This window comes from Acartia tonsa, chromosome 7, assembly GCF_053477335.1.
Source record: "Acartia tonsa isolate MP-2025a chromosome 7, ASM5347733v1, whole genome shotgun sequence".
Lineage (NCBI taxonomy): Eukaryota > Metazoa > Arthropoda > Copepoda > Calanoida > Acartiidae > Acartia > Acartia tonsa.
In genome coordinates, this window is record NC_137266.1 from 26,675,037 (window position 1) to 26,746,188 (window position 71,152).

The 71,152-nt window shown below is 30.0% G+C and overlaps 6 protein-coding genes across 7 annotated transcripts; all 6 read left to right on the plus strand.

The window, feature by feature from the left end:
• Positions 1-2,533: 2,533 nt before the first annotated feature.
• LOC145324236 (uncharacterized) lies at positions 2,534-13,845 on the plus strand. The gene is made up of 15 exons (XM_080166857.1): positions 2,534-2,713; positions 3,676-3,734; positions 4,538-4,579; positions 5,337-5,410; positions 5,756-5,799; positions 6,099-6,170; positions 6,612-6,670; positions 6,802-6,886; positions 7,202-7,248; positions 7,422-7,498; positions 9,072-9,116; positions 9,279-9,330; positions 12,889-13,063; positions 13,453-13,504; positions 13,713-13,845. Exons 1-15 carry the CDS (start codon positions 2,563-2,565, stop codon positions 13,813-13,815), a joined length of 1,137 nt encoding a protein of 378 aa, XP_080022983.1. The 5' UTR covers positions 2,534-2,562; the 3' UTR covers positions 13,816-13,845.
• A 1,332-nt stretch (positions 13,846-15,177) lies between these two features.
• LOC145325162 (uncharacterized) lies at positions 15,178-30,825 on the plus strand. Its single transcript, XM_080168022.1, has 15 exons — positions 15,178-15,392; positions 15,804-15,862; positions 16,670-16,711; positions 17,990-18,063; positions 18,296-18,339; positions 21,510-21,593; positions 21,975-22,033; positions 22,319-22,403; positions 22,865-22,911; positions 23,451-23,527; positions 25,667-25,711; positions 25,924-25,972; positions 26,197-26,371; positions 26,624-26,675; positions 30,696-30,825. The coding sequence occupies exons 1-15, from the start codon at positions 15,251-15,253 to the stop codon at positions 30,796-30,798; spliced, it is 1,137 nt and encodes a 378-aa protein (XP_080024148.1). The 5' UTR covers positions 15,178-15,250; the 3' UTR covers positions 30,799-30,825.
• A 518-nt stretch (positions 30,826-31,343) lies between these two features.
• On the plus strand, positions 31,344-41,019 carry LOC145325163 (uncharacterized). Its single transcript, XM_080168023.1, has 15 exons — positions 31,344-31,513; positions 36,303-36,361; positions 36,779-36,820; positions 37,290-37,363; positions 37,571-37,614; positions 38,324-38,407; positions 38,577-38,635; positions 38,955-39,039; positions 39,152-39,198; positions 39,477-39,553; positions 39,761-39,808; positions 40,003-40,051; positions 40,196-40,370; positions 40,726-40,777; positions 40,884-41,019. Exons 1-15 carry the CDS (start codon positions 31,378-31,380, stop codon positions 40,984-40,986), a joined length of 1,134 nt encoding a protein of 377 aa, XP_080024149.1. The 5' UTR covers positions 31,344-31,377; the 3' UTR covers positions 40,987-41,019.
• A 466-nt stretch (positions 41,020-41,485) lies between these two features.
• LOC145324237 (uncharacterized) lies at positions 41,486-48,555 on the plus strand. Its single transcript, XM_080166858.1, has 15 exons — positions 41,486-41,642; positions 42,876-42,934; positions 43,639-43,680; positions 43,874-43,950; positions 44,142-44,185; positions 44,533-44,601; positions 44,834-44,886; positions 45,102-45,186; positions 45,338-45,384; positions 45,555-45,631; positions 46,825-46,869; positions 47,050-47,098; positions 47,692-47,866; positions 48,149-48,200; positions 48,423-48,555. Exons 1-15 carry the CDS (start codon positions 41,501-41,503, stop codon positions 48,523-48,525), a joined length of 1,119 nt encoding a protein of 372 aa, XP_080022984.1. The 5' UTR covers positions 41,486-41,500; the 3' UTR covers positions 48,526-48,555.
• A 432-nt stretch (positions 48,556-48,987) lies between these two features.
• Positions 48,988-58,049, plus strand: LOC145324238 (uncharacterized). Of its 2 annotated transcripts, none has more exons than XM_080166859.1 (15): positions 48,988-49,217; positions 49,677-49,735; positions 50,579-50,620; positions 51,038-51,111; positions 51,644-51,687; positions 52,251-52,331; positions 52,541-52,599; positions 53,000-53,084; positions 53,671-53,717; positions 53,873-53,949; positions 54,595-54,642; positions 55,673-55,721; positions 56,383-56,557; positions 56,935-56,986; positions 57,918-58,049. In XM_080166859.1, exons 1-15 carry the CDS (start codon positions 49,091-49,093, stop codon positions 58,018-58,020), a joined length of 1,122 nt encoding a protein of 373 aa, XP_080022985.1. In that variant the 5' UTR covers positions 48,988-49,090; the 3' UTR covers positions 58,021-58,049. The 2 variants fall into 2 exon arrangements, with proteins under 2 accessions (XP_080022985.1, XP_080022986.1); XM_080166860.1 differs by having other exon boundaries at positions 49,003-49,217; positions 49,680-49,735.
• A 3,829-nt stretch (positions 58,050-61,878) lies between these two features.
• Positions 61,879-69,256, plus strand: LOC145325164 (uncharacterized). Its single transcript, XM_080168025.1, has 15 exons — positions 61,879-62,175; positions 62,413-62,474; positions 63,019-63,057; positions 63,567-63,631; positions 64,091-64,134; positions 65,323-65,400; positions 65,781-65,845; positions 66,149-66,230; positions 66,316-66,362; positions 66,811-66,890; positions 67,063-67,101; positions 67,403-67,448; positions 67,754-67,928; positions 68,401-68,452; positions 69,121-69,256. Exons 1-15 carry the CDS (start codon positions 62,025-62,027, stop codon positions 69,224-69,226), a joined length of 1,131 nt encoding a protein of 376 aa, XP_080024151.1. The 5' UTR covers positions 61,879-62,024; the 3' UTR covers positions 69,227-69,256.
• The last annotated feature ends 1,896 nt before the right edge of the window (positions 69,257-71,152 follow it).

The following is a 71,152-nucleotide window of genomic DNA, read 5'->3' on the forward strand; positions in this document are numbered from 1 at the left end:
CTTTAACATGTCTAAAGTAACGATATGAGTTATCTTTTGCGTACAGTAACACCAAATTGAAATATCATAAAGATTCCCTATGCAAAAGACACAAAACAAACAACTGAGAGTGATATCTAATTTTGAGAGAGAGACAAAGATATCAATTTGGGAATCTGTTGCTTTTATACTGCAATGTAGTCTGCGGAAGTGTTTGTACAACCAGAAATTATAACTGTTATTATTAGATATGTTATTTCTAGATGCTCCATCTGACCCAAAAATTCATCAAACTTAAAAAGGAAAAACAACTTTTTTATGTCTGTTATATTATACACGATTCTTTCAGATTATAATTTCCATAAAGATAGTATATCCTAAGAAATTCAGATATTTAACTATGACTTATTATGCGAAAGAATAAAATCTGTACACTTTTTAACCAATAGTATGATCGGGTTGGTCCTCAACTTCTTTCCCATTGGCTGTTTGAGAGTGTGTCTCTAGATATCTTTTTTTCTGTTAATGCATAGTCACTGTATCTAACAATTAATTCAATTATTTTTGCGTATGTGTGTATAAAAATGATATTAAAAAAGGAATACAAATTTAAAAGAGCTCTGTCTGATAGTTTAGATAATTTTTTACTTATTTTAATGAAACAGTTTTTATATACATCGAAATTAAGTGAAAGGTTTTGTGATTTTAAACTCCAGGATCTTAATTTCTCTTCTACTACCTCTAAGAGATAGTTATAATTATAGGTTTGTTCGTTAGTATGTCCCAAAAGATCTCGTTAATAGCTCTATAAGCTAGAGGCGAAGCCACGCGTGGTTTATAATTATTTAGTGCTGTAGTAAGTAAATACATATATAACTTAGGTTATACTAAAAACTTATAGATTGATCCTGAACTATTTTTGGGACGGTAATGTGTAATGAGCAAAAAAGTGTAAGTTTTATAGCTATCTACGTTAATGGATATTTTGACAACGGAGAAATTATCGTCAATTTAGCTTGTTTATTGTTCATCATCCAGCAGGGAGATATTTTTTGGGGTAGTAGGGCTGCAAGTTTTCCTTTATTACTGAACTTGAAAATCTGGTATAAGATCCGGCCATGTAATAATAATTCCATTTCTGCATAAAACAGTTTTAAGTTTTATATTCAGTCAGGGAGCCAGGGATAAAGTAAATTCCAAAGTGGCTTCGAAACCGATTAATATCCGCAGAAACAAAGACCAATTCTGAGCCGTACTGAAAAATCATTAATCGTATCTTATCATTGACCAATTTCTATGAATAATAAAATAAAAACTGTAATGATAATACCAGTTTTGTTGCCCCTCGAGGCTTACAACACTGAAATTTATCTTATAATTTTTCATTTTATTATCCGCGTAAAGCTGTCTTTACTACGATGCAATATATAATACTTCTGAATGTCAAAGCAACAAAAGGTACATTTTACCAGTAAGAAATTTAGGAGGGATATAAATATTACGCCCATTGTGCTTTCCCTTATCCCTGGTTTTCAGTAGTGTGAAACATAGTTGCTTGACAGGTCAACAAATCAATTATTTGGTTTTGGTTATCTTTAATAGAGTGGCAGAATATATGACATAAGCACATGTCATTTAACCACACCTTTCCCGCATTTAAGTTACTAAGTGGCTGCTTTTGGAAACATAAGTGGATCTTTATACAAATTTAGAGGAGGAGGGGAGTTATCGCCCCTCTAACTTAAATGTATGTTAATAAATTTTTTTTTAATCAAAAGAGATCAAACCTTTCCCATACCTATAAGAAACTTCAATGCAAAGGAGAGCAATATCAGCATAGCATTATTATTACTTTATTATTTAGAATTTAGAAATGTTGAATTTTGAGTAAAAGAGCATTTACTCTTAAAACAATAATGTATCAAAATACCAACTAAATAATAATCCAGTATGGCTTCGAAAGTCCGCTGGATTAGAACCGGTTCGTAGTAAATTGATGTATAGAATCGTATAACAGACAATTTTCCATAAATTTCCAATCATATTATTAATAATAGTTGTAATGTTAGCCCGGTCCCTCAGGGTTAACAAAACTGTAATCAATTTTGTGATTTTTATTTTAATATTCCTGGAAAATTGTCTTTAATACGGTGCTATACATGATTTTTCAGTATGACTCAGAACCGGTTCTAATCCAGTTGATGTTCACCGGTTTCGAAGCCATGCATGCGTGCACTTAAACTATTTCTCATTGCGATTTAGATGATCACCTTGTTTACCTATGGGAGTTTTTATACAAACGCAAAAATATCTTAACTGAGTTAAAGATTAGTAACGTAAAAAAATATAAAATTTTATTGCCTTTGTTTGAAACATTAGATTGTAATTTTATTGAATAACTTACCTTAATAATAACAAAATAATGAGCAGTTTTGTAAAAACAACCCTTTTTCCTTCTTTATAAATAAGGACACTGTAAACTTTTCGTTCCCAATTATAAGAGAAATTTTAAGTACAAGATTTTTTATTAAACGTAAAAACTTTCTTCAGTATTATTTGCATGTCATAGGCCTTAGTTACAAAATGGCAATAAAAGAAAAGCTTTGTGAAATTTATCTATTGTTAAAAAAAGGAGAAATACGAGTGAATCTACATCATGTCAAAACTATTTTAATAATATTATGTATAGCTTCATTTAGCTTTGTTTTAATTCAAAATTCTCAAAATTCTAGAGGTGAGTGTTTCATACATATATGGGAAAATTAAAAGTCATGTCACTTTCTCTTTGGTGTAGCATAGTTACAATTACAGTTTTGAAGTTATAAAATCTGTCATTTTAGGATTTACAAGATATAGAAAATTTTAATAGGTTTTTGACCCAACCCACTTTTTATATTTTTGTGTGAGAAATAGAATTTTTTTTTGTTTAAATCAATGGCTTTGCAAAGTGGCACCAGTGGTTATTACTCTACTCCCCCCCCCCCCCCTGGGCGTCATAATGTCATTACTTGCTTTTCTCAATTTTAACATAAAATTAAGAATTGTTTTATTAGCCCAGGCAGTTTAACTCCTTGAGTCTAACAATAAATGGTTTTAATCATTCAAATGTTTGTTTTAACATCCGTGGAAAGCTGTCTATAATAATTCGATGCGATAAATAACTATTAAAGCATTTTATCAAACATGACATGAAAATTACTGACATATAAGCAAATTACCCTGGTTGACAAGAAAGCTTTACCATTGTTTTACTGGATCAACTGCAGTTCACGGTAAATATTCCTGGTAACAAAAATTCCAAAAATCTATGAATTTTAAAGGCTGCTAGCTGCCAAACGGCTGAACGTACAGATCATACCCACACACCATTTTAAGCGGCATAAGAAGGCCTACAAATTATCTGGAATAGCCAAGATCCATTGAAAATCACTGAAGAAAAAACGCGTAAAATAGGTCTTTTTTGCGCATTTCTCTGCACTGCGAGTTAAATATGCATTATTAATTTATGGCTATTCCAGATTAATTGTAGGCCTTCTTATGCCGCTTAAAACAGTGTGCGGGCATGATCTGTACGTTCAGCCATTTGGCAGCCTTTAAAAATTCATAGATTTTTGGAAATATTCGTTACCAGGAATATTTCACCATGAACTGCAGATGATCCGATTTACTAGCACTTATACAATACATATGTTTTAGAGAATGGAACATGGAACAACTATGGAGTTGACTGTGATATTGTTAGAAAAATTGTAAAGGTAAGCGTATCCTTGTTGGTCAAGAGACGGGCAAAAAAAGTAACTTGTCCAATAAATACTTTAGTACAAATAGCTACTGGACCAGTTCAATCAACCTTTTTTGCCAAAAAAATACCAAAAGGAGTAGTTGAAATATGTATATTTTTGTATTAGGCTTTAATAAAGTAAAAAAAATCTTTAAAAGGGCATTAGAATTATTTTGAAATTGGAGCAACCTGGTAACTTTAAATGGTCTTTTTTAAAAAATTGTTATATCTATTAGTTACATTAAATCCCAACAATGCTAATTTTATTAGAAATGTATATTTATTGGTAAAACGTAAGATCAAGGCGTTTTTTTTTTTACATTATTTAGATAGATAATTTGTTTCTATTGCAAAACAGAATATTAATATTTGAATCCACCCAATACATCTCTGTTGGCTTTTACTTATTTATTATTTTATAAAAGTAGAGCATCTTCTATGCAATTTTGTGGTTATAATGTATGTGTGTATAATTTTGAGAGTAATAATCCTTGGGGTCATGTAATGGAAACGAAGTTGTGGGTTTTGTCGTATTTTCACAGTAGTTTTTGAAATATTATTTACTTTAGGTTAGGTAAATTTTATTGATTGCCCTGCAGGGTTAGAAAAAAGGCCATGCAGGGGCTAGAAATATGAAAAAAAGCTACTGTGAAAATATGACGAAACCCGCATCTTCGTTTCCGTTAAATGATCCAATCCTTGCAATCTTTCTTTGTATCTCATCCCTATAAATGAAAACCTGACATTTAACATATAGCTATATTATTTTGTTTTCAGGGAGAGCTTAACAAAGATGATTTTGATATTAATGATTTTCAGGTATATATTTTCATACCTGGGACAAGTTAAGACTGGTGTAAAGAAGAAAATCTAATTTCTTACTTCTTTAAACTACATAAATGGCTCGTCTGATCCCAAAATTCGTCAAACTTAAAAAGAGATTCCATAGCAGACAAACAATTTTGTTTAGTTTTTTGTTTGAAGTTATACAAGCAACGGATTTTTTCTAGGATATAATTTCTAGAAAACCTAACTTTATCCTAAAGAATTGAACTATTCCTAGCTAACTTATTATAGGTTTTGACTTGTGCTTCACGTAATTTTCTAGGATAAAAATCTTTCTTTACACAATATAATTTACCCAAGAAATGCTTTATCTTAAGAAATGAGACTATTTGAATATTTATTTTCTGGTTCTTTGAGTTGAGTGTCCAAATGTTTCAATCACTAATTTTAATCGACAGAAGGGGTTATTTTGGGTATTATGATTGGGGTTGTTCAACAATTTATGGGTCATTGTCTTATCCCTTTAGATACCTGTCAACAAAGGGTGACTTCATTAGATTAAAGATAATTCATTTGACCAAACACCTCATCCCAGAAAGAAAAAGAGATAGATTTAGATTTTTCTTAACGTGTGTTATATATTAAGGAACTTTAAGCGGTTTTTTTCTACTTTGTATATCATATAATAATTATTATCTACCTATCTTTTTTGGAATGTTAACCATTAAATATGTTGTCCCTCATTTGATCTTATAAGTCCATTACAAAATTAACTTTAACAAATATTTAGCTTAATATGGAAAAACAGTTTGCCTGGCTTAAAGGAGATGTAGTTGAAACATATACATTCAAGTATATTCATAGGTAAATAATGCTTCCTAATACTGTTCAGAGTGATGATAAAATAATAACTGAAATAAATACTAGCAGATACACCCCAAATGGCCCCTAGATGTATGTAAAATAATTTTTCGCCGCTAGATGCGATTTCTCTTTGGAGGATGGTGGTACCCTCCCAAAAATAGATATAAAACATTCTAAAACCTATGAGAAACTGCACTGTAAAAGAGAACCACATTGCTAAAATACAGTAAAATTTTGCATGATATCTTATATACTCTTTTCTTTATTATTTATCATTTCAAAAAAATGTTCTTCTATTTGATGTAATAGTTGTTGTTTAAGCCAAATGAATACCTCTTTTTTTAGGCCACTTTTGAATTGCCTTGATTCTAATAACTCTCACTTAACAAGTAAGTATACATCTTAAATCACACAAGAACAGCTAATTTGAAAAAAAAAGAAGTAAAAACGAGATTGACTACTTCCCAAAAAGCAAAGTAGGGATTTAGACTTTTTGTGTATGGTTAAATCATAAACAGAATTTTTTAGGTTTAAGGTTAGAATGACATTTTTTAGGAAAAGATTAAGTTTTCTTTATGGTTTAGTATCAAAATTATTAAGTTATTCTTACCGCCATTTGCATCTACAGGCAAGCATCTGCATGTGTCATTTGTATTATGATCAAAAGCTATAACTGTCTCGTGTTTAGAAGTCTTAAAGGATGATCTAATGGTGCATCCTAACAAAGCAGACCTTTATTATACAGTTAATGAGGATCCAGGTATGATTAGGTTAGATTATCTTTAGCCCATTAGAATTCAATACATTTTAGCACTGTTGGGATAAAAATTTTTTGTGCACGAATAAATTCTCATTCTTATTATCAAACCATAACATAATCAGATTCACAATATCTCAAAGATGAGACGAAGCAGGCTCTCGATTTCTTTAAAAAACGGCATTTTCCGCTGATGTTTACTAAAGCCATGATTTTTTCGGAGCATATAAATGTGCAGTTAATCGTCTTCTATAGCTAGAAGTAAACTTTTTGACATAGTTTTCTATCTTTCTTTACGGATAAGCCTACTTTTAACATATACCTTGCTTTAAACAAATATATAGTTACTTAGAAATTGGATCAACCAACTCTCAATTGAAAGAGAAGCTTTGCTAATTAATACAGTTTGTATGTACAGTAAAAAAATGCATTCTTTATATTTAGAATTTGTTAATCCTTCACAAGCCATAGATATTAGAGACATGATTTTTAAAAATAAAACGGTAAGATTTATTTATTAAATTCTTTTTAACGCACTGAATTTTCAGCAAGAAAATTAGAAGACAGTTCACAGGCTTTTACATAATTGTCTGTATTAAACACACATAAAAATTAACATTTTAATATATTCTAGAATGGATTCTTTATTGAAGCTGGTGCATTTGACTGTCAAACTAATTCAGTTACTTTTCCATTTGAGAATAAATATGGATGGACAGGTAGGGTTTTGAAATGAAAAGCTGAAATGATTTTTAAAATATTCAATGAAAATTTTTTTTGCATAGATATTTATTATTTTTTAGATATATTACAATATATCCCTTGTAAAATTGACATTTTTTATAATAAGGCTATACTTTTTATAAAAAATCTTGTGTTTAACTGACAATAAATTTTGTTTATCTGAAAACTGTTGAACGCTGCTAAAAATTGCTCCTCCAATATGCATTTTTTAAAAAGTTATTTTGGGAGGAAGGGATGACACATGGACTTTAAAGTATAAAAATCTAAGAAATTCTATGTTTCACTTTCAGGTATTCTTGTGGAACCAATACCAGAAGCTTATAGTGTTTGTAAAACAGTAAGTGTTAAAAAAAAACTATGTTTGTGGAGCTCTCCAGTTTATTTGACTTCATCATCCTGAATTAATTTTTTTTAATGGTGAGGGCTTGCCATAGCACAATTTAGTAGTTTAGGATATCACTTTGTTAATTCATTTCAATATTAAATACAAATTATTGTCCTTTACTTCAGGTAAACAGACAAGCATTTCTAATCAATACATGTATTGGAATTAAAGAGCAACCATACTATTCCAGCTTTGATATGAAGTAAGAATCTATTTATCTGTAACAATACCTTTTATTTAAATTTCATTCTGCTACTATTTCAGTCTGCATTTTTTCTCTTTGGAAAACAGAGTCACTAGATGCTAAGAGCTAAGTCACTAGTTAAAGGGTGTTTAAAAAAAGCAATCGCTTCACTCATTTCAATATAAACCCTACAGTTTTAGTCAAAAACTAACAAAAATTGATCCAAATCATGTCCAAGCAATGACAATTAGAAAACACTATTGAATTTTGATTTCTACTCACATCTCCTGTACACTGCAGCTCGAGTCCTAGCCCTTGTGGAGAATTTTTCCTTACATGGAGATTAGAATACAACAAATCGTCATAAGTACTTAAAATCTTGTAGATAGACCCCAAAATGTTTAGAATCTTTAATGGAGCATGTAAAGACCTTTCTATAGACACCTTAATTAGGTTTCTAACTCAATCCTAGCCAATTTGACATAAAAAAGACAGACCCATCAAACATTTAGACATGACAAGTCTCTCTAGTTCTTGATGTTTGACAGATATTCTTTTTGATGTCAAAATGGCTTAGATTGTTTTAGAAACCTGATTAAGGTGTCTATAGAAAGATATTTATATTTCCCATTACAAATTCTAAACATTATTGGTTCTATTTACAAGATTTTACGTACTTATAACAGTTTGTTCTTTTTTTTAAAGACAGATCAGTCATGTCTCAATGTTTGATTGGTCTGTCTTTTTGATGCCAAATTGGCAAGGATTGAGTCAGAAATCTGGTTAAGGCGTCTACAGAAAGGTCTTTACATGCCCCATCAAAAACTCTAAACATTATGGGGTCTATCTACAAGTACTTTAGACAGTTTATTATTTTTAAAAAAAGACAAAACTGTCTTAATTGGTAATAAAATATGCACTCTCCACGTAGGGAAAAATTTCCACAAGGGCTAGGACTCGAGCTGTAGTGCTCAGAAATGGTGAGTAGAAATCAAAATTAAATAGTGTTTTCTCATTATCATTGCTTGGACATGATTTGGGTCATTTTTTGTTAGTTTTTGACCAAAACTGTAGGGTTTATATTGAAAAGAGTGAAGCGATTTTTTTTAAACACCCTTTATATTTGTTAGTTGTCTACCTTTATTAGAAAAACTTACATGTTAAGACATAACAGCAATAAAGTAAAAATGTACAGACAAACCACCTTTTTTAAAACATTGTTTCATTAATCTGTAATAATGCAACCATTTCTATTAAAACTGAACTCTTGGTTTGAAGTAAGCCTGCAAGATATAATACACCGCTCTAATTGCTAAAAGACTGCCACAAGTAGACCCAATGCCCTAAACTTAAAACCTTCAGGTTCAATAACTAAACAGTTATAGACATTAAAAATGACATTTGAGGTAGATGACAATTTTGAAAGTTTTTCAGCACTGATGATAAAAATTTTAAAGCTAGAAGCAAAATTATAAGCTTATGTTTGGCATGAGGTTAGGATGCCAGTCAAAGCGGTTCATTTCTTGCAGGCTTCCTTTAATGTGCAGTTGCAGAGCCCATGATTAAAATATTTATCTTATTACGATTTTAGTGGAGGTAGTTTGTGGTACGATGATAAAAAGCAGATAGGATTCAAGTAATTTTTTCTATTTTACTATTATTTTTCAACATGTAAATCGTTTGCTTTGAAGCTTTTTATTTGTAAATATAAGTAAATATGAACATGTAAATGAAGATATATTTTACATATCTCTTTTTTTTGTAAATAAACCTATTTTTTATAAATACTTTTTTACAGGACAAGTCCATCGTTTTCAATCAACACAAAAGAAGCTGAGCTAGAGATAGAGGTATTTCTAAATTTAACCCATTAGTGCCGAACTTCCCCCCTGTCGTCAGAATCACTTGAAATTTTAAACACAGCTTCCTTAAGGGATTGTAAGACATTTGTATTTTTAGATTTTTTGATTTGTGGCATACCAAAGAAGTTTTTTTTTTGCGTCGTTTCCGACGCATTCGGACTAATCATTTTTCCCATGCGTCTATTATGTACCATATCGGACTAATCATCTTAGGCTTTTACTGTATAATCTATTAGTTGCTTCGCCCCTAACCTCTAGGGTGGGTGGGGAATGTCAGAAAAATAGCATAAAACCATCCCAAGATATTTATAAAGCTTTCCTGATAAGTAAAACCAATTCAGACCCGAAATTTCTATAATCTTTAGCTTCAGATAAAAACCTTACTACTTTATAGTATGGAACACTATACTAGCAGCGGCTACGCCCCTAGAGGCATTAAGGGACCCTTGGGTTGGGGGGGAGTCAAACCCCCTCTTTTAATTACAGTTTTTAGAGAAAAATGTAAAAAAAATTTTGAGAGGGGTTTATTATTTTCTAGGGGTGATTTCTCCTAGGGTGGTTGTGGTACTCTCCCCCAAAATAGTTATAAACCTTACCAGGTCCTATGAGAAGCTACCATGTAATGGAGAACCATATCGGTTCAGTGGTTAGTGAGATCCCTTAGTACACACAGACACATATATATAGAATGTATATCCTGTTACTTTATTATAAGGATGTACATAACACAGATACTTTACAATCAGTGTCTGTCTGTACGTCCATTCATCTGTATAAAACAATTCAGAATATAATTATTTGCTACTAATGGCTACGCCCCTAGAGGCCTTTAGGGGCATTTGAGATGGGGAGAGGTCATTGAATTCAACAACAATATTTTTATTTTAGATTTAAAGAGAATTAATTTAATTAAGTTAATTCTGATAGCCTGATATCTAGTTGCCGAATGTGTACGCAGTTTCCTGAGTGTTTCCTCATCCTAGCTCAATATTTACTACTAGCTAAAAAAGCTTCAAACTTCAAAAAAAAAAAATCAAAATTTAAAAAATTCAAATTTATAATGTATATTGTATAAATCGTTTACACATTCAAATTTTGATTTTTTTAAGGGAAGTTTGAAGATTTGTAGCTAGTAGTAAATATTGAGCTAGGATGAGGAAACACTCAGGAAACTGCGTACACATTCGGCAACTAGATATCAGGCTATCTTAATTCTATTTTTTCTTGTGTTGGCGATTTCTCTTTGGGGGGTCTTTATTAAGGGGCGATTTCTCTTTGGAGGGTGGTGTTACTTTCCCCCAAAATAATTATAAACCTTACCAGGTTTATGAGAAGCTACCATGTAAAGGAGAACCATATCGGTTCAGTGGTTAGTGAGATCCCTTATTACACACAGACACATGTAGAATCTATATCCTGTTACTTTTTTATAAGGATACATCACACAGATACTCTACAATCAGTGTCTGTCTGTACGTCCATTCGTCTGTATAAAACAATTTAGAATATAATTATTTGATACCAGTGGCTACGCCCCTAGAGGCCTTTAGGGTCATTGAATTTAACAACAATGTTTTTTATTTTAGATTTAAAAAGAATTAATTTCATTTAGTTTATTCTATTTATTATTTTTCTTGTGTTGGGGGGTCTTTTTTAAGGGGCTATTTCTCTTTGGAGGGTGGAGGTAACCTCCCCAAAAATAGTTATAAACCTTCCCAGGACCTATGAAAAGCTACAAAATAAAAAAAGAAGCATATCAGTTAAGCAGATACACAGAGAGATATCCTTTCACTCTATTACAATGCTTTAGCTAAGAAATATGATTTTGTCGACAATTATATTGAACAACCCAATACATGACAAACCCTCGCCCCCCTCCCCCCCCCCCCAGCCCCTGTTAGTCCCCAAAGTATTATAATATCTTTTTCTTATTTGTTGTCTTGCCAACTTTGGGGAATTGTTTTGTATTTTGATTGGTTGGTTTATTAAGTTAAGTGTCCAAATGTTTTAACCACTTAATGTAATCTACAGAAAGATTTTATGGTATAATAGCCCTGAGTAAGTACATCATTTTATCGGTCATTGACTTATTACTTCAGATCCCTAACAAATACATTTCTTAGTTGTAGAGTAGTTGTTAATTATTTGGATGCAATTGTATATATACAGAAGGACGTATATACAGACAGACCATAATTGTAGAGTATCTGCGCTATTTTTATGAATCCCTTAACAGCTAGGCTGCAATAAAAATTACAGAAGTATAAACATATTTACAGTCTTTAATTGGCTGTAATTTTGATATATAGACAGACATACATACATTCCCTAGTTGTAAGGTAGCTATTATTTATTTGGATGCAATTATGGAAATACAGACAGGTGGACGTACAGACAGACCCTAGTTGTAGATTATCTGCGCTACTATTTTTATATCCTTAAGATAAAGTAACAGGTTATTGTATGTCTTTGTGTGTTTACCAAAGGACCTTGCTAACCACTGAACCTATATGGTGCTCCGTTACATGGTAGCTTCTACTAGGTCCTGGTAAGGTTTATAACTATTTTGAAGGAGGGTACCACCACTATCCCAAGAGAAATCACCCCTAGAAAATAAATTAAAAATAATTTTTTTTTAAAATTTTCTTTAAAAAATTGTAATTGAAAGAGGGGAATTGACTCCTCCCGCAACCTAAGGTCCCCTAGATGCCTCTAGGGGCGTAGCCGCTGCTTGTATTGTATTCCATACTATAAAGTAGTAAGGTTTTTTGTCTCAAGCCAAAGATTATAGAAATTGAAGGTCTGAATTGGTTTTACTTATCAGGGAAGCTTTATAAATATCTTGGGATGGTTTTATGCTATTTTCCTGACATCCTCCATCCGCCCTAGAGGTTAGGGGCGAAGCAACTAGCAGATTTAAGGAGATTATACAGTAAAATCTAAACATGATTAGTCCTATAAGGTCAAAAAGGACGCAATGGCTAAAATGATTAGTCCGAATGCGTCGAATACGACGCACAACAAATTATCAAAAAAAAGTATGTAAACTAACTAAAATTAAAGAAAACTTAGCAGAAACTAAAAATATATAATAAATGCTATAATTAATTATGAATAAGTATGTTTTAATTCTTTAATAGAAAAAAGTTAGACCTGGTGTGGAAATATTTTCCTATTTTTTCCACCTCTGCCATGAAAATATGATTTCATCTGGTCATCGAATTAAGTGAGAGCCCAAGCAATGTAGAGGCCAAAACTTGAAGCTCTATTCAGTTATTTACAAACATTTAAAAAGGACAGCATAAAAAAATAGAGTGATAGTATAGGTTTGAATTTGTGCGTCGTTTAAGACCCTATTGTCATTAATGGGTTAAGTTTGAAATTAATAAGGACAATATTGGCCCTGAATATTGTATACATTGGAAATTAATATTCTTGAGTTATTTTTACTGATTAGTACCTCTGTTATTCATTCAATTTAAGAATACTTTTTCTAAAACATTCTTTTATTATACAATTTTTCTAATGTGCTTAATTTTCCTTTAGTTACAATGCTACCCACTGTACTCTCTACTTCTTGCTGTTGGAAACCCCACTGTCAACCTGTTTGTCCTGGATATTGAGGGATTCGAACTGGCAGTACTTAAAAGTATTCCGTGGGATAAAGTTGATATTGAAGTACTTGATATTGAAACAGATCTTGCTGGTTTATTTCAAAAAGGTATTGATAATTTTAACTAAGTTATTTTGACTAAGATAAAGTATTTTTTTATACTTTTTAATACTTGGGTGGGACCTTTATGAAAAAATCCTTATTAAAATAATTTTGTGTTAAGGTTTTTATACATAGTGTCAGATTAAGGCTGTTTTTAGGTATATTGTAAGGAGAATATTTTCTTCTTGGGTTTTATTTTGCTATTTTTGGTATTTATTTTCAAACATAAACAATTTACACACCTAATTTCATGCTTTAGTTCAATAAGACTCCAAAATTTTGATGAAATTTTGCTACTTATATCATGGACAGTTTTAATAACGATCTTAAACGAAAATTGCAATTGTGTGTTTTTGACGAACTAACCTAGATAATGTTTTATTTTGTCATTTTAGATTCATCACCAGAAAAAATCGTTGAATTTATGGATAAACTTGGATATGATAGGTACTTTATTTTCTAGATGTTTAATCTATGTGGCTTATTCTTCCATCCACCCCCAAAAACACAGTTTAACAATTTCTCAACATTATATTATTATTTGATAAAAATGATAAATGTCTCCTTTTTTAGCTTTAAATTAACAAAGTTAATTAAGGATTTCCAAGACATTACTTTTTAACTTATTATTATTCATCTTTCTTTGCATATATAGGTTTAGTCACAGAAAAGATTTTAACCCGAAAACAAAAAGAAGGCAAAATGATTTATTTGTTAGAAGAGATATTGTCAAGAAATATAATGTTATTCAAATATAAATATCTAATATAATATATTTATCTAATTTACATATTTGTTTAGTTTAAAAACAAGTATGACAATATCTATAAGTAGCGAAGCTTTTGAATGTTAAACAGCAAAGAAGAATATAAAATTAAACTGCATTAACTTTTATTTATTTTTGATAAATTTTGGTGCCGGCAGTTGTTCTTAATAGCTGCCAGTTGTAAAGATTAAAAATTAAATATGTTTTAGACACCTGTACAAATGAATCTTGTAAGCTTATTATCAATGTTACTCTGTGTATGTAGCAAAAGGGCATGAAATATTTGATTTAGAATATGATGAACCTGGATTTTGGATGGCTCCTATGGCCGCCAGGACTGATTGATTAAAAAAAATTGAAAAGTTATATGGTTTTGCCATTTGACACTGTTTTTAATTGGTCTTTTCACAGAAGTTTTGTTTATAAGTGAATTGGTCAGTGAAAGTTTCACAAAAAACCACGAGGCTTCAAAAACATATGAGAAAAACACACTTCCTCGTCACAAATTTTACGTCCTCTTCAGGACTAAAGGGTGGACATTTCAAATTGAAGAGTAGCTTTGCTACCAAATTTTTTTTTAAATATGACTCAACAACTTTGGAGACTTTATTGAAGTTTGATTCAGTAAGTTGAGTGTCTAAACGTTTCTACATTAATTTTGATCTACATCTATGATGTTATTCTAGAAGTTTAATGAATTAAGGAACAATTTTACATATTGTTTGATCATTTTGTTTAAAGTTATCAAATAGTGAATGTCATGTATTAGTTAATTATTTTAAATATATTTCCAATATGGATTTCAAACCGATTAATATCCGCTGGATAAGAACCATAATATTTTTAGGGGTGACTGAGTTTCAAAGTCAATTTTGTATTTGATAATTAAAGAATATGTAGAATATGTTATAGATATTGTTTCATTCAATTATACATTTTTCTTCTTGTTGAATTAGTCTTTTCTAAATTATCCAGATAATCTCATGATGAATCTGGTTTTAAAGAAAATAGAGCAAAATTCTAAATAGAATTTATTACAAATTGAACTATTCCTATATTCTTGCATAACCTACTTTCTCATTTTGAGACACTGTGAACTTTTGGTTCACAATTACAAGAAAAAAATTTAAAGATAAAATATCTATCATATCTCCAAAGTTAATTTTAAAACTGTTTCTCTTTAAACTATAATAATTATCATAATTAATTCAATATTCACATTTAATGGTAGATATAAGTTTAAATGGCATCCCCCTTGGTTGTTGGGAGGGGCCCTGTCTGGGGATGCGTAAAGGAAAGATGTGTATGCATTCCCTACAATTTTTTTGAGAAAATAAATATATTTTTAGGACCGCACTATTTGCAAGTCATACAAATTTCTAAAGTGTGCATAGGTAAATCAGTCATAGACAAACTCTAGCTGAAAAATGGTAGTGAAAGGAAAACTACGTGAAATACTTATTATGTTAAAAAATGTTTCAATTAAAATAAAACTACATCATGTTAAAACTATTTTGATAATATTATGTATAGCTTCATTTAGCTTTATTTCAATACAGAATAATAAAGGTTAGTTTCTTAAATTTTTACCATATACAATAATGTCTTTAAAGTTTTTTGTAAAAAAATGTTTAAGATTAAAGCAAAGCTTCTCGATGATTTATGTCAGTAAGTTAGTAAAAAGGGATTTTTTACTGTTGAGATTAATCATATGTTTAATTTTGGGTACAGCAATTGCCATGGGGAATTAATTTTAAAAATAAGGATAAACTTCTTAATAATTGATGGCTGTAAGTAAAAAGAAACAATCTAAAGATCTAATAATAAATGTTCTAATAATTACAGCTATTGTCTAAATCTTCTGTCAATGTAAAGACTTAGGACAGGTTGTAGCAAAGGTCACATTAAAAATAACTAACATACAGACTACAATAGGTGAAAATTCTCTTCCCTTTATAACTAAATTTATTAATTTTCAAGGGGATGGTTTGTGGAACAACTATGGAATTGACTGTGATATTGTTAGAAAAATTGTAAAGGTACTTTCGGTACAATTAATTGCAAGAAAAGTTTAAAATCTAAATAAAATTTTCTCTAAGAATTGTTATCTGTTTTTACAATTTTGATATTTAAACCTATTTCTTATTGATTAATGTTTTAATCCTTAACAGTCGGGACACTTAATCGGTCGGGATAGAGAGGGCGTTCAACGCCCCCCCCCCCCTATTATCTCAGTTTCTATTAGAGCTAGAAGGCTAAAATATTTTGTGCAAGTGCCCTGTTTAATAATAAATTTCCGATCTTAAGTAAGTCAAAGTCAATTTTCGCATCCTTCACCATTTTATTTAACAACATTTATTTTTAGGTCATTTTTAACTTAAAAATTTCAAACGGCTGTAATTTTCTTATTTTTGAAGCTAGAAGAAATTTTTTTTGCAGAAAATGTTCATCTTTATGTAAATTTTATAGTAGAAATATCAAAATATAAATTTCAGCGGCCGCAGCTGTACTTGGCAGCTGCCAGCCGCCGCAGAGCTTTATGAAATTTTAATACGTTATGTAGACATGTAAGAAAAGCTTAAGTTTAAAATTTAAAGTCTCTAAGTCAAAAATTGCGGTTACAGTAGCCTTTTAAAGATTTCTGGAGACCTGGAGGATCAGGACCTGCAGGCAGGGGCGTCCAAGCTTTTTTATTTGGGGGGGGGGGGAATTTTAAAAATAAAAATTTTGGGGGTGTCTACGCCCCCCCCCCCCTTTACTGTTAAGGGTTAATACTGAACCTCGATCATTCTGCTGACATAATGACTCTTATTAGACACAACAATATAAGTTTATTTTAATATTAGGGAGAGCTGAACAATGATGATTATAATATTACAGATGTACAGGTAAAAAACAAGTGGCAATATTTAGGAAGTTGTAATTTAGAAATCCTTATGCATTAAGTGCAGTCAATTTTCACTAAAGCCAATAAAATATTTGGAATATAAGTGCAGTTGTTACTTTTTATAATATAAATAAGGATTTTGATTGCCTTTATCTGAAAAGTGTATTTTCTTCATAGGAAACGTCTAAAAACATCAGGTTTTTAAAACTAATAATTTTTGTAATAAGTTGTACTAAACAGTAGCTTTTAGTCCTATTAGAATACAAATGACAAAAAACTGCAACAAATCTACGTTTAAAGACATAAAACAGGAAAAAGTATTTGAATAAATTTTATGTCTCAACAGACATTGTCGCCAATATAGAAAAAAAAGTTTAAATAAAAAAAGTAAATGCAGGTAAAAAAGTGTCTTAATTTCTTCTCATATTCAACAACTTTCATAAAAATGATACTAAATACAAAAAATAATAATATCGCAAAAAATAGTTTTGAATATTGTTCATGGATGAACCAGGATAAAGACTGAGTAAATCTAAATTTTCATTTAATTTAGTGATTTTGTAGTATGAATTAGCTTACAGATATATATTTTAATTCTTTTTTCTTCATAAATTTTTTCCTTTTATTTTATATCTTATTCTATTGTTTACCAAAATAGCAGACAAAAAGGAAAATACTTTCCTTTTTAAGTTGAATTATTCTTTCTTATTTGGGGAAGAAAAGATGAAAAGGAAAGTGCGATTCCTATCAATTTAATATGATAAAATGATTTTTTAATTATGAATTTTTATTTAGCTATCTTTTAAAAAGTAACTACAATATCATTCAAAGGAAAAAAAATATTGACTGCACTTATTATGCATGCAACTCTATTTTTCCAAGCTCCCTTCCTTAAATATTTGATAATTGTTTAATCATATTTGTAGTGGTGCAGTTTATAATTATTGTCTGCCTGATTTATAAAAAAACAAGGAGCTGTGCTCACTGATTGAAAAACTACTTTATTTTATAGGACAGTGTTTTTCTCAACTAATATGAAAGATAGAAGTCTATTTTTTTTGTGTAAATTTTAAATATAAGGGATTATATTTCATTATTTCATAACATTGAAAGGTGGAAAATTGCCTCTTAGCAGCTTTATTGTTTCTAAATATTTAATCTTGTATTAATGATAGCTACCAACATTTTTTTTGTTCTTGTTATCAATGGCCATTATTTCATATTTGTTATTACAACCTTGAATATATACCTTTTTTCCAATGTTTTAAAAATGTTCTAGATTACAGTGAAAAAACAAGTTGCCAGACAAAGAGATGATACATTTGTAACATTTGAATACAAATACAATCATAGGTAAGTATCTACTAAATCTTTTACTCAATTCCAAGAGGTGCTACTATATTATCATCACTATCATTAAATACTTTTGTCATCAATTTATGTAAAAACTTAAATAGACAAAATAGATATAGACTTGCCTAGTTTGAAAATTAGGAATTCATTTATATTTACCTATCATTTTAAAAAGCTTTGCTTCTGTTATGTATGTTAATCTTGTTAAAGCTAAATAAACTTTAATTCTTAGGCCACTCTTAAATTGCCTTGATTCTGATAACACTCACTTAACAAGTAAGTAACATTTTTATTAATAAGGTTGGATTATTGTTTTTTTTTCAAATCTACACCCTATATTTTTATCAATACAAGAAGAACAGATCATCCTTCTCTGAATTGGAATAATGATATGAACAATATGACCTCTTTATTTGATAAAATAGTGTACAGTCACAGTTTTAAACATTTTATTTATATATTTTAAAAGTTGGGAATTTACAATTCATTATATCAGTATAAAGTTTTCCTTTAGAAAACTGTTGCTTCCATCATGGTATTGATTCAAAAATGACAAAATATAGATTTAATCTTTACATAGTAAATTCATTTTTTAAAGTTTGATGGATTATTGTGTCTGATTGACCATTGACCAAAATAGATCTATATAAACATTGGTGTTGATCTTACTTTAAAGGCCGAATATAGGTTTGATATGATATGAGCTTCTTTCAAGCGTGCAATTATATAGATTATAAATAACTTAAAGACATTGACATATTTAACTGTATAAGTCCGTTTCTAGCCTAAAACCGTACTGATTCGTTGATATAATTACGCCATTTCGCGTAACTAGTGTGGTTCTTTAAGAAAACCAAACATCCCTGCATCACACAAGGCTGCGTCAGAAGGTTGTATTATAAAGCTTTTGTTCAATCATAGTCATAATGAAGACGAAAGGAATGGGAAAAAAAAGGATGCTGCAACTTTTACTTTTGATCAAATAAATTTTTCATAACATAATTTTGTAAAAGTACATTCAAAAAGGGAGGGCTGAAAACTAATTTTAAAAAAAATATTTCAAAATTAAAATATTATTTTTGTTTGCTAGAAGTTGCATCATGTTTGTGTTTTTATGCAAGCTCCATAGGGTAAATATATTTTTACAAATTATATATTTTTATATAAATATATTGTATTCATCATGAATCAATCTAAAATCTTAGTAGAGAAAATAAATTTAAAAACTTAATATTTATCTTTATGATGCACTATAAAGCAAAATTTTTGACGCTATTTAAAATTTGAATAAAATAGTATATAATTAAAGAAAATAAACATTTAAATTATCATTTAAGATGCATGCCAATGAAATAATCAATTAAACTTAAGAAAACTAGTCAAAAAAAGTCTTGTAAAGGGCTAAAATAAACGATTCTGTAGGTCATCTGATTTATTATATGTTGAAGTAAACACAAAAATTGCAAAATCTACTTAACCCTTACAGATTGGGGGGGGGGGGGTCATATTGACCCCCCCCCTCTATTTTTTCAATGCCATTTTTTGGTAGGTAAGATAGAGAGTTGTGACTTCATGACTTTTTAAGTTTAGTAATTATACGTTGGCAAGAGTTGATTTTATGAGGATATCTGGTCTGTGTCGGTCGTGGTATCCGGTCAAAGTCGGTTGGGTAGCACCAAAATTTTAAAAAAAATCTAAATAATCTAAATAAATCTTAATTTCTACATTATGACTTTGTATATAAGGTAGAAACTTAAAATTTTTTTGGTGAATGAGAAAAGCGGTGTTATGACCGTTTGACCGCACCCTGACCGACTTTATGACCGATTTTTGTCCGGCTTTTACCACAGACATATATCATGAATATCGTGGCTTCTATTACAGCTAGAGACCTATAAATTTTTTTGGTAAATCCTTGAGCAATAATGAACAGATAAAAATATTAATTGGCGCCACCAACCGCCGTTTTACTGCCATAACCGCCGAAAATGGCGGTTTTCGTTATTTGCCGTTTTTTGGCGATGATCAGAAAAAGTAATTTTTTTGTTATAAAAAATAAAAGTTCGTCCTAAAATTTGGTCATCCTAGCTACAAAATTGGCCGCTCTACAGCTGTTTTAAAATTTAGCGGCTGTCCACTAAAAAGTGGCTAAGGAGCGGCCTGATCGCTATGACTAGAAAAAGTAATTTTCTCTAAAAATGCACATGAACCACCAGAAAAAAATTTTACGTCTTTATCTGTAACAGAAGCCGAGATAGAGGGGGGGGGTCAATATGACCCCCCCCCCCCCCCCCCGATCTATTAAAGGGAGTGTGAACGTAATAACTTCTCATCTGATTATCAAATCTTAACATTTTCTAAGCACATTTCACTACACTAATCAACCAAAAACGTCCTATTAACAAAAATATCCAGGAATAATGCCTTGATTTTATGGTATTTTGGGAGGGAAAAAGGAAAAAACAGGGAAAATCTGAACGTTTATGTTTCTTATAATGTTTGTAGGGATATTTAACTTGTCATATATAGTTGAAACAATTTACTTACTGTTAAGGATTTATTTTATGATATAAAATTGCCAATTAGTTTTTTTATAACGTAGTAATTAGGTAATAAAGACCTATTTTAAATTCGTATTATTGACAAAAAAAATACATCACTGTCTACAAAGGGTTGAATCTCATAGGCTATTTAAAATAATAATATCCTTTTTTATTGTGTTGGACAATAAATAACCCACTTTGGAGAATTAGTTTACACTTTTATCAGACTGTTTATAAAGAAATATTGCGCCTTTATTATTTACAAATTTGTAATTAAAGGTGGGCGAGAGATGGGCCATCTAAAGTTAATTGGATACTAATAAAAAACCTGTTTCTAGATTTGTTATTGTATTTAGTTTTCCATAAAAAATATTGCTTATTTTATCAATTTCTAAGTAACTATACATTGGTTTAAAGCAAGAATTATGTTAAAAGTCAGCTTAACCGTTAGGAAAAATCAAGAATTATGTGAAAAAGTTTAATTTTAGCTATAATGGGAGAAAAAAGCAATTTAATGCACATTTTATATAATACGGAAAATTTCTTCCTTTCCCTTTACCTTATAAAAATCGTCGGAAAAAGCCGTTATTTAAGCAAACAAAAGCGCGTTTTGCTCTATCTGTGAGATATTATGAATGAGATATTGTTAAGATTTGATATTAAGATGAGAAAAATTTACGTTCACAGTCCCTTTAAGGTGGGAATAGGGGCCCGATCTGTAAGGGTTAAGGATTTTTTTGAATTTTTAAATTTGGCATAGATATTCTAAAACTATGTAATGGCACCTTTGATATAAGCTCATATCATATTGAACCTTTATTCGCCCTTTAAATTGATTTTAATAAGAAAACAGTTTCCTAATCTTTGAAAGTATTTTGATAAGAAAAAAATTTCTGCTTTTAGGTGTAATAAAAAGAGATATTATGGTGCATCCTAACCCAGAAGAACATAATTATCATCTGTTTAATAACAGAGCTTTCACGTTTGGTAATGAATTAGTTTATGATTAGCCAGAAAACTCTTAACAGGTGGTGAAACTCATTGAAACTGCTTAGTTTACTTGGATTTTTTTAGAAGCCAGCCTATACATTACACAAATAATAACATCCTTTTCAAAATATAAACAGTGTATTTTTGGAAAATTATATTTTTTAGTGCAATACTGACAAATGATACATATAAACCTGTCTGATAGGTAAAACTTATAAAATCTTGCCAAAATTCCTGTGTATAAAATCAAGCCAAGCATTACAACCTATACCATTTAACCATAACTAGATACAAATGTTTTTTTTGTCAAGTGCATATGTAAAAATACATATTCTACATATATGAATATTAAAACCAATTAAATTAATTCATACATAGAATATGGAAATCATTCACAAGCAGAAGATATTAGAGACATGATTTTTAAAAATAAAAAGGTAAGTAATTTTATTTTCTAAAATGAAATTTATTGCTGCACTAAAAGATCAGATGAACAGAAGTCCTTAACCTGTATTTTTACAAAAGTTTACTTTCATTTCCTATTTGTATCTAAAAGGTGAAACTCCCACCTAATAATAAAACGTTAACCTGCCTTGAATCAATAATAAGCTTTTATAAAATTTCTTGAACAATCAGTTTTGTCTTTTACCTAATCCATTTTTGACACATATGGCTTTAACACACTTGCACTTAAACACATTTATACAAAGCATTGTTTTTAGAATGGATTTTTTATTGAAGCTGGTGCATCAGACTGTGAAACTGGCTCTGTTACTCTTCCATTTGAGTATAATTATGGATGGAAAGGTAGGTTTTAGATAGTTGGATAACAAAAGGGAGATTGTTTGGAGACATGGCTAACAAAACCATTTTTGATTTTAGGATTTTTTATGTCATTATTTGTGGATTATTGTCTGCAATATGATGCTATACATAATTTATCAGTATGGCTAAGAACTGGATATTATCCCATGGATAGTAATTGGTTTCAAAGTCTTACTAGAAAGAATGTATTTTGGCCATTTGAATATAGAAAATTACTTGTCATTAGTGTCTAAAATTTGTAACAAAAAATTGCAATAATGCATAATGTTTACCCCATTTAAAGGTCCCAATATCTTTAGAATCTAATTAAAAGCAAAACAATTTAACAATGCATTATAGGTATTATCAGCATTTTCTCTGTTAACAAATTTTATCAAAACATACAAATGTCAATAAAGATGATCATAATTAACTCGGCCCCACAATACAAAATTTATATATAGGTATTCTTGTGGAACCAACAGGAGAAGGATATAGTGATTGTAAAATGGTATGTATTACAAAAACAAACTTGAAGTCTGTCAAGCATTCAAGTATAATTAATTTTGAATAAAAAAGAAATATATATTTTCCAGGATAAATTCATGGGTTGGGGGCTTTAAATGAAAGGTTATTAGTGTGGCTGTATATTTAAACCAAAAGGTGTCAAATTCGGTTTAACTATTTGCAAACCTTGATTTGGATCTAGTGAAGAATTTACTTTAATATATGGGAGAGGGTAGTTAGGGTAAGCCTTTCAAATATCATTTTTATTTCAAGGGCTGAGTTACTCTTTCAGAGGATCTGTCTGGACCCAACCATAATAGTCTATCAAAACTAAGTTATAGAAATTCAATGTTTATCAGCAGTTTTCACTTTTCCTGTGTTTTGTAATTTTTTTGTCAACATAAGTAAGGCATCCATTGCCGCAAATGTCCAAGGGTCATCAAAAATATTTTTCAAAACATTTTTCATAAATAACATGTTAAATTATGTAAGTAAGAGTTTATTATTATAGCGTCTAACACTCACAATTGTCCTTCATTTCAGGTCAACAGACAAGCTTATCTCATTAACACCTGTATTGGAATTAAAGAACAACCATACTTTTCCAGCTTTGATATGAAGTAAGTATATCCTTAGTAACTTTTATTTCAAATGTCACTAAATCCAGGGACAAGGGAAGGCTATTCTGGCAAACAATGCTTTAGAGCTGATTTCATAGATTTCCAGTTAAAACTAGATGATGAGATTATGCAACTTTTGGCAGAATTTGATGAGAAACTCAAGCATTATTTTATTAGTTTTTGCTCACTTTACTACAAGCCATGCAAAAAGGATAGTCAGAGATTAGTCCCATGTTCAGTTCTGAGATAAACGGGCTAATTAATGCTTTTTACATATTTTATATATTTCATCTAAATCATAGACTACTCGTAAGTTATATGTTTAATAGTGAATAAAATTTATTGAAAATCCCAAAGAGTGGATAGCTGTAATATTTTGAAAAATATTTAAGATTGTTTAGATATCTATCTCATCTAAAAAATTTTACATAAAAAAAGTTTTTACGACACCTATCAATAAAATTCTGAACTAAATAACTATCCTTTTCCAAATCTTAAATTTTGTAATATATGTTGTGGCTTAATTTGGTATTTCTTGACAACTTCTTGCCTCTAATTGTGAAACAAGTTGGAGGGAAGTGGCGAAATGGGTAATATAAATTAGAAGCTTCCCTGAAATCATGATTTATTATGTACTGCAATACTAAAAACAACTAATCTTCTCCGAATATCAACATTTACAAACTTTTTACAGAATTTAAAATATGGGTAGTTTCCCCCATAGTGCCTTGTAGAGCACAGAATCCCCCCTTTCCCGACCATTAATTTCAAACAAATTGTAAACGACCAAAAGGTAGGGAGTCCTTTTGATATAGCATTAAAGAAACCAAAAGATATAATTCAAATAAGGAGGGGGGATCAGTGCTTGATAGGCAACTTTGTGGTAAGGCACCAAAATATGTTTTTTTATGCTTATTTTAAATTAAGTTATGTTTCAAGGTCATTTATTTTTAAAAAGCGAAGCTTTTCTGTAATTAGGGTCAGTCCGTAAGTCCGTCCGTACGTCCATCCGTTACAGTTAGCTTTTTTGTTAATCTAAAAAGGTTAGATTGTCCTTTCAATTTCAAACTTTACATGTTAATTCCTATTGCAGTTAGGTACAAATTGGAAAGCGCAGCAACTCTATAATCATTACTAGAAAGTCCGTACGTCCATTTAAAACAAGCTATTACAACAAGGTATGGTGTTATAAGCGAAGCTTCTCTATAACTAGTCTTAAAAACGTTAGTATGTCCTTAAACAGTAAAATGTAATTAATTAGTTTTGCAATAAATTTAATTACAATTTTGTATAGACATATGTTCAGTGATTCAGTTTTGTCACTCTATAAGTGTTAATTTTCGATTTTCCTTCCAATTCAGAGCTTCGCTTTTATGGATGTTGTCATCCTTGTTTTAATAAGTAATGAGCAAAGGATTTTATTTTTGAGCTTTAAAGTAAGATGTTTTTTAGCTATTGAATCAATTTGAAACTTTTACTTTAACTTGCTCTGAAGGGTTAATTAGGAAGTGTTTAAAAATGAGCCGAAGTAAAAATTTGTCAAAATATTTTGTTTTTCGTCTTTAAACAGTTACAAATTTTATGGGTAAGAAAAATATTTAAAGATTTTATTTTTGAAAAGTATTTAAAAATGTTTTTTAATCTCCCTACTGTGTTATTTTTTTAAAAATCTGTCTGCTAATAACATTAATAATCAGGGTTCGGCAGCCGCGCCTCTGCCTCCCTTTTAAACCTGCTTGTGAGCAGAAAAAGAAATTTCAGAAAGAGCAGTTTTATACATATTAATATTAATATTATAGTGATAAAATGACGATATCACTGAGGCTTACACGCGGCTTACGCGCGGCTGCCGATCCCTGTTAATAATCTACACAATTTTGATGAGGTTTAGTGAATTTAGATTAACTAATTTATACTCTATCATAATTACTACAAGCCCTTTTTAATAATGGTTGAATCATCGATAATATTACACACTCATAAAGGTTTCGTGATTAGATTCAAGATTTTAATAGACTTTTTGTTCAGACAGACCTTCCCTTGTCCCTGACTAAATCTGTTCACATTCCTGACATATTTTTGGACTAACTAAATATTCATGCCATTTATTATTATAATTTGTTAATATTATCATTTCAGTGGAGGTACTTTGTGGAAGAAAAGTGGTAAATATGATGGATTTAAGTAAGTTTATTTCGCTAATATTTTCCAACATGCTTTGCTTAAATCTTTGTTTTATTTTTTGTAAATGCATTTAAGACATTATGAAACATAGTTTCATTGGCGATTATTTTAGGGTTGAATTTAAAGTTTATTAATCAAATTCGGTTTCCCAATAGCTTTCTTTTTTGTATTCCTTTGCTCCTGTACTCCATTTTATATCTTTATTTTTTCAGGACATTTCCATCTTTTTCAATGCATACAGCTAAATCTGTAGATGTAGAGGTATTGTTGATTTTAAATTTAGATTTAAATTAATAAGGACAATAATGACTTTAAACAGGACAGCTACAATAAGCTAAAACAAAAAATTTCAATGACCTTACTATGTTAACCATGAATTATTTCTATTAGATTCCTCCTTTACTGTTTATGTTTCTTTTGCGATGACTTTCAATTCTTTATGCTTTGCTTCTTATAAATGTTGTCATCCTTGTTTTTATTTCTAGTTACAATGCTACCCACTGTACTCCCTTCTTCTGGCTGTTGGCAATCCAACTGTCAACCTGTTTGTTCTGGACATTGAAGGGTATGAGCTGGCAGTACTTGAAAGTATTCCTTGGGATAAAGTTGATATTGAAGTACTTGATATTGAAACAGATCTTGCTGGATTAGTTCAGAAAGGTAATGATATATTCATTTTTAGCTAAAAATTCGACTATTTTAGATTATTACCTCAAGGCGGTAACACTAACTACATTAACATTAATTACATTTTAAATACTCTATTAATATATTAGCTGTTTTAACTTTTACAAAATAATATAATATTTGAATTATTTAAAAATGCAACATATCAAAGTTTATAACAAAAATACAGATTGACATACAAATCCAATTTCAGAAAGCTTTGTAAATTTTTTAAAAATATCTTAGATTCATCAAGAGACAAAATCATAACATTTATGGATAAACTTGGATATGACAGGTCTTTGATTTTTAGTAACGAAGCTACACTATAATTCACTTTGTTAAACGGTTCGTCAATCCGTCAGTCCATTTGGCTAAAGTAAAAAAAGATTTTATTTGCTTTAAATCTGAATTTTTATTTGAATTTTAGTCTAATCTATGTATGCGCATTTAATCTTAACATTGTTTTCTCCAACATTTTGGTAATACAATATTGTGTTATAAAATTTTATAAGGAAAATGGCAATTGATAATGACATAGCTACTTCTTGGGATGGAAGGCTAAAGCCCAGTTCACAAAAGACAAAGGTCGACCTCTGGAAACTTTAGGTCGACCTTTATAAGCTTAAGGTTGACCGGCTAAAAAAACTGGTTTTAATCTTATGATTGTACATTTCTATATTCGTAGAAAACTGGATATAATACGATGTTAGACATAGTTTTTTTGTATGGATGAGAACCGGTTTCTATCCACCGGATTCGAATGAATACGAGAAATATCTTTATTAATTCATGTATTTTATTTTCTAAAATGGCTTGTTTTTTCTGAGCTGCACTATTTATTGATATTTTCATCCTTGTTTAGTATTAACCAGTCTCTCAATCCACTTCTTAATTAAGTAGGAATATCTAATTATTTTTATTAAAGGGACTGTGAACGTAAATTTTTCTCATCTTAATATCAAATCTTAACATTATCTCATTTATAATATCTCACAGATAGAGCAAAACGCGCTTTTGTTTGCTTAAAAAACGGCTTTTTCCGACGATTTTTATAAGGTACAGGGAAAGGAAGAAATTTTCCGTATTATATAAAATGTCCATTAAATTGATTTTTTCTCCCATTATAGCTAAAATTAAACTTTTTCACATAGTTCTAGATTTTTCCTAACAGTTAAGCTGACTTTTAACATAATCCTTGCTTTAAACCAATGTATAGTTACTTAGAAATTGATAAAATAAGCAATATTTTTTATTGAAAACCAAATACAATAACAAAGCCAGAAACAGGTTTTTTTATTATTATCCAATTAACTTTAGATGGCCCATCTCTCGCCCACCTTTAATTACAAATTTGTAAATAATAAAGACGCAATATTCTTTATAAACAGTCTGATAAAAGTGTAAACTAATTCTCCAAAGTGGGTTATTTATTGTCCAACACAATAAAAAAGGATATTATTATTTTTAATAACCTATGAAATTCAACCCTTTGTAGACAGTGAGGTATTTTTTTGTCAATAATACGAATTTAAAATATGTCTTTATTACCTAATTACTACGTTATAAAAAAACTAATTGGCAATTTTATAGCATAAAATAAATCCTTAACAGTAAGTAAATTGTTTCAACTATATATGACAAGTTAAATATCCCTACAAACATTATAAGAATCAAAAACGTTCAGATTTTCCCTGTTTTTTTCTTTTTCCCTCTCAAAATACCATAAAATCAAGACAATATTCCTGGATATTTTTGTTAATAGGACGTTTTTGGTTGATCAGTGTAGTGAAATGTGCTTAGTAAATGTTAAGATTTGATAATCAGATGAGAAATTTTTACGTTCACACTCCCTTTAAAGGGACTGTGAACGTAAATTTTTCTCATCTTAATATCAAATCTTAACATTATCTCATTCATAATATCTCACAGATAGAGCAAAACGCGCTTTTGTTTGCTTAAAAAAACGGCTTTTTCAGACGATTTTTATAAGGTAAAGGGAAAGGAAGAAATTTTCTGTATTATATAAAATGTGCATTAAATTGCTTTTTTCTCCCATTATAGCTAAAATTAAACTTTTTCACATAGTTCTTGATTTTTTCTAACGGTTAAGCTGACTTTTAACATGATCCTTGCTTTAAACCAATGTATAGTTACTTAGAAATTGATAAAGTAAGCAATGTTTTTTATTGAAAACCAAATACAATAACACAGCTAGAAACAGGTTTTTTTTTATTAGTATCCAATTAACTTTAGATGGCCCATCTCTTGCCCACCTTTAATTACAAATTTGTAAATAATAAAGACGCAATATTTCTTTATAAACAGTCTGATAAAAGTGTAAACTAATTCTCCAAAGTGGGTTATTTATTGTCCAACACGATAAAAAATGATATTATTATTTTAAATATTATTTTGAGATTCAACCCTTTGTGACAGTGAGGTATTTTTTTGTCAATAATACAAATTTAAAATAAGTCTTTATTACCTAATTACTACTTTATAAAAAAACTAATTGGCAATTTTATATCATAAAATAAATCCTTAACAGTAAGTAAATTGTTTCAACTATAAAGTGTGTTACCTTTTTTTATGTTTTATTATTATTTGGCCACAACTTGGTAAAAAATGCTTACAAATCAGACCTTTTTCGATTAAAGATACTCAAATGGTTCCTTTACAAGCCCAATCAATCAGTTTCAAGATATCTTTATATTTCTAGGAAAATTGATGAAAATACTAAAAAACAGCAAATTTGGTGTTACCTTTTATATGCAAAGATACCATAAAATCAACAGAAAAAATACTTATTTTTACTTTTCTCTCATTTTTAAAGTTTGATTCTGTCAAATTGGCTATTCTTGAAGGGATTAATGCATTGAAATATACTGAAACATAATATTTGGCAGAAATTAATGTATTTCAAAGAAAGAAATTTTTGAAAATAAGAAATTCGACCTCTATCACTTCAGAGGACAGCTGCCAACCTACAGTTGACAGGATGTAGTTAAATAGTTGTTAGCAATAATAATTAGCCCAAAAAGTAAAACAAAAAGTTTTTTAATATGGTAAAAAAATGATAATCTAAATCTTAATTTTGAGGATGATGATCTGAAGGATGCTCTTACTGGTGGTGATGATGATCCAGATGGTATCCAAGTACATGAGCATTATGACAACTCATATATTGAACTATGGTCCAATTTTTGTATTTGTAGCAGCCTCCAATTGAAAGTTGTAACAAGAAATATAACCATCTTTTAAAAACTACTATATTTACCTTATGAAATGGAGAATTTAAAAACTATGATTGTATGTTTTGGTATTTCTCTTGATTGGAGAATGCTACAAATACAAAAATCGGACCATAGTTTAATAGACAAGTTGTCATAATGCTCATGTATTTGGATACCATCTGGGTCATCATCACCAACAGCAAGAGCGTCTTTAAGATCATCATCCCCAAAATTAAGATTTAGATTATCATTTTTTACCATATTAAAAAAAATTTTGTTTTATTTTTTGGGCTAATTATTATTGCTAACAAGTATTTAACTACATCCTGTCAACTGGAGGTTGGCAGCTGTCCTCTGAAGGGATAGAGGTCGAATTTCTTATTTTCAAAAATTTCTTTCTTTGAAATACATTAATTTCTGTCCAATATTATGTTTCAGTATAATCAATGCACAAATCCCTTCAAGAATAGCCAATTTAACAGAATCAAACTTTAAAAATGACAGAAAAGTAAAATAAGTATTTTTTTCTGTTGATTTTATGGTATCTGTGCATATAAAAGGTAACACCCAAATTTGCCATTTTTTAGTATTTTCATCAATTTTCCTTGAAATATAAAGATATCTTAAAACTGATTGATTGGGCTTGTAGAGGAACCATTTGAGTATCTTCGGTCAAAAAAGGTCTGATTTGTGAGCATTTTTGACCAAGTTGTGGCCAAATAATAATAAAACATAAAAAAAGGTAACACACTTTATATGACAAGTTAAATATCCCTACAAACATTATAAGAAACAAAAACGTTCAGATTTTCCCAGTTTTTTCCTTTTTCTCTCCCAAAATACCATAAAATCAAGGCATTATTCCTGGATATTTTTGTTAATAGGACGTTTTTGGTTGATCAGTGTAGTGAAATGTGCTTAGAAAATGTTAAGATTTGATAATCAGATGAGAAATTTTTACGTTCACACTCCCTTTAAAATTGAGGATTACCAAGACATTTATTTGTAAGATTACTGTTTTATTATATTAATGATTTTATTAAACTGCTCTATTTTGTGACACAATTTTCTTTTAATTTTAGGTTTAGTCACAGAAATGATTACAATCCGCGGACAAACAAGAATCAAAATGATTTATTTGTTAGAAGAGATATTGTTAAGAAATATAATGTTGTCCAATTGTAAATATCAAAAATAAATATATAGTATTTGTTTTGTTAGAAAATATTATAAAGTTGAATAATTAAACATTAAAGTACAAAAAATAAGGTTCAAGTGTGCATGGTATATTTAACTTTCCCCAATTTTGTATTGGATCATTACTGATTAGTATGTCAGATAAAATAAACACAGCCAGGTCTCTAAAAAGAAACAAAAAAAGTGTAAACTACCAAAATAATGAGCTTGATGTTTTTTGCATTTTTGAATAGTAAAATGATACTTTTCATTGCTTTAAAATATTTTTAAAAACTTTAAAGATTTAAATTCTTAAGGTTTTTCTGGAATAATCTGGTTTCAATTCTATTCTGCTAGAATTCTAAAATTAAATTTTTGTCGATTGTCCTATCCCTAAATCATTTTCTAAATAGTGAGCTTGTTATATTGTGAACTTTTCGTTCCTATTTACAAATATTATCGATAATAGATAAACATTGATGTAGGTTAAATGTTAGAGTAAACTTTTGCGTTTTTTTGAAAATTTATAAGTCATTGAAGGAAAAAGGATTGAGAAACCAGTTACAGCTAGAGATCTGAAGACAGAAGATGGCAGTAAAACTACGTGAAAGTTTTATTTTGTTGAAGAAAAGTGAAATCAGACTAAATCTACATCATGTTAAAACAATTTTGATATTATTATGTATAGCTTTGTTTAGCTTCATTTTAATTCAAAATCATCAAGGTTAGTTGACTCGCATTTCTCTCATATTTTTTACTGTTTACTATCAACAATCCTTATACTAAAGTAACAGGATGTCTGAGTGTTTGTACCGAAGGATCTCGCTAACCGCTGAACCGATCGGGTTCTCCTTAACAGGGTAGCTTCTCATAAGTCCCGGGAAGGTTTATAACTATTTTTGGGGAGGGTACCACCACCCTCCCAAGAGAAATCACAATAAATCGGATTTTTTTTTCTCGAATAGAGACTCCTACATAACATTGCAAGGTATCGTATTATTAAAAAAAAAAAACATTTAAAGTGCCACTTGAGGCCTCTAGGGGCGTATGCGCTAGTTAATTATAAATTGTTTTGCAACTTTTACAGATGGGTTGAAAATTTAAGCTAAGCTAAGTCAGAAAAAAAGAAAATTTTACGGATTTTTGTTTAAAAGATCAGTAGCTGGACAAAGTGTCTTAAAAATCACTCATGTTACGTCATAAAAATGAGGGATTATCCATTCCTTTTTTAAGGGTTATCTTTCACATTTCTGCTCTCATCTCCCATATTTTTATGACGTCACATGGCTGATTTTGACACACTTTTTCCCGGAACAAAATACATAATTTGATTAGGTACAGTAATTGGCGAAATACAGTGTGTTTTTTTATGAGAACTCTTTTGAAAGCAATTTTACCCCGCTTATTGTTATCAGAATTTAATGATTAATGGCTTATTTTCTTCGTTTTTTAAGATCATTAATAGAACATCAAAAAAGTATTTCAGGTTTATTAATAACAGTATATAGTTCAGCACTATGACCACTAGAGGCGCTAGTTGTACTACTTCAAATATATACATAAAAACAAGGCTAAATATAACTTATAAGATAAAATATTTCAAAACTAAATAATCTAAATTAGTGTATAAACTGTAATGCTATGTACGATTTTTCCTAGATATAATTATGTGTATGGGTTTTAAAAAACTTTGACATTTATAGTGATGTTATTTAGCCCTCAGGGTTGGTCCCTTTATTGACAAAAAATCCAAAACAAGAAAAATACACACAAAATAAAAATAGATGGCACTGAAAAGCTGATAATTGTGATTTTAAATCAAGTGTTTGTATCAATTTGTAAAAACGTTTATTTATTAAGAAAAAAAAGTTTGAATATACTGCAATTTAGATCTAAAAAGCTGATTATGTGTGTAATGATTAAAGTTAGTAGCAAAGTTTTGAGAAATTCATAATGATAATTTCATATTCTGTTATAATTTTTTGTCAGATTTGATAATAATTTAAAACAATTCTATATATTCATTTAAAAATCAGATGTATGCTTCAAACATCCAATATAGTTTTCTGGAAATTACATTTAAAAAAAATACTCCTATTTTTTAATGTGGTGGAATAACAATGAAATTCAGCAGGGCAATAGTGCAAAACTGCCTATTATAGTCCTCCAAATACCTTGAATCCTCTCTTTTATTTTTTTCTCTATGATGCGGAGGTATAATCTTATTAGATATTTAAGCTTTTTTGGTGGGCCCAGGTTGGGTTAACTCAACCTTCCCTCCTAAAAATGGGAATTTCAGAAGTCGACTTTGGTTAAACTGTTTTTAACCTATTTTTAAAATGTATATTAAAAATATACTATGACACCAGTAGAATCAGACTGCAGAGCCCAAATTTGAATGAAGTCCCCAACAAACTTTTTTGGGGGGATTCAAAAATTAATTATTACTGTTGCTCTGGTCAGATTGACCAGAGCAAAAGGTTTTTTTTACTTGGGGTAATATTGTGGCTTAGAGAACAATTTTATATAATTCACGTTATATTGATACAATAAAAAAAAACATTATTCTGTTCAATGGAAATAATTTTTTTTCTAAAACAATTAATTTCAGTGAAAAATTTAACATAATACAATAAAACACATATTGCTAAAGTCAAACCAATAAGATTTCTTGTTTCATTTCAATTCTTTATAATTTCCGAAAGAGTGTTTTCACAAAGTGACTTATTTACAATGTAGTTAAATAGTTTTTATTTAATTAAAATGAAAAGAATGAAAAGTTTACACGTAAAAGATACATACTTTTTAAAAATATTTAAAAAAAAAAAAGTTTGAATAATCTTATTTTATATCATATTTGTATATTTGACAAAAATAATTTTGTTGTATTGCATAAACATTTGTTGTCATCTTGTCATGTTGTCATCAAATTTAACCCTTTACAGCCAATTTTTATGTGTTTAAAATAGGTGATAGAACACAAACGTGTTAATGTTAATTCGTTGGTATATTGTAAAGATTTAACTTTTTAGTGAGTTTTTATAGTAAAATCATAAGGCCTAATTTTACTCTATACCAGAATACAATATTTATTAAACAAAACACTCTAAAAGCTACAAATTTTACCCAAATAAAAAAAGACCTTTTGCTCTGGTCAAAATGACCACGGCAACAGTAAAAATTAATATTTAAATCCCCCCAAAAAAGTTTATTGGGGACTTATTTAAAATTTAGGCTCTGCAGTCTGATTCTACTGGTGTCATAGTATATTTTTTATATATGTTTTAAAATAGGTTAAAAATAGTTTAAGACATGGCCTTCAAACTTTAAAATGTTCAAGTACATGTCCCCAATAGTATTGTGGTATACTCCTTATTTTGCTGGCTATCGTGTAGCTTCTTTTTCCAGCTCTAGGCCTATTTTGTTGATTTCCCCTTAAGCAAGAGGTGGAGCCGTGTAATCTATCCCCCTGTTTAGGTTATTTGTTTGTTATGTATTTATTGTGCTTATGCTATACTTTTGCTATGCAATTTTAACTGATATGTATCCCTAACTTCGTGTTATTGATTGATTTTGTGTAATGTAGTTAGTAGATTCAAGACCATTTTTGAAGCGTTTTGTATACATTCTTGCAAAGGGTATAGAAGATTTGAGCATAAGAAAAATGTGCTAACTCTATTTTTAGATGTTGACACCTAAGTTTTGAATTGTTTATTTTACTGTCCTTTTTAAATAAAAACTGAAATATTTTTTGATGTTCTATTAATGGTCGTAAACAAACGAAGAAAATAAGCCATTAATCATTAAATTCTGATAACTGTAAGTGGGGTAAAATTGCTTTCAAAAAAGTTCTCATAAAAAAAACACACTGTATTTTGCTTATGTAAAGATTTTGAAAATTCGGTATCAAAGGTCAGTTAATCGTAACTGACATACAGACTAGACATACATACAGGGTGTCCGTCGGAAACTGTTTTTACTTTTATGCTTATTACTCCCTTAATATTTGAGCTATCTCATTAAAATAAAAAGTATTTGGCAGTCTACTACTGTCGATTTTATGGGATAATGATGAAAAATCCACAAAATAAACAGGAAAAATTTACGAGGTATTACATAAGAGCTCATTTTATTGAATTTAGACTAACCCACCAGAAAATATTTGCTTTGTGAACTTTAGGATTAGTTAGGGTCCAAACAGCTGGTCGCTCAGACTTTCTAAGCACAAAAATACAATAGGCTTGACATGGCATACCAGAAATTCCCAATATTCAAGAATCTGAAGTGTAATAAGAGTAAACATTATGTAAAAATAGGCATAATATTAATCTTCTTTGTTAATTTTTCAAGAGAGCTTGCTTCAAAGGCACACAAGAACCTGAAATATACCAGATTTATTAATTAGACTACAATGCCAGTTCTTATAATGTCTAGAGTAAGTCTTTGTGATCCACCGTTTGACCACCAGCTGCTTTAAAAGTTAACTAAGGCATATTTTTCTTGTGGATTAGTCTTATATTCACTAAGATCAGCCTGTTATGTATTACCTTGTAGATTTTTTTCTGCTAAATTTGCGGATTTTTCATCACTATATCATTGAATGGTCAGTAGTAGACTGCCAAATACTCTTTATTTTTCTCAAATATTAACCCTTACAGATTTTGGGGGGGGGGGGGTCCAAGAGCCCCCCCCCCCCCTCTAGTTTTTTCAATCTCATTTTTTTGTAGGTAAGATGGAGAGCTGTGACTTCATGACTTTTTAAGTTTAGTAATTATACGTCGGCAATAGTTAATTTTATTAGGATATCTTGTCTGTGTCGGCCGTGGTGTCCGGTCAAAGTCGGTTGGGTAGCACCAAAATTAGAAAAAATTCTAAATAAATCTTAATTTCTACATTATGTATAAGGTAGAAACCTATTTTTTTTTGGTGAATACTTAGATATCAAAGACCTTCTGAAAAAAATGTGGTGTTATGACCGTTTGACCGCTCCCTGACCGACTTTATGACCGATTTTTTGTCCAGCTTTTACATTAGACATATATCATGAATATTGTGGCTTCTATTACAGCTAGAGACTTATAAATTTTTGTTGGTGAATCCTTGAGCAACAACAAACAGATAGAAATATTAATTGGCGCCGCCAACCCTTGTTTTACCGCCGTACCGCCGAAAATGGCAAAATTGGCCGCTCTACAGCTGTTTTAAAATTTAGCGGCTGGCAAAAAAGCGGCTAAGAAGCGGTCTGACCGCTATGAATAGAAAAAGTAATTTTCTCTAAAAATAAACATGAACTACAAAAAAAAATTTACGTCTTTATCTGTAACAGGAGCCGAGATAGAGGGGGGGGCTCTTGAAGCCCCCCCCCCCCTGATCTGATAAGGTGGGAATTGGGGCCCGATCTGTAAGGGTTAAGGGAGTAAATAGAGTTTAAAAAAAACACCTTCCGAGGGACCCCCTGTAGATAAAAAATAATTTACACTTACTTAAGATAACCAAATGCAATACATTTTAAGAAGTTGGTTCGTGGAACAACTATGGAATTGACTGTGATATAGTTAGAAAATTCAAAAAGGTATCTTATACCCTCACAATTGAATTACAAATGAATTGCAAGATATATTATTTAAGCTCTAAATTCAAGGACATTTAAGCTTTTTTGTAGGGGATAAAATGAGGGGATTCAAAGTTTTTAGATAGGAAATCTAATGAATTTATATAATTTTAATCGGGGTAAAATGTGTTTTAAATTTTGACGGGAATAACGGCCTCTTTATCCCCCACCCCCCCTTTGGACTTCTATGTCAAGATTCCTCAATATTTTCCCTAAAAAATATAAAATTACCCTCACTTTACGTTCTTGTGGTAGATGGTTTGATTTTATAATCAGTAATAATTATTTTAAAAAAAAACATTTTTGTTGTATATCATTCTTATTCCTGTTAATGAAAGGTTTTTTTATTAAACACAAAAATTTTGCTCGTTTTTTTAGGGAAAGCATAACAAAGATGATTACAAGTTTAAAGATTTACAGGTATTAAACAAGGAGTAGGTTAAAAGAGAAGAAGCCCTCCAGTCCCATCCTTATAGTATTCTTGTTATCGCTTTTAGTATCAAACTAAATGAAGATTAAATAGAAAATATTGGTAAAATAAGAGACTATTATTATATCCTTGGATAATTTATAAACAATAATTTTGGTGTATAAGATATAACATGTTTGATACAAGATTGATAAAAAAATTATTTGAAAAATAAAAATAGTTTTTTAAAAATTTATGTACATTCCTTTATGGATAGCTAGATGTCTAGACATTCAGAGATCCTGCAACTTTTTCTGTTATTTTTGAGGTGAGAACCAACGAACAGACCAAAATATATTGTATTACCAAAATAGGAGAGGTTGTTCAGAAATCTGGTCTGCTTGGCAAATAAGACTATATTCAAAAAATAAATATCTAGGGATTTTTTTCCATGTTTAACACTTTTAATAAATATTTTAGTTTACTGGGGAAAAACAATTTATCAGTCAAGAAGAAGATTCATTTGAAACTATAAAATACAAATATACTCATAGGTAAATATCTACTAAATATGAAAACATGCAAATTAGGTGGTATGGTAATAATTTTCTTTTTATACCTTTTGCCAAGTCAATTTAAATTAAAATTGAGAAAGTAAAGCTAAAGAAATTTTTCTAAAGAATCTTTCTACAGGTATATTTGACTAATTGCTTCTATTTTATATACAACCTTGTCTAAGGTAAATAAACTTTTATTTTTAGGCCACTCTTAAATTGCCTTGATTCTGATAACAGTTATTTAACAAGTAAGTAAGATTTTAATTCATATAAGATTAATAAATATCCTGTACTGGATCTTTAAATCACTGATCTGCCCGAGCCAAGCAACAAGCGAGCAGATTTTGAAAGTGGCTCACCTCATATCAATCTTTAAATCGAAATGGCATTGGTGATCCGGCCCACTAAGCGGCTCGCCTACGGCTCACCGGCAATACTCGTATTGTAATGCCACCGAGCCAGGTGTGATCCGTATTTAATATATTTTTCAATTAATTTTAATATTTTATTGCAAACTATCGTGAAAACATTTCTAAAATTATTAATTAAATTTATTTTATATCATTATGTAGGAAATACAATATTTTATTTTATTTCTATGATATTTTATTGAGTTTCACTAGCGATCTGGCCACACTGAGCCGTAAGTCTTTTAAAGATCAATGTTCTTTAGCAGTAGCTGTGGCTCACCTCGAGGCAGATCTGGCTCGGCTCACCACTAAATGATTTAAAGATCCAGCTCTGATCAACACAAAAATTCTATTGAAAAATATATAAAAAAACACGTGGAGTATAAAATATTGGATTTTTGTAGTTGTCAATCTTCCATAATTTTAGCAATAAATACAGGCAGTATAGATTTAGAGCATCAATAATCTGCTCTTAAATATATTGGTCACTGCCTTTCAGTGGTGGAAATCTTAACCTGTATGATCAAATACAAATTTCTTTGTTTAGGTGTGATAAAAGAAGATTTGATGGTGCATCCCAACCCAGCAGAACATTATTATAATCTTACTAATGTCATGAATATCGAGTTTGGTATAAATTGGTTTTAAACATTTGCTCATTAAAGTTTAAGGAAGTATATTATTGAAGCATATCAACCTTCTATTCAAAGCATAGCTTGGCCAGTGAAGATGTTATTTTATCAATTGCATATGAAATTATAAATATTTACTTCACAGGTATTATATGCATTTATATTTAGAATTTGATGATATGCAACAAGCATCAGATATCAGAGATATGATTTTTAAGGATAAAAAGGTGAGAGATTATTTAAATCTTTAAAAATTACAGATTATCCTTATATGCTTCTAAAACCATATTTTTAAAGTCTAAGATAATATCTAATTTTGCAACAAAAGAAAAAAGATTAGGGGTGGTACAGACCTCCCATAATTAAATTTTTAATATGAAAAAATAGTAGATAATATTTTTTGAATTAAACGATTACTTCCATATATATTTCCATATATCCCAATAGAACTCCTCGCTGATTAACTAAAAACCTATCTGAGACCTTATTGACATAAAATATACAATAGAATCTATTAATTATATTTAATATTTTGATATATTTTAGAATGGATTTTTTATTGAAGCTGGTGCATTTGACTGTGAAACTAACTCTGTTACTCTTCCATTTGAGGATAAATATGGATGGACAGGTTAAATATTTATTTATTATGTAAATTTAGTATGAAAATCTGCCGCTTGGTCATTTAATATCTTGAGATTTTAATATTTTTTTGAAAGTGAAAGTAAATGATTCATTTTCAGGTATTCTTGTGGAACCTATGGCTATCGATTTTAGTCGTTGTAAAAACGTAAGCATTTAAATTTAGGAAATTTAACAATTTTAAAAATAGTTTAGGGTTAAATCTAAGAGGTATGGGGCTCTTACCTAAGTATAGACGAGTATACTGTTTGTTTGAAGCAAAAGATAAAATTTTCATTTCTTCTTTTTATCTATTTTTTAGCTTAATCATACCCACTGAAAAGCAATATAATAAGCTATCTATAAAATATGTAATTTAATTTACCTAGTTGTAATCTTGATATTGTTTAACTACTTATTGATATGATTGTTCTGTTTTTTTTGTAGGTCAACAGACAAGCATATCTAATTAACACATGTATTGGAATTAAAGAACAACCATACATTTCCAGCTTTGCTGCTGGGTAAGTGTAAATCTGGATCATTCCATGCAATATCTGACATTTTTTAGGTGAACTATAAGCAAAATATTCATCTGCTGTCTTCATGCATTTGAAAAAATTACAACTAAAGATACAGCAGCAATGAAGAATGCTACCTATAGCTGGGCTGCATATTCATCATGAGGCTGCTGACACCTAATGAGAATATTTATATTATTTTTATTATAGTGGAAGTATTTTGTCGTATGGTTTTAATAACATAAAATATGTTATCAAGTAAGTTCATTTATTATCCAATACGCAAAGCATTTCTATAAAAACTTTGTTTTCTTACCTCCAAGTGCATGTATTTACTAATTAAAAACTTTTAAATCAGTAGTCAATCCATCAATGAAATTTACATACAATATATTTAAATAAGTTTTAAAATATGTTATTTACTCCTTAGAACACTATTTTTATTATTTCAGGACAATGTCATCATTTTCAATGAATACAGATAGATCGTTAGATATAGAGGTATGCTATTCAATTTTAAATGTATGTTCATTGTTCAGTGGAAGTTCGTGCACTTTTGTTCCTGGTTGATACCACTTTTCTATGTTTTGATTCAATTTTTTTTCTTAAAACATATCAATATACTTAATTTTTTCTTATTTCTAGTTACAATGCTACCCACTGTACTCCCTTCTTCTGGCTGTTGGCAATCCAACTGTCAACCTATTTGTTCTGGACATTGAGGGGTATGAGCTGGCAGTACTTGAAAGTATTCCTTGGGATAAAGTTGATATTGAAGTACTTGATGTTGAAACAGATCTTGCTGGTTTAGTTCAAAAAGGTAATTTTAATTTGTTAGTTCAACTAAGATTCATATTTTTAAAAATACACTCATTACCAACATTAACTTTTTAAAAAGAATTCTTTTTTATAGGTTCATTTCTTTTTATTAATGAAAGAAACATATACTTTACCTAGACTCACTATTTATGTTTGGGTCATTAAAACGTCAGAGACAATTTGTTAAGTTTAATGTTGATAAAATTCTCTTCCATAGATCAAGGTGTTTCTGATAGACTTGAGAAAAACACAAAAATATACTTAATCCAATCCTTTGTCTATTTCAGTTAGGAGGTTGGAACCATTTTATAAAAGCATAAATATTATATTTTACTGATAAAGTCTATCTTTTTTAGATTCATCACGAGAAAAAATCCTTGCATTTATGGATAAACAAGGATATGATAGGTACTAAAATTTTAAGACACTCTATTAATTATACTTTTCTTTGATATTAAGCATAATAAATCTTTTACTAGATTGTTATTGCTGCTCAATATTATTTTAATTTTAGGTTTGATCACAGAAATGATTTCAACTTTCGGACAAACAAGAAACAGAATGATTTATTTGTTAGAAGAGATATTGTTAAGAAATATAATGTTGTCCAATTATAAATATAAAAAAATTAATAAATTACCTAATTTTAATTGTGAATTACTTATTACTTGTAGTTATATACATAGATTATATATCAAAGAAAATTATGGACAAAAATTTAATACAAAAAATTTTGTATTTGTAACTGGTTCCAATCAAAAGAAATCTATTAAAATTTTCCTCAATTGTTATTACAGTGCTGTTTCCTTAGTCTCCCTAGTCTAATAACAGTATATGTTTTATTTACATTGGTTTTTTTAAATAACTAAAAGTCAGATATGACAATAAACTGAACAAATCTTAATCTCTAACTTCTTCTTGACTAATTTTAAACTAAAAAATATTTAAGTTTGATAATTTTCCAATTTAGCTAAGTATAAAGAGAAAAGTAATCAGTTTTGATAAAACAACAATTTTTCCCTAAATTTAACAATTCAGACATTGTAAACTTTTCGTTCCCAATTACAAGAGACATTTGAAATAGCTCCTATAGCAGCAGAATTAAACTTAGTCATTTTCGTAGATTGGAAAATGGAAATAAAAGTAAAGCTACGTGAATTTTATATTTTGTTAAGAAAGGGAGAAATACGAGTGAATCTACATCATATTAAAACTATTTTGATATTATTATGTATATCATCATTCAGCTTTATTTTGATCAAAAATTCTAAAGGTGAGTTTCTTTAAAATATAGTAAATAAAGGATAAATAAAAGTAATACATGATAAGAACGTTTAAAATTTCGAGTTTCTTTACTTTCTCTGTCTAGAACAGGTATGTTACAACATGAATATTGTTAGGTAAGAAACAGCTACTTTAAATACATGAGCTTTTTTCCCATTTGGCTTCGAATCCTATTAATTTTCTCCTGGAATAACATGGTTCTCAGCCATACTGAATTTTTGTGTCATATTGTATTACAGACAATTTTCCACAGAAATTTAAATATAGGTCATAAAATTTATGCCTCTTTTTTTGGTCCGAGCGTGCTACCCCTCAGGCCATCTAAACTGGAATTAAACTTTAAATTTTTATTTTTATTCCAGATGCACTTAAGAGAAACTCATTGTCAAGTCATTCACTTTCACTAACAATTTCACTCTATACAACATGAGAGTTTCTAATAAAACAAGAATGACAACACCCATAAAAGCAAAGTTTTAAAATGGTTTGACAAACAAACATCAACACTTGTAGAGTGTCAGAACTGAATAAGCAGTATATAATTGTATGAATTTAAACAAAATTTTGCAAAACTGCCTAATACAGGATATTGTTTAAGGACATACATACATTTTTGGACTTGATTATAGAGATGCTACCAGCATAACATTGTACCTTGATGTAATAGGAATCATTAATTCAAAAATCAGATGAATAGGATAATTATAACTCATAAAAAATTGATGTTGAGAAGGTTAAAGATCAACATGTTTTAATTAGACGTACGGACTTTCCAGTAGAGATTACAGAGTTTCTACGCTTCCTAGATCGTACCTAACTGTTGAAGGAATCATCGGGCAAAGTTTGAAATTATAGGACAATTCTAATATGTCTAAATTAACGAAAAGAGCTCACCGTTACGGACGTACAGACCGACCGACCATAATTATAGAAAAGCTTCTCTTTAAAAAAAAGAGTTGGACTGTGGATTTAAAGCATTAAATCTCAATAATTAATGGCCGTACTATAAAAGTATCAGTTTTATAATGTTCTAGGTCGTCAGTTGATTAATATAAAAATTACCCAATGGTTAAATCTTATGCCAAAATATTATGCCTAGATACGAAGTGTATGATTTTATGTAAGCTGACATAAGAAATGAGCATTACTAACTTTACGTATAGACTACCATGGATGACTAAAAAAAGACTATTCTTTTAAAAGAAAACACCATTTTTATTAGAGAATGGAACGTGGAACAACTATGGTATTGACTGTGATATTGTTAGAAAAATTGTCAAGGTAAACAATTTATCCTTTTTAAAAGCAAAGCTTTTCTATAATTAGGGTAGGTCCGTCCGCACGTCCGTCTGAGATAGATAACTTTCTTTGTTAATTTAGGCATGTTAGAATTGTCCTATCGATTTCAAACTTTGCATGGTGATTCCTGCAGTAGATAGGTACGATTTAGAAAGCGTAGCAACTTTATAATCATTACCAGAATGTCCGTACGTCCTTTTTAAACTTGTTGATTTTTCTACTTTTTAAACATTTTTATGTTTTCTAATTATCCGTTTGATATGATTTTTGGTATTTTGATTTCTGGGACAACAAAGTACAATATTATAAGCGAAACAACTCTATAATCTCAAGTCTTAAAAATGTCTTTGTATTTTGGGGGGTATTTACCCCCCCCCAAAAAAAAAATTGTTTGGGGGGGAGGTAAATACCCAGTCCTAAATGGATTGGGGTGACTACGGCACTCTTAAGGTAGGGGTAAATTTTAAATGGGTCGTTAGGGGGGGGGGGCAATCACCCCTTTACCCCCGCCCCTTGGACGTCCTTGGATACCTAAATAATTTACAGAAATATGTCCTATTACTTCCTGGAAATCACTAGTTTAGAATATTGGTCTGACTTCTGATGCTGAAAACATGACATGGGGCTGTTAATTCTATTCTAACGTCAGCCAATTTTCTAAAAAAAAATACTTTATATTCTTTTAGGGAGAGTTTAACAAAGATGATTATGATATCAGAGATTTACAGGTATAAAACCATAAAAAAAAGATTTCTTGTACTTTATTATATCATATTGGTATGTTTGTTTGACAAAATACATTATTCAAAAAAATTGGCTATATTTTCATCTTTTTACCTGATATTTATTGTGTGTTTTTTACTTTTCTTAGCTATTATAAAAATATTTTATCTATATTACTTAAACATTTTTACTTTTTAGATTAATCTGGAAAAACAATTTGCCAGGGAAAAAAGAGATGGTTCAGTTGAATACATAACTTATAATTTTACTCAAAGGTAAGTAATTTTTGCCATATTATTAACTCTAATCTGAAACTATTTGTTGTCCTTTTAAATTTAGCATAAGTTGTACTTGTCCCTATAATATTAGTTTATTTGATGTATGCTCTTCATTTTATCTATTATTTCCAATGTTATTTTTGTATATATTCAACCTTGTATAAGCTTAATAACACTTTTGATTATAGGCCGCTTTTGAATTGCCTTGATTCTGATAACACTCACCTTACAAGTAAGTATCAATTTTGATCATACGAGAATGACAATATCCACTTTTGACAATCCTAAATTTCTCAAAATGTTGGATTTTCATAGTTGCAATTCTCCACCACACTTATAAGTTCTAATAAATACAAAAAAAATTGTAAAACAAGTTTAACTATTAACCATAAAAGCAATGCTCAACCAATTTATCAGATTAAGAAATCATTAATAAGTTTAATACTTTTAGATGAAAATTGTTCAGACTTAGTAATTTATTAAATCCAGACTATAATCTACACTTAAAATCTTTTTAAGTAGGTGATAGTATTACCTTATAGTTTCACATTGTTTCAAATCCCAAATGTCTGTGTTTAGGTGTTATAAAAGATGATTTAATGGTGCATCCTAGCCCACCAGACCCTGATTATATCATTGACGGCTCAGGTAAGATTAGGGTTACATTACTTATTAGAATTATAGCCTACAGAACTTTAAAGGTAGAATCTCCAGTTTGGCTATGAATACTAATAATTTGAGTAGCTGAGGGTTATAGTTCATGTTAAAGTTAAGGTCATTTAGATTTAAAGTAAAATCTAGCTAAAAGTTAACACAGACATAGGTTCTAAATAAACAAGATATTACTTCTAACAAACCATAATGATTTTATTAATTTTAGATTTCTGGAAACAACCAGAAGACATCAGAGACATGATATTCAAAAATAAAACAGTAAGAATATTTTAAATCCATAAACTAAAGGTCGTCTTTAGATGCAGAAACAAACTTATTGGGTATTTTCCCTTTCACGCCAACGCCTCTTAAGGGTGGTTTTTTCTTATTTTCACAGTAGCTTTTCTCCTATTTCCAACACCTGCGGGGGGGCTCTTACCTTTTTGTGCCGATTGCTTAAACATTAAAACATTGAGATTTGATAATGTTTTTAGAAAGGATTTTTCATTGAAGCTGGTGCATTTGATTGCCAAACTTATTCTGTTACTCTTCCATTTGAGGAAAAGTATGGATGGACAGGTAGAATTTAGGTAGATAGGACCTTTCTATCAAGAAAATATCAAATATTTTTAGAATTCATAAAAGAATAGATACTTCTTACTGATAATATTTATTAATTAACTCAGATAATATTAAATTCACAATTTAAAAAAATGTTTATAATTTATAGGTATTCTTATTGAACCAACAGCTGACGGATATAAAGCCTGCAAAATGGTAAGTATTTTCAAAATAATTGAACATTTGTAAACTTTAAAAAAAAATTTCAATATTGAAATCAATAAGTGTAAAAAAATCTGTAAAATTTATAAGCAATCCAACATACTACTTACTAGGTTATCAAATTATTGCTGCACTACTTGATAAGATAATTGTCCTTTCTTAAGTTAAACAGACAAGCATATCTAATGAACACCTGTATTGGAATTAAAGAACAACCATACTTTACCAGTTTTGACATGAAGTAAGTATCTTTTAAGCAAGGACCGTGATTCAGTAACTTAAGTCCATTTAAATTTTTGAAAATTTTTGTTGTTAAATGGTTTAAAACTTGTTTTGTGCTGTTTTTTTTTTGTTTTTTTTAATTAACTCTTACAGATCGGACCCCTGTTCCCACTTTAATAGATTTTTTTTTTTTGGGGGGGGGTTGGTCTCTAACTCGGCTCCTGTTACAGATAGAGACATAAAAAGATTTTTCTGGTGGTTCGTGTTTAATCTTAGAGAAAATTACTTTTTCTAGCCATGGCTGTCAGAACGCTCCTTAACCGCTTTTTAGCGGCCAGCCGCTAAATATTAAAAAGCTGTAGAGCAGCCAATTTTAAACGTAGGATTACCAAATTTTAGGCAGAACTTTTATTTTTCATAACAAAAAATTACTTTTTCTGACCATCGCTGAAAAACGGCAAATAACGGAAACCTCCTTTTTTGGCGGTTACAGCGGTAAAACAGCGGTTTGCGGCGCCAATTAATATTTCTATATGTTTCTGTTCACAATAAAAGACTACATTTAAAAAAATGGCTGGTCTAGAGCTGTTTTGAAATTCGGGAACTGTCAGCTTAAAAACGGCAAAATTACAGGTAGGAAATAGAAAATCGGTCAAGGAGTGGTCAAACGGTCATGACCTTACTTTTCACGGAAGTTCATTATTGCTAAAAGATTTACAATAATAAAAAAATATAGGTCTCTAGCTGTAATAGAAGACACAATATACATGACATATGTTTAAAGTAAAAGCCAGGCAAAAAAATTGGTCAGGCAGCGGTCAAACGGTCAAACCGTCATAACACCACTTTTCTCAGATGTTCATTGATATCTAAGTATTCACCCAAAAATATTTTAGGTCTCTACCTTATACACAAAAGTCATAATGTAAAAATTAAGATTTATTTAGAAATTTTTATAATTTCGTGCCACCTAACCGACTTTGACCGAACACCACGACCGACACAGACCAGATATCCTCATAAAATCGACTCTTGCCGACGTATAAGTACTAAACTTAAAAAGTCATGAAGTCACAGCTCTCTATCTTAGCTACAAAAAAAATGACATTGAGCCCCCCCACCCCCCCCCCCCCAATCTGTTAACTGCAACCATTTCCGCCTGCAGATGAGCTGTCTGTTTATTTTCAATAAAAATAAATCTAATAATTTTAGTGGAGGTACTGTGTGGTATGATGATAAAAAGGAAAAGGGATTTAAGTAAGTTTATTTTAGCATTGTTTTCAAACATGCAATGCATTTGCTATAAAGCTTTGTTTTCCTTGCTCTAATTGTATGTATATAAATATGCATCGATTATTTTTTTGTGTCTTCGAGTTGAATTAAACCCTATAATATATTAGATTTTTGTAGAGATTATACCACTTTCTTTTTTTTCAGGACAAATCCATCTTTTTCTATGAATATAGATGGAGCTTTAGATATAGAGGTAGTAAATTTTATATTTTTAGATTAAAAAGTATTGTTCATGGGTAAAGAAAACTTTAGCATTCTTTTGTAGCCTAGGTATGCAGATTAAGATATATAAGTTGGAAAGAATTTTAATGTTAGAGGGAGATTTGAAATCTGCATCAAATGTTAAGGATTTTTTATAAAAATCGTTTTTTGTATAATTCTTTATCTAAAAGCGGAAATACAATTTAAGTTAATTAATTTTGACATCTGTGATTGGTGGATTGAAAATTATCTGCGCTCTGATTGGAGAAGCTAAAGTGTCGCACATCAGTCAACCAATTAGAGCGCAGGTAGTTTCCAATCCACCTATCCTATTGGTCAAAATTTATGAACTTAAATTGTATTTCCGCTTTTAGATAAAGAATTATACAAAAAACGAATTTTATAAAAAATCCTTTAAATTTTGTGCAGATTTCAAATCTCCCTTTAAAATTAAAATTCCTTCCAACTTATATATCCTAGTGCAGATATAATACAATTATGTTTTTTTTACTTAATTCAAGAATGATAAGTTACTTTTTGAATTTTTATTAATTATGTGAATAATATGCATTTTATTATTTCTAGTTACAATGCTACCCACTGTACTCCCTTCTTCTTGCTGTTGGCAATCCAACTGTCAACCTATTTGTTCTGGACATTGAGGGGTATGAGCTGGCAGTACTTGAAAGTATTCCTTGGGATAAAGTTGATATTGAAGTACTGGATGTTGAAACAGATCTTGCTGGTTTAGTTCAAAAAGGTAATACAAATTTTGATTTTTTTACTAAGATATCATTTTTACAATTTACCATGATACACTACCGTGGCTGGGGTAATAAAGACTGCAAACTTGAGAATTAATAACTAAATGGCTAATCAAATTTATACAAAACTTTGATGTCATATATTTATTCATAGTTGTTGATAAAGTCTGTTTTGGGTATTTTCTATTTTCTGATGTTATTTTATGCTATTGGTAATTATTCTAAGTTTTGCTACATTGTTAACAAAGCACAAAACCTAAATAATTTTGTTATTTTAGAATCATCACCAGAAAAAATAGTTGAATTTATGGATAAACTTGGATATGATAGGTACTTCATACTTAATTTCTTTACTTAATTTTGTCTGTCAATTTGCTCTTAAAAACATACTTTAATATTTTGAAATACTTTAAGCTATAATTGTTTTTCTTTTTTATACATAAATGTTAGCTTTATATTACCCAAGTTTACATCTTATTACTTTTCTTATTTCTCTTAATAATTTGCTATTTTAATGCTACTTCCATATTTACACATGTTAAAAACTTTTAGGTTTAGTCACAGAAATGATTTCAACCTGAAGACAAAAAGAATGCAAAATGATTTATATGTTAGAAGAGATATTGTCAAGAAATATAATGTTGTTCAATTGTAAATACTTTAAATCAATAAATTCTAAGTTAAATTTGTTTAGTTCATAAAAAGATCTTAAAAAACAATGGTTTGGTAATTTGCATAGAAGTAAATTTTCAAAAATCAGGACAAGTGACCAATTTTAAAGAGACACATCTTCTAAAAGTCAGTTATGGATTAAATGAAAAAAAATGTAAATCTTATGGCTATTTAGAGTCAACAGAACGCTCAAGTTTATTGTGGTGCCAGCTATAACTTTCAACGGACTGCTTAATCTTATTGTCAATAATACCTTATGTTCAAAGCAAAAAAATGCATATAATATGTGATTTGGCATGATCAAATCATACATCTTGTCTCTATGCACAATATTAATTGCCTAACATACTCTCATGTGAACATTTTTTTCCCACAGGAATAAGATATTCAGTCTTACAGGCTGATAAAATAACACATTCTGACAAGCAAAACTTAGATTTTATTTCTAGTAAAAAGGTGAAGGTTTCATAGTTAATGCCTATGTGTTGTAATATAAAATAAATACATGTTAACTGTATTAAATTAATAAAATTAGTGAGATTTTTAAAATGATTTCAAAATTGTATATTTCTTTGAGGAAAGGTGAATTTCGAGTTAATTACCACCATGTTAAAACTGTGCTGATAATATTGTGTATTGCTTCATTTGCCCTCATTGTTATTCAAGATTCAAGAGGTAGTTTCATTTTATTTTTAAAAGCGTGGCTACTGTATGTGAAGAAAGTCGTTCAAAAAATCAGCATGTGACGTCATAAAAAGGAGGGAGATGAGAGAAGTGGGAAAGAAAACCCTTAAAAAAGGAGATGGATAATCCCTCATTTTTATGACGTCACACGCTGATTTTTGAGCGACTTTCTTCACATAATATAAATATGGACATGGTACTTTAAAACAATGACATGGATACTTAAATCACATATGCAGGAATTTGAAATACAGCAAATAGGTAATAGACAGACATACAAACTATTAAAATCATCGGGAGATAACAGATAGTGTCATAAAAAAATCGTCTAAATCCATCTCTTTTTTAGGGGTTGCCTTTCTCACTTCACCTCTCATCCTTCATTTTATGACGTCACATAAGACTTTTTCCGTATCTCCAAAACTTTGCCTTTTAAAAAGTTTTATTTAGAAGATGGTCCGTGGAACAATTATGGAATTGACTGTACAATTGTTAGGAAAATAGTAAAGGTAAACATTTTAAATTTTTTTTTTAATACCAATGATAATAATGAAATATAGCTTCTGTTCTCAAAATAGTTTCTTGTCTATTGAATATTCATATTCTTGTTTTGGTCACTTTTTTTTGCGAATAGCCAATATCTCGAATTGTAAACACCACATATATCAACAAAAAAGTCTACACATATCTATAATACAAAGTAGAACGGTGTCTGTCTGTTTGTGTGTTTGTCTGTTTGTTTGTAGCGAAGGATCTCGCTAACCGCTCAACCGATCGGGTTCTCCTTTACAGGGTAGCTTCTCATAGTTCCCGGGAAGGTTTATAACTATTTTCTTGGGGGGTGGGACACCCTCAACCCCCCTTAAAAAAAAAAATACCCCTCCCCAAAAAATAAATTTTTTTAAATTTTTCTTTTAAATCTAAAATTTTAATTGGTTTGATTAAACCTCTTGGGGCAAAGCCCCTAGAGGCTAGGGGCGAAGCCGCTAGTTATTTTTATAACCTAATACACCATGTTTAAAATAAAGAGCAAAATCGTAGACCTTTACTTAAATTTGTAAGTTTTTTTTAATGTAATGTGTCCTGTTTTCTTTTATACATAAGCATAATTAAAAACGTTTTTTCTTCCCAATTGCAGCTTCGATGGAAACGGGCTCAACTTAAAAAGTTTAAGAAATCCTGCCGTCAACTCTAACAAAATATGGACAAAATCTAGGACCTCAGTCCTGGTCCATTAAAAAAAAGAAATTGAATAAAATTAAATTAGTTTTATAAAAAGAAAATACCATAACAGTGATTTGTTTATTTTCAATGCTTGTCAATTATTACCCTTATCCTTCAAATATTTGCAGGGAGAAGTCAACAGTAAAGAATTTGATATTAGCGACTTGAAGGTAAAAATTAATTGATCCTTGTGTGGTACAATTCTTAAAGCCTTCGGGGAACTACATACATCAAAATTTCCTCAATATTACGAATTTTCTAAAATAAACATGTCGACAGCCGTGCAGAAAAATGCAAGGATGCACCTGCGGCTAAAATGATGGTTGTGATTGAATGCAAAGTTGAGTCTCGACTAAGAGTTACTTAGGGTGGCAGAATAAAAAATTTTATGCATTGGCTGAAAGTGGCTGTGGATGGCTGCGGCTGACAGTTGCTGATACAGAGTACTAGGTGTGGATAAAGATGGCAGGGGCTGAGATTGGCTTATTCGTCATCTAAGCTGTCCATTTTTCTCTATTTAAACATATTAAAATAAATGTTTATAAACTATCAGTTTTTTCATTTATAGTAAAAAAAAACTTTTCCAGATGAATTTGGAGAAAAAAATTGCAAGACAGCATGGAGACATTTCAGAAACAATAACTTACAAATATATACATAGGTAATTTTAAATATTTAATTTCTTTGCTTGGGGGGGGGGGGGGAGCCTTGTACCAATTAGTTTAGATGCAAAGTCAATGTTTTACATCAACTATACACCTTTCCTTACTTTTATAAATGAAATAATTTACCTTGCTATTTACTAAATAACTTATAAATTATTTATATCAACTACATGGCTTTCATAAAGAGCGGGAATTGCCAGGAATAAGGTATAACCTACAAGTAATAAATAGAGTATCTGTATTCAATAGGGTATATAATTGGCAGAAAAATAGCCTAAAACAATTTAAAGAATGAAATCTAAAAAAGGCTTAAAACTATTCCTGGAACTAAGTGAAGCTTACCTAAAAAGGAGAAGTTTAACAGTTCCGTAGTTATTGAGATCTACAGACAAAAAAAACTACTACTTTATGTAATAGGATAACTATGATTATAACAAAAAGAATTATGAAAAGCTTCTGAAATAATCAGATTTGAATTTGTTTTCAAAGTGAAGAATTTTTTTATTACAATTTTTATCAATATTTTAGACCTTTGTTAAACTGTCTTGATTCTGATGACCCATATCTAACAAGTAAGTTTGGTTTAACTAAAACAAGGATGACAAATTTCATTAATAGTCCAAAACAAAACAAAAAAATTCTTAATTTTGGAGCCTCTACTTTTGTTTATGTGATATTCATAAACATGATATAACTAATAAAATCTTTTATAACAGTTTATCACTTTAAGTCATTGTTTTATTGTCTAAACTACACTTTAATTATGATATATCCGTTAATATGTATGCCTTTCAGTGAAAATTGGAGAATTATAGAATCTAGCAAATAAAGTCTTTGTGCAGTTTCTATATTTTCTATAGTGTTTATAGTATTACAGTATACTTAATTTCAACTAATATACTCAGGAGGGGGGGGGGGACATTGGGCTAATTCACTAGTCCCCAAAGTTTTAAAATTCAATTGTTCAAAGTGCCCAAAAGTTTCAACCACCTATTGTAATCTACAAAAGAGTTAATTTTGCGTATCATTATTGGATATTTACATCAACTTATCACACATTGTCTTATCTCTTTAGATCCATGAATACAATGAAAGGTTTCAATCCATTTAGAAAAAAAACCTTCTTGTTGTTTAGGTGCTATTAAAGAAGATCTAATGGTCCATCCTAATTTGAAAGATCAATATTATGATAATATTATAGATGATACTTCTCTAGGTAAATACTTTATTATTAACTTCATTAATAGCGCAGTTATTCTATGATTTAGGCCTAACTAAATTTAAGGTAACTACATCTTTAGTTTAGACATGTTGCTTCAAGTTAATGAAAAAAGTTTTGTAAATATTTAATTGTAGCCCAGTATTAGATACATTGATTGGGGAAATATGAGGAAATCTAAGATTAAAATTTTTTGTTTTGTTTAGAATTTAGAAATCATTCACAAGCGGAAGATATTAGAGACATGATTTTTAAAAATAAAACGGTAATTTTGTTTTTAAAATTACTTTTGGCATCTTCAGTTGGGAAGGCAAGAATAGCCAGAAATGTTTATATTTTGTTAAACAAAAAAAGAGGGGGGGGGGGAAGGGAGAATGTAAGAGGGTTAATTTGCCTTAAATTCCTATTTCTTAGGGACTATGAATTCAGCTTTCAAAAGAAACTAAGCTAGGATGGGTAATTTTTTGTAAGAGGCCATTTTATTGGGAGGCTTTAGGTACCCTTCCCCAAAATAGTTATAATACCTGACAATTTTTTTGAGAAGCTTCCTGATTCAGCGACATTCCTTGCTATACACAGACAAACGGACATCCTGGGGACTTTTATAAAAACATAAAATATTCTTGCAAATTCTACTTTACTTAATATTATGATTAAACTTTTAGAAGGGATTCTTTATAGAAGCAGGGGCATTCAACTGTCAATCCAACTCTGTAACTTTTCCTTTCGAGTACAATTATGCTTGGACTGGTAAGCATTTTTTAAAGTCAGATTTTTAAAAAGTATTTGTCTTCTAAGTCTGTCCTATTTTGGGAATAAATTTAAGAGAATATAAAATGTTGGGATCATAGAAAGAAACGAAGTAGCGAATTTCGTCGTATTTTCACATTAGCTTTCTACTATTTCTAGCCCGTGCGGGGGGCTCCTCTATCTATGCGGGGCAATTATTAACATTTACCTAAAATGACCCATTGAACAGTTATCGGTTCGGCGTTGAAGATATCTTCACCAAGAGAGGGGAAAGTGGAAAGGTAGATTACAGTTTTAGAGGGTCAAAACCATAATCATAGATTATATTTCTGCTTCTATAAAAATGGATTCAACTCCCTAACTGTTGAAAGCTACTGTAAAAATACGACGAAACCCGCTACTTCGTTTTCTTTCCATGATCCAAATTTTGTTACATCCTGTAGCTTGTCACACATTATAGTACCCCAAAAATACAGTAAATTGGCTTTAATGCATCAATACCTTTTTATTTTCATTTTGGCTTGTTGGAATTAACAGCTCATTTCAATTGCTTAGAAGTAGAAATTTTACTTTTTCTTTTATTTAGGTATTCTAATAGAACCTACTCCAGATTTTTTCAAAGCTTGTAAAACAGTAAGTAGTCAAGCATTTTTGTCAACAAAAAAACATTATTTTTAATAGTAGACCTCTAAAAAAATTTGTTTATATAACTTATTCTAGGTCCGTTTTGTTGGTACTGAAGGATTGGATACACTATATCTATTTATTTTTATTGCTTCTTTTCTAAGGTGAACAGACATGCATATCTGATCAACACATGTATTGGAATTAGAGAACAGCCATACTTTACAAACTTTGACATGAAGTAAGAGTTATAACTATATTTTAATTTTTATGGCCATGAATCCCACAAGACAGCTGTAATCAACAACTGAATTACTTCGAGAGAGAAATAAATTCGTTATCGCTGCTGTCTGAAGGGGTATGTCTTGGTAAACAATGAGGAAAACCTTTAAAAATATTTGAATATTTTTTATATTTGTTATGCTTAGAATTAATACTAAAATACATTACAATATGTGATACTAGCGGATACGCCCCTAGAAGCCTTTAGGGGCACCTAACGTAGGAAGGGGAAAAGTCGACCTCATCCCATTTTAAATTTGAGTTTCAAAAGAGCAAAAGAAATATTTTTCGGGGGAGAGGGGGGTGAATACACCCTCCCCAAAAATAGTTTAAAACCTTCCCAGGACCTATAAGAAGCTTCACTGTAAAGGAGAACAATATCGGTTCAGCGGTTAGCGAGATCCTTCGGGACAAACAAAAAATACTTAATACTTTATATAATAGGGATATATGTCCTGTTCATGTATTCCAAAACTCAGTATTTTAAAACCTGCCCAGATTGCACAGTAACAGAGAAGGTCGTGAATTTTAAATTTTTCACTTTTGAACGCAATCAAAATAATCTTTTTTTAGACTATTTAGCCTAAACTTATTTATGTTTTAGTGGAGGTTTAGCATTTAATAACAATGAAAAAAAAGGGCCAGGATTCAAGTAAGTTTAAATTTTTTTATCAGTAGCGAAGCTCCTTTATAAATTTCATTTACACGTCTAACTTGGTTTGTTGGTCTATCAGGGCACTTATCTGAAAAAGTATCTTTCTCAGCTAATATCAAATATTGATGGCTATATGTTGTTGTTAACACCCCCCTTACAAATAAAAATCTATTTAATAAACTGACTTTGTCCCTTTTTTTAAAAGCGAAGCTTTTCTATAATTAGGGTCGGTCCGTCCGTCCGTCCGTCCGTCCGTCCGTACGTCCGTCCGTCCGTCCGAGATAGTTAGCTTTTATTCGTTAATTTAAGCATGTTAGAATTGTCCTATCGATTTCAAACTTTGCATGGTGATTTCTGTAGTAGTTAGGTACGATTTAGAAAGCGTAGCAACTCTATAATCATTACCCAAATGTCCGTACGTCCATTTTAAACATGTTGATTTTTTTACTTTTTTAAATAGCTTTTATTCGTTAATTTAAGCATGTTAGAATTGTCCTATCGATTTCAAATTTTGCATGGTAACTCCTGTAATAGTTAGGTACAATTTAGAAAGCGTAGCAACTCTATAATCATTACCAGAATGTCCGTACGTCCATTTTAAACATGTTGATTTTTCTACTTTTTTAACAACGAATTTTTATATGATCTAATTATCCGTTTGATCTGATATTTGGTATATTGATTCCTGGGACAACAAAGAACAATATTTTAAGCAAAGCAACTCTATAATCAAGCCCTAAAGATGTAAGTATGTCCATAAACATTATCCTGTATCAAGCAGTTTTTTAACAAATTTACTTACAATTTTGCTTCGAATCTTATACTTTCATATTCTGATTATTCAGTTCAGACACTATACAAGTATTAATGTCCGTTTGTATTACCGTTTCAGTGCTTCGCTTTTATGGATGTTGTCATCCTTGTTCTAATTATGCTTTTTATGATTAATTTAAAATAAATAAAATTCTAGTAAAATTTTCTTTGCATCTGATATTTAAATAAGGTCAAGATATTGTTTTCTTTTCAGGACAAGTCCTTCATTTTCAATGGATATAGTTGGATCTTTAAATGTAGAGGTATAATCTGCTTTAAAATTTGAAATTGACCTAAAACAACATACAACAAGGATAATTTTGTCAATATCTGTCAAAGAATAGTAACCTTCATTGCAATACAACAAAAACAATAAGAAATGTTGCAATAGTAACAATTCAGTAAAAATTTATTATAACTAAATTTATTGTAGCTGTTTATTACTCACTAGCGGCTACGCCCCTAGAGGCCTCTAGGGGGCACTTGAGAAGGAGAGAGTCGAATTTAATAACCCAATTTCTTATTTTAGATTTTAAAAGAAAAATTAAAAAAAAAAAAAAATTTCTTTGGAGGGCGGGGCGAAATTTTTTTGATTTTTTTTTTTGGGGGGGGGTGCCCCCCCTTATTTCTAATTTTAATAAAAATAAAATTTAACATTTTTTTTTCGGGGGGGGATTTTTCATTTTTTGGGGGGGTTGGGTGTGTCCCACCCCCCAAGAAAATAGTTATAAACCTTCATGGGACCTATGAGAAGCTACCCTGTTAAGGAGAACCCGATCGGTTCAGCGGTTAGCGAGATCCTTCGGTACAGACACACAGACACACAAACACACAAACACACAGACAAACAGACATCCTGTTACTTTAGTATAAGGATATATAATATCATTATTTCAAAATTATTAACTAAATCTTATTTTTCAGTTGCAATGCTTTCCCTTATATTCACTTCTAATGTCTTTGGAGAATCCGACGGTCAACCTATTTGTTCTGGACATTGAGGGTTATGAGCTGGCAGTACTTGAAAGTATTCCTTGGGATAAAGTTGATATTGAAGTACTTGATGTTGAAACAGATCTTGCTGGTCTTGTCCAGAAAGGTAGGTTCTAGTAAAGAGCTACAAGTGTACTAGTACCCGTTATTTGCTTTACTCATGAATCTTTCTATCTTTTGTTCTGCAAACTCATTTAAATTATAAAAATTTCCTTTTTCTAACCATCTCCTAAAAATGGAAGAACAAATATTTATTGTGCTGTAATTTCTCCTACATTATTAGGCCTCTTGGGATAACAATTTATCCAATGCAATACTAAATGGATGCAAAAAATTGTAATAATAAGGAAAAAAAACTTTCCCCAAAGTGTTCAATATTCAAAATATACGAAATCCACCTGTAAAAAAAAAACATCCGATTGGTACTCCTTTTATGAGATCACTTGTAATTTAATTTGATTTTCAAGATGAATTTTTGTTTAGATTCATCAAGAGAAAAGATCATTGCTTTCATGGATAAATTAGGTTATGACAGGTAACATTACTAAATACATTTCTTAATTCAATGGAATAAATCTAAATTGCAAAGAAATTTTGGCGCTTCCACAAAAAGTACCCTAGTGAGCACTGATAACCCCCATCACTCTTAAAAACAGAGGGGAAGGGGGCCTGTTTGTTAATTATTTTAGGTTATGTTATGTTAGGTTACATTGGGTACAAGGTAGCCCCGCAGTGTTAATTAATGGTCCCGCCTAAGAGTTTGGAACCCCCGCAGGGGTTACACATAGTAAAAAGTTTCCTCTTCAGTATTTTTAATTAAATGAGGAGTTACAGTGCTTAATAGGCTATTTTTCTCTTAAATTATCTTAAAGCAGAAGATCTTATCAAAGATTAAATGCATTAATTCTACCTTAGTATCATTAGTTTTTAAAAGCGAAGCTTTTCTATAATTAGGATCGGTCTGTCCGTCCGTCCGTAGCGGATAGCTATTTTTGTTAATTTAGGCATGTTAGAATTGTCCTATCGATTTCAAACTTTGCATGATGATTCCTATAGAAATTAGGTACGAGTTAGAAAGCGAAGCAACTCTATAACCGTTACCAGAAAGCCGGTACGTCCACTTTAAACATGTTGCTTTTTAACTTTTTAACAACAATTTTTTATGTGATAAAATTATCCGATTGGTCTGATTTTTGGAATACTGATTCCTAGGTCAGCAAAGTACATTGTTATAAGCAAATCATCTCTATAATCAAGTCTTAAAAATGTAAGCATGTCCTTGAACAATATACTGTATTTAAACAGTTTTTTAACAGATCTACTTACAATTTTGTTTCGTAAGAATTTAATACATTTATATTTTGATTATTTAGTTTGACACTCTACTCAAGTGTTAATGTTTGATCATTTGTCTTACCATTTCAGAGCTTCGCTTTTATGGATGTTGTCATCCTTGTTTATTTCAGATTTAGTCACAGAAATGATTTCAACCCCACAACCCAAAAGAAACAAAATGATTTATTTGTTAGAAGAGACATTGTTAAGAAATATAATGTTATACAATTATAGATGCTTTATATGATTAAATACATAATTTTATTTCTAGTTTTTTTTATCTAAATAGCCGACTTTTTGTCTGCATGTAAAATCTATTCTATTATATAAAGCAATAAGATTTTTTATCTGTAGCTTAAGATTTATAAAAGTAAGGTTTGATTTACAGGACATGTTGTAGCTTCCTTCCCCTTTGATTATTTTGTCATAAATGCCAATAAAAAATGCTTTATTAAGAGATTAAATCTTGTAAACCGCTATGAGGTCGAACTAACCATAATTTCTGGCTTATTTGACAGGGTTGATAATGATAATTGGAGTAATATAATGACGTGCAAAAATGAAATGTTTCAAATCAACCAGCACAATGACAAAAAAGGGAAAGTAGTGGGAAAGTGGAGTATTTTCTAACACACCAGGTGAAAAGGCTAAGAATGAGAAGCTTTTTTTTAAGCATGGCATTTCTTCAATTAACAAGGAAATGAGAGATTACACAGTAAATTATTCTGATCTCCAAAGTCTGCTACTATAAAGACTCTTATTTGTTGGCTAAAAATATCTAGTGCCTTTAATTAAATATTAATTTGGTTTTACAAATTAGTTTAGTTCAAACTTTTCCGACAATACATTTAATTATCATATTGGTTTCTCCATTGCATAAAAGTTGACCCATCCCCCTTCCCAAAGAGGAATAAGAAAGGGGAGTAGGGAAAGTAATGCTCTTTCCTTTCGGTTTTACCATAGAGAAAAAAATAAAAGAGAGGAATCGAAGAAACTAGAAGACGAAAATAGGCAGTTGGCCTAGAGGCCTACTCAGCGCTGTTGCCGCGCTAAAATTTATTGCTATTCCACGACTTTTCAAATGGGAGGATTAAAAATTATCAAAAAAAAATATTTTTTTACTTTTTACTATTTCCATATTTAAGGCAAGAATATTAGATTAGATATTTTCGTTTTAATGTTTTAATTAAAAATTACATAGAATTTTATTTTTATTTAAAAAAATTTGTTCATGAATGATGAATCCTTCTATTTCTAAAAAGGGGGAATTTTTTTTCATAATGAACATTCAGCTGATTCTGACCGCCCACGGCTGTTTGCTAAATATCGCTTTTCTTTTTATTCACATTATTATTTATGATTGAAATACAAAAAGCCCTGGGCGGCTTTTGATTTTCGTCTGCTTCTAAATTTAGGGATGGGGAAGTAGTATTTTACCATGAAAAAGGGGTGAGTATTCATCCTCTTATCCTTTTTCCTTATGGGTTTTACTAAAAAAAATTGGAACGAACAGATATTTTTGGCAATTAACCCCTCAAATTAACTCCTCGTTGGTGAATAAGATTCTAATCACGCCCCCCCCCCCCCCCCCCAACAAACTAACAAAAAACCAGAGAACTTGAGTTTCAGCTGTACAGATACAAAATGGATGTAAAATTAAATTTTACAGAACCTGTCTCATTTGTTATGAAAAATACTGCATTAAATGCAATGTATTGAAAATACCAGCATTAATAAATAAAAATTTGCATTTTTAGATTTATTTATATGCCGTGTAAACAATAATTTATTAACGCAACCCTTTTTACCAGTACACTTTTTAGTAGCGAAGCTACTCTATAATTCGAAATGTCCGTCCCTCCGTCTATCCGTCAGTCACAAAGTTGGGCAAACGGGATTTTCTCGGCTCCTGTAAAAGATAGAAGGATGAATTTTTCAGGGTTATAAAAATATTAATATTCTTCATATTTTCACCAAGTTTCCAAGATTCGTAAATAAATTGGGGTGCTAGATTGATTCCTACATTTCTAAGTTTTCATAATTTTCTCAACTCCTATTCATTATATACGGCTGCAATTTTTAGGGATTGAATACCTTAACATTCTGCTTACTTACATTAAGTTTTATTAAGATTTGCCTACTGGTTGGGGTGCTAGTTCGAGTCCTAGATTTTAAGTTTTGATGATTTCCTTTATACATATTAGAGACGGCTGATATTTTTAGGGATTATAAAATTTAACAATTTACATATCCCTACAAAGTTTCATTAATATTTGTTTATTGGTTGAGGTGCTAGATCAGACCTAGACTTTCACGTTATAAATCTTACAAGATTTCATGATTTTTTTAGTTTAATGTTATTTTAAAGACTTATAATTTTTAAACCCCGTCGACTGTTAACAAAGATTACAACATTCATAAAAGCAAGACTTAAGAAATCAGACGAATAGACAAACGAACATTAACAGATATTAAGAAACAAAAAAATATAATATCATGTAGTAAAAAGAAAAATGTATCCCAAAATTACTAGAATACAGGATACTTTATACTATACATATTCAGATTTGATTATACAGATGCTTCTCGCTTATAATAGTCGTGCTGGAATAGTTATTTCTCACATCGTATTATAAACGGCTTTCCGCGGATATAGAATGTACAATTATAAGATTAAAACTAGTTTTTTTAGCCTCGAGGTGCCGAAGGCACCGGCTAAAAAAATGGTTTTAATCTTATGATTGTACATTCTATATCCGTAGAAAGCTGGATATAATTCGGTGCTATACATAGTTTTTTCGTATAAATGAGAACCGGTTCCTATCCACCGGATTCGAATGAATACGAGAAATCATCATTCAAAATATCAGAAGTAAAGGATAAATGTATTATATAATAAAAATTGTTGCCAAAAAAATAAAATCCATATGTTTTCTGGTAATGATTATATCGAGTGGTACGCTTTCTATATTGAACCTTACTGTTGCAGGAATTACCATACCAAGTTTTCTCTAATGTATTTTTACATATTTGTTCTGAGCTTTAATAATACGCTGTTTACTAGCATAAATGAACTTGTTTTGGTTGATTTCTCATAACTGAGTTTAAGTATTACAATTTCGTGGAGACTTTCACTTTTATGAGAGGTAGCTGTTAGACCTTGATAGGTTTTCACTTAAAAAATACGGCATTTTTTTGTGGTGTTCTAATGTTTCCGCAATTTTTACTTTAAATTTTTTCCGCCAGTTTCTTTTTAAAAGCAAAGCTTTTCTCTAATTAGCGTCGGTCCGTCCGTACGTCCATCCGTCTGTCCGAGACGGATAGCTTTCGTTAGTTAAGGCATGTTAGAATTGTCCTATCGATTTCAAGCTTTGCATGGTGATTCCTGTAATAAATAGGTACGATTTAGAAAGCAACTCTATATTTATTATGATAATGTCCGTACGTCCATTTTAAACATATTATAAATATTATACATATAAGTATGTCCATGAACAATAACATTATCCTGTATAAAGCAGATTTTCAACAAAATTACTTACAGTTTTGCTTCGACTCTTTTATATTCTGATTTTATTATTCTGATTTATATTCTGGTTATTCAGTTCTGACACTATACAAGTGTTAATGTCCGTTTTGCCTACCGTTTCAGTGCTTCGCTTTTATGGATGTTGTCATCCTTGTTTTTGATACATCCGCCTAAAATTACAAAAACAAAATAATCAATATATGTTTTGTTATTAAGGTTTTATGTTGTATTAATAGTGTCTCTTTTTATTATTTGAGTATTCTAAGCCGTGCGGTTTCTATAGCAAAACATATTTGCGTAAACGAAGAAACACTAAAATCATTGTTGTACGGGGTGCATTAAAAAGCAAGTCATGATCTCGAGTCATCTAGGAAATTTTATGGTTCTCATATGCATAGGATAAGGGATATATCAACATTATTATTTTTTATATTTCCCCCAAAAAAAATAACATTTAATCACAATTTGATTGATTTCAATTAAACTATACGAATATGAAATTTTCATAAATGTATTTCCATGCAATATTTCCAATATATTGTCCCTAATCCCTGAATCAACTTGCAGTAAAGTGCAGACGAGAAGCTGTGTAGTCAGTTTAAACGAAAGTTATTTTGGAAACCAATGAACAAATCTTTGATAATAGAAGTGAATGTAATTAGTTAATTAATCCAAAATTAAGTTAAATTATTTTTAAAAAGTGATAGAAATGGATTTTAAATTTGCCCGACTACAATATCCAAAAGACCTGGACTGGAATCTAATTAAATGTCGAGTTAATAAATATCATGTGAAGAGTATATTTATTATTTTGTCCTTAGGTTCATGCGGATTTTTTCTTGTGGAAAATTTACATCAAGGTATTTATAACAATAACTAACACATGTATAAGTTTTGTAGATACAAGTTTCTAGATGTAAATATTATATTAGGTTAAAGTTGCTCTTAAAAAACAATATATTCATATGTTCATATATTTAGTAGCAAGTTCGTAGTCAAGGAGTTCAAGTCTTTATGTGTTATAATTGAAGGCAATATAAAGTTTAAAAATAATTATTCCTTTTTTTTATGTAATAAAATCAATTCTGTTTATTTAGTTAAGGATGGTACTTGGAATAATTATGGAATTGACTGTGATATTGTACAAAAATACCTAAAAGTAAGTATTTTTTAAAATTATTGACATGTACGTTCGCCAAAGAAGTTTTGAGTATTTTTTTTTAGAAATGTTTTTTTTTATGATTTACTTATTCATGATCGCTAGCATTGTTTTATTAACTAAACTTTTATGAATGTTGGCATACTTGTTTTAAAACAAGAAACTTCATGTCCTATGGTAGCGAAGCTGTTTAAATTTGCTAAACATATGGGCAAACTTAAGAGAGTTATACATTAGAGAAAGAAAGACGAAAGAAAAAGAGTTTGAGAAAGTAAACAAGATAAATAAGTAATAAAGAACAATTATTTATTGCATCGTGTTATACACAGTTTTTTGCGGATGGTAAAATAAGAGGCAAATAAAATGTATTACTATATGTATTCTAAAACGACCAAGCTAATATTGCTTAATTCACTTCTACAAGAGACAAAATGAATTGAAAATGATTGCTAATTTCGAAATATATCTTCATGTCTTAGAATAGTGTATTTTTTTAAAATAGGTTGAAAAACATACTAACTTTGAAATATATTTATTTTTGCAGGGAGAACTTAAAGATGAATTTAATTACAAAGATATGCAGGTAATCAATTCTTATAATGAATTTATTATTACTTGGATCTTACACCAGATTATCATGTACTCTTAAAAGTGTAGCCTTTAAAAATGACGATCTCCCACATCCATCCCATCCCCTCCCCTCCTACTGGATGAACAATTTGACCAATTAATCATATCAAAGTTAGCTACCTAGATTAACAATAATTTTACCCCTGCCATAATATCAACTTATAATCTACATCCATTGATTAAAAGGCACTCATAAAAATTTAGTTATCAGTTTATGGTTTAAATATATTTTTTTCGTGAGGAAGGGGATAGGTTTATCACCAATGCAACCCCTCACAAAATAATTCCGAGCAGTATCAACACATTTGTTCTAATGGTTCCCCAGATATTAACGTACTTACAATCATTCTGCTACTTCAATTTATGTCCATAAGAAGCGTACAAAACAGAGTGTAGAATTATTAGTACCCAAATTTTTCCATTTTCCTTATCTTAAAAAAAATATAATATTTTCTTTTTTAGATTCAAGTACAGCATTTAATGATTTCTAAAGATAAAACAACTATTTATAGCACTTTTGAACACAGGTTTTCTTTTATGTCATGGCAGCTACTCTATATCTATGATATGTCCGTACAATAATTGTATAATGTCATGTTTAGTGATTTACTGACAGTTTGTCTGATAGTAACTAGCAAAAAGTAGATTTTAATCTTTCTTCTTTAATATGTTTAAGTAAATTATGTATATTTTATAGTTTTAAAGATATCTTTTCTTTGAATTAAACTATTTTCTCGTATTCTTTCGAATCCGGTGGATAGGAACCGGTTCTCATCCATACGAAAAATAAACAATGTCTAACATCGTATTATATCCAGCTTTCTACGAATATAAAAATGTACAATCATAAGATTAAAACCAGTTTTTTTAGCCCGTGCCTTCAGCACCTCGGGGCTAAAAAACTAGTTTTAATCTTATAATTGTACATTCTATATCCGCCGATAGCTGTTTATAATACGATGAAAGAAATAACTATTACTTTCCAGGCCTCTTTTAAACTGTCTTGAAGCAGACCATCCTCATTTATCACGTAAGTTATTGTTTATTTCAACAATCAACAACCAATCCTTAGTTACAATTTGCCAGGCTGTGCTTTCCCTCAAAGTTCATAGCGAGTCCGTCCGTACGTCCGAGATAGATAGCTTTTATTCGTTAATTTAGACATGTTATAATTGTCCTATCGATTTCAAACTTTGCATGATGATTCCTCTAGTAGTTAGGTACGATTTAGAAAGCGTAGCAACTCTATAATCATTACCAAAATTTCCGAACGTCCATTTTAAACATGTTGATTGTTTTACTTTTTTAACAACAAATTTGTATGTGATCTAATCATCCAACTGATCTGATTTTTTGTATATATTGATTCCTGGGACAACAAAGTATAATGTTATAAGCAAAGCAACTCTATAATCAAGTCCTAAATATGTAAGTATGTCCATTAACATTATCCTGTATAAAGCAGTTTTTTTTAACAAATTTACTTACAATTTTCCTTCAACTCTTATACATTTATATTCTGATTATTCAGTTCTGACACTATATAAGAGTTAATGTCCGTTTGTCCTACCGTTTTAGCGCTTTTATGGATGTTGTCATCCTTGTTTCCTTATGTCTAATAGGAGCCTTAACCCTGTGAAGCTACTCTTTACCCAATATATCCTAACTTGGCCTAAAGTGAATTATAAACACACGAAACTTACCTCTAACAGTTATTTTCAATTAACCCTTAACGGTCGGGGGGGGGGGGGAGGGGGCGTTGAACGCCCCACCCCCCTCCGTTTTTTTCTATCTCATTTTCCGTGTGTGAAAGATAAAGAGCCCAAACTGCGTGACTTTTTAAGTATGTGTATGATACATAACTGAGAGTTGGAATTTTTTAATATCTCCATTCTGGCGGGCACAGGATGCCAGCAAACCTGGCAGGGTCATCCAGGTAAAGAGCAAAAATATTATTTTGACTTAAACAAAGCATTTTATCTTAACAATTATTTTGACTTAAACAAAGCATTTTATCTTAACAATTATTTTGACTTAAACAACGCATTTTATCTTACCAATATACTAAAATATCCTCTAGTAGTACATTCTCATATTAAATATAGGTGTTCAAGTCAATTGGGCTTGGTCTGTGCTAGACTTTACACTATAATTTATAAATATAATACTTTTTTTATTTCTTTAATTTTAATAATCAATATTTATTTTTATTTTGCAGACGTTTTACGAGAAGATATAATGATAAAACCAAATAAAAGTTATACGTATTATAATCTACGAGACGAGAATGCTACAGGTATAGTAGGAACAGGGAGGGACTAAACCTAAGCATTAGAGAACACTTTTCATTCTATTCGATAAATTCTAGAAGCGGATAATCTAATTTTAAGTTGGTTAGATACTATTTATATGGAAGATGAACAATTCGCTGAATGTGACGTCATAAAAATGATGTATCATCCATCTCTTTTTTAGGGATTTTCTTTCCCACTCCTCCTCTCCTCATCCCTCATTTTCATGTTTAAGAGTAAATGAGGTTTTCACGAATATGTCATCTATGGTGACTTTTTTTACTAAAGATATGTCTACAAAATAATTGATGTCTTTATAACCCGAAAACAATTGTCAAAAAGTAACAAAATTTCCAGTCCTTTTAATTTGTTAATTTTGTTTTAGAATTCAATACAAAACATGCACAGCAAGCTAAAGATGTTATGGAAATGATTTTTAAAGATAAAAGGGTAAGTATGTCTGTCCTAATAAAGCCTATGATCTCGCATAATACAGAATCTACTGGTCTTTGCTGCTTTTATTAGTTGTGGTTAAAGTGTTGGGGTTTATCCTCACCTTTTCTTGGGGCGATATTCTTAGAGGCTAGGGTAAAGTCACCATTGTTGTAAATATGATGGTAGCAACTAGGGAAAATGTCTTGCAGGTTGGTTGTTTGTGAACATTAATTTCAATCAGATTTATTAATATTATAAGATTTCACAAATTAAACTGCAGAACATTAACTTCTTTAAAATAATGATTATTTTTTTAAGAATGGATTCTTTGTTGAAGCTGGAGCCTATGATTGTGAAATTTCTGTCACTCTACCTCTAGAAGATCATTATGGATGGACAGGTTAGTTTCAAATTGGTAGGACAATTCTATTAAGAAATTATTTAGTATTTGTACAATCTGTGTTTAAATTTTTTATTTTTTTTAGGAATTTTAGTTGAACCAATGCCACTGACGTATAATCTTTGCAAGCAAGTGAGTAATTTAAATAATGATTACAAAATTCATAAAATCTCTCTATAAATGATTTATTTTAAGGCTGAATTTCCGTGACCTTAACAAAGCAACTGATAAAAATAGCCATTAATTAACTCCCTTCAGGAGTGGTTTTATGAAGAACTTTATACAAGCAAACTTGTTCAAAATTTTAAATAAATAATCTTTGCTTTTCTTATCATGATTATGCGATAACTTCTAGGGGATGAAAATTGAACTTGAAATTTTCAAATCTAATTTTCTCAAAAAACCCTTATTAGAATATTTTGAAAATTTCAGCATTTAATCTTGATATAAATGTCTCTTGTTTTCTTCTTATAGGGCACATATTTTCCATTTACACTTCAAGACAGATGTGTTGCTATGATAATGTCCTAATGAAGATCAGCTACTATATTAATAACATTTATGTTTATCTTATTGTTAGGTTCACCGTCAAGCCCATCTTATCCATACCTGCCTTGGTACAAAAGACAGACCTTATTTTACTAAATTTGATTTTGAAAGGTTTGTATCATATTTTGATAATTTTAGCTATTTTTTAAAAAAGTTACTTGTTAAGTTGTTGTTGATGGAATTAAAAATATAAAATTGAAGGAATCAAAGGGTAAAAGTAGAATAACCTCTACCAAAAACAAAATTTGCATTTCCTTCACAAATAAAATTTTTTTTGATTCAGTGCCGGAGATGTAATGATGAGCAACACTTCTGCTATCTCGTAAGTTTATTCTATTTTTCTGCCAGTTTTTTTTTACTTAAAATGAATCACAAACAAATTCAAATTTTAGTTTAGTTGGGCCCTGCAGGGTTTAAAAAACTAATTATGATCAATGACGAGTGATTATACCAATATTTGTTTTAAAATTACATTTTTTTCTTTAAAGTTAAAAAAAATCATTTGATTTAAAGTTATTTTGACACTTTTCTAGACATGATATACTCATCTTATTTATTTTATATTGAAACCATTACTAACTTTGGTTATAGATATTTAAGTATAATATTTAATTATATTTCAGTACAACTGCTGGTTTTGCTAGTCAAGAAAGAGCTTCTGTAATAGAGGTTAATTAACAATGATAAATTTACATTCCTTTAAATCTTTTTACAATGTGAAAAGTACCTACATGAAAATATTACACAATTTAAAGTATAAAAATTTTCATCATGATTATTTAATGAATATGAAATTTTAAATAAGGGGGGTGGGGGCATAGAACATTTCAAAAAAAGAATGTGAAAAGCAGAAACCAAAGCAATTTTTTTAAGTATCTCATAAAGACTTTAAGTTCTTGTTAAAAAAATATACATTTATTGTGCTAAATAGAAATATGTATTGAAATCAAAAGTAAATTTTTTTTTCCTTTTAGATGCAGTGCTTCCCATTGTACTCTCTGTTGCTCGCCCTTGGTAACCCCACTGTCAACCTGTTTGTCCTTGATATTGAGGGATTCGAACTGGCAGTACTTGAAAGTATTCCTTGGGATAAAGTTGATATTGAAGTACTTGATGTTGAAACAGATCTTGCTGGAATTTTTCAAAAAGGTACAGGAGGCATCACTATCCGACAGACCGACTAAATAAAGTACATATTTACTACTAAAATAGCCATTCATGAAAAGGCGAAGATTAGAATATATAAAATACGAATATACAAAATTGATATACTACTTGTTTAGGGAAATCTTCAGATGTAACAATATTTTGAGTAGACAGTCCGAAAGGACAATGCGCAAATTGTGCTATTAATTTTGACGTGAATTTTCACAAGAATTCTTAAAAGCCTACACACAATAGGAGCAGTTTAAATAAAAATGTGATGGGCGAATGTAGAGTTTTTTTTTGATCATATGTATATTTATTGACTTTATTAGCAACCAACCAAGCCCCATGGACTCAATGTTGCCACTAAAAGGCAGTAAGACGGAAGATAATAAAATTAAAGAGTAATGAATAGCTCTAACTAATTCAAGCTATTGTTAATTAAGAACCATGATTTTACTTTTGGCATTTTTAGATTCATCAAGAGAAAAGATTATAAAATTTCTGGATGAGAAAGGCTATGACAGGTAAGAAAAATAAATTGTCCAAAAGCATAGTATGAAATAGTTTAGGTTTGACTATCTTCACAAATCAATCAATAATATGCCAGACTATCTACAAATGGGTATAACCAGCGTATTACCATTCCTTCTCTATAAATGTATCCTTTTTACTGTCCATAAATCCTATTATATAAACTGATATGGTTCTCTTCTAAAGTGTAGCTTCTTGTGGGTCTTGGAGAGGGAGGGAGGGCACCCCCACCTTTGTAGTCAATTTGTAGGTTTAATATGAAGATTAGGAGAAAGAAATGATTTTCACATTAAAATATAATGGCTAAAAAGTGTCTAATTATTAATTTACCCCATTTTGTTCTGTTTCGAGAAATGAGATCAATTATTTTATTTTTATTTTAGCACAGCTGATAAATAATTTTTTTTCTCGTATTCATTTGAATCCGGTGGATAGGAACCGGTTCTCATGAATACGAAAAAACTATGTCTAGCATCGTATTATATCCAGTTTTCTACGAATATAGAAATGTACAATCATAAGATTAAAACTAGTTTTTTTAGCCGGTGCTTTCGGCACCACGGGGCTAAAAAAACTAGTTTTAATCTTATAATTGTACATTCTATATCCGCGGAAAGCCGTTTATAATACGATACGAGAAATAACTATTCTCCATGTTTAGGTTTAGTCACAGGAATGATTTCAACAAGTTGACAGGCAAATATCAAAATGATTTATTTGTCAGAAGAGATATTGTTAAAAAATTTAATGTTAAACAAATTTATTAGAAAATAAATCCAATTTTAAATGCTTTTCAATAGATTTTTATTATTAACTAACTCGCTGTTATAGTAATATTTCGATTATGCGGTCAAACTAACAACAGAAAAACCAGCCCTTTGATTGCACGACCGTTGTCTGAAAATCCTAACTGTGCTAGGTAGCTGCTCCTTTTATTTTGGAGGAGGGTTACGTTAGGTTGATGCAGCTGAATATGACCACGGCTGTTGGTGGCTTAGACTGGCTGCGGTCCTACTGCTATCTTAGTAAGCCACTCGGCTGACAGTGAGGCGTTTTAGGTGGCTTACGAAGCCACACGGTTTGCTTGAGGTTTCTGTGGCCTCAGTTTAGATTGCCGAGCCCTGCTCATAACTAAAAAAATACAACTTTCATGCAATTTTAACTTTTTTTTTAAATAAATAAATTATGTATATTTTATTGTAAAAAATTACGCCTAAACTATAGAAATTAAATCCTTCGGCAACAGATCAAATTCTCGCGTATAATTGCTTAATTGTAGGTTTCACTATACCCAATTCAAAGAAATAATTTGTAGGCGAGAAAATATTCTTTTTAAATTTCTTCTTTTTATTTGCCAACAAATGATTAGGATTGCAGCGACGACTGTATATCTTCACAATTTCTTCTTCTACTATATAAAGTACTAAGGTTTCTAGATTCAAGTCTTTGGTTGATTTAAAGCTATTTTTCATTCTCCAAATGCTAATATGCTAAAGACACGGCCACTAGTTATGGAAATGTGAACAGACAAAAACAATAAACAAAGTAAGTCAGATTGGCCAGTAAAAAAGTTTTGCACTATAAGGTAGCTTTGCTAGGCTAGTATATGACACAAGGTAATTTTAGTTGTTTGTGTCCTTTAGTCAAAGTGTCAAAATTTTCGATATAACTCTAGTGAAGTGTTTGCGTTATAAACGATAAAGCACGAAATGATATATTTTGCATTTAGGATTAAATATTTCATAGAATCATTGGCTTAGGATTAGATAAATGTTTTCCTGTATCTCTAGTTGTAAAGCTACTCTATAGGTTATTTGCTGACATTTCTAATATCTATTAAGGGTAAATGATAATGTAGTTTTTAAAGAATATAAAAATGATTGTAGTTGATTGTAGAAAAATTATCATAACTAATTTGCAGCTTAACTAATAACTAATAACTAATTTGCAGCTTAGTCGCCTTTTATTCAATGCTTGCAACAATTTTGATATTTTATATAATTTTTATGATATAATTATCTTCAATACCAAATAAAAATATACATATAATAATTTTTTTCATTTTTCATTATAAGAATAAGACAGTTTAATCACAATACACAATAAAAATCCCCTTTTTGTACCAATAAATCTTTCTAAATTGACGAATAAGAAAGCATTTAAATTTGTCTATTATAAAGACATTAAAAATGTTTGATGTGAAATTGTAAATAAATGTCACATTAGATAACATTATGAGGGTATAATTATGATAATGTTTTTTTTGGAGGGAAACTACTCTACATGTGACGGTGACTGTTTGTACGTCCATATGTAACTGACTTATCTATTTTTTAATAGCACATTCTCTCTCTTTCTCTCTATCTATCTCTCTCTTTCTCCTTGTCCCTCTATATCTCTATATCTCTCTCTTTCTCTCTATCTCTCTTTCTCGCTCTCTCTCTCTCTCTCTCTCTCTCTCTCTCTCTCTCTCTCTCTCTCTCTCTCTCTCTACCTCTCTACCTCTCTCTCTCTCTCTCTCTCTCTCTCTCTAGGCTATTATTGGACGATATCATTCTTGATTTACATTATCAGATTTTAGATTTATAGATTCTAAAATTAAAGTGTTTATGTTGTTAAATGTTGTTTTATGTATCTGAATATATAATAAAATCTAGAAAAAAAATAGAACAAAGAACAGTTTTTTATCGCAT

What these genes read in the sequence shown, in the direction of transcription:
- LOC145325163 (XM_080168023.1), top strand. Translation starts at nt 31,378, where the DNA reads ATGGCAGTAAAACTACGTGAAAGTTTTATTTTGTTGAAGAAAAGTGAA. An exon ending in TAGTTAGAAAATTCAAAAAG is followed by an intron (nt 36,362 to 36,778) that starts GTATCTTATACC and finishes TCGTTTTTTTAG; the next exon opens with GGAAAGCATAACAAAGATGA. An exon ending in ACAAGTTTAAAGATTTACAG is followed by an intron (nt 36,821 to 37,289) that starts GTATTAAACAAG and finishes TAAATATTTTAG; the next exon opens with TTTACTGGGGAAAAACAATT.
- LOC145325164 (XM_080168025.1), top strand. Translation starts at nt 62,025, where the DNA reads ATGGATTTTAAATTTGCCCGACTACAATATCCAAAAGACCTGGACTGG. An exon ending in ACGAGACGAGAATGCTACAG is followed by an intron (nt 65,401 to 65,780) that starts GTATAGTAGGAA and finishes ATTTTGTTTTAG; the next exon opens with AATTCAATACAAAACATGCA. An exon ending in AGATCATTATGGATGGACAG is followed by an intron (nt 66,231 to 66,315) that starts GTTAGTTTCAAA and finishes TATTTTTTTTAG; the next exon opens with GAATTTTAGTTGAACCAATG.
- LOC145325162 (XM_080168022.1), top strand. Translation starts at nt 15,251, where the DNA reads ATGGTAGTGAAAGGAAAACTACGTGAAATACTTATTATGTTAAAAAAT. An exon ending in TGATAACACTCACTTAACAA is followed by an intron (nt 18,340 to 21,509) that starts GTAAGTAACATT and finishes TTCTGCTTTTAG; the next exon opens with GTGTAATAAAAAGAGATATT. An exon ending in GATATAGTGATTGTAAAATG is followed by an intron (nt 22,912 to 23,450) that starts GTATGTATTACA and finishes CCTTCATTTCAG; the next exon opens with GTCAACAGACAAGCTTATCT.
- LOC145324238 (XM_080166859.1), top strand. Translation starts at nt 49,091, where the DNA reads ATGATTTCAAAATTGTATATTTCTTTGAGGAAAGGTGAATTTCGAGTT. An exon ending in TTGATATTAGCGACTTGAAG is followed by an intron (nt 50,621 to 51,037) that starts GTAAAAATTAAT and finishes AAACTTTTCCAG; the next exon opens with ATGAATTTGGAGAAAAAAAT. An exon ending in TGATGACCCATATCTAACAA is followed by an intron (nt 51,688 to 52,250) that starts GTAAGTTTGGTT and finishes CTTGTTGTTTAG; the next exon opens with GTGCTATTAAAGAAGATCTA.
- LOC145324237 (XM_080166858.1), top strand. Translation starts at nt 41,501, where the DNA reads ATGGAAATAAAAGTAAAGCTACGTGAATTTTATATTTTGTTAAGAAAG. An exon ending in TGCTGGTTTAGTTCAAAAAG is followed by an intron (nt 47,867 to 48,148) that starts GTAATACAAATT and finishes TTGTTATTTTAG; the next exon opens with AATCATCACCAGAAAAAATA. An exon ending in GATAAACTTGGATATGATAG is followed by an intron (nt 48,201 to 48,422) that starts GTACTTCATACT and finishes AAAAACTTTTAG; the next exon opens with GTTTAGTCACAGAAATGATT.
- LOC145324236 (XM_080166857.1), top strand. Translation starts at nt 2,563, where the DNA reads ATGGCAATAAAAGAAAAGCTTTGTGAAATTTATCTATTGTTAAAAAAA. An exon ending in TAATAACTCTCACTTAACAA is followed by an intron (nt 5,800 to 6,098) that starts GTAAGTATACAT and finishes TCTCGTGTTTAG; the next exon opens with AAGTCTTAAAGGATGATCTA. An exon ending in TATTCCAGCTTTGATATGAA is followed by an intron (nt 7,499 to 9,071) that starts GTAAGAATCTAT and finishes TTACGATTTTAG; the next exon opens with TGGAGGTAGTTTGTGGTACG.